This window comes from Rhineura floridana, chromosome 2, assembly GCF_030035675.1.
Source record: "Rhineura floridana isolate rRhiFlo1 chromosome 2, rRhiFlo1.hap2, whole genome shotgun sequence".
In the NCBI taxonomy this organism is placed as follows: domain Eukaryota; kingdom Metazoa; phylum Chordata; class Lepidosauria; order Squamata; family Rhineuridae; genus Rhineura; species Rhineura floridana.
This window is the reverse complement of record NC_084481.1, coordinates 15,092,379-15,164,467: the sequence shown is the minus strand read 5'-3', so window position 1 is coordinate 15,164,467 and position 72,089 is coordinate 15,092,379. Positions and strand designations below refer to the sequence as shown.

Below are 72,089 nucleotides of genomic sequence, written 5' to 3'. Positions count from 1 at the left end.
CATTGCACTGGTTAAAGGAAACAACATTTGATCCCTGTGATACAGTAAACACACTAGACTGTAAACTAAGCACTAAGGCTGTAACCACACTAGTGGCCAGATCAAAGTGTTTCCATTAGCCATACCTGGAAAGGGAACAGGTTGATCAGCTGATCAGTTGTGAAATCTCGTTGAAACTGAATTTTTTAAAAAAGCACTCATGCAGCTCTCACCAGGTTCTATAGTAAAAAGTGGCAGGTTTGACCAGCATCATATGCCCCAATTTTCAGAAGAGAGAGGTAGAGATCTGGCAGAACAGTGAATGTGTTTCTACCCTAAGTCTCCTTAGCAGCCATTTTATACCTGTTTGACAACAGGCATGTGAGATAGGTTTGGCTGAGAATTGCTGGCTGTCTGGCACTTAAATAATTTTCAAATGTGAAATTACACATGCTCAGAGTATTTTCTTTTTGTTTATCAAGGGTGGCCAATTTTTTTTTTTAAATTGTGTTTTGCTGGGAGTTGTAAAACTGTATGTGCTCAAGAGTATATATTGTAGTCCACAAAAGCTTATGCCATAAGGCTACTTGAAAGACCTTATTCCTTTTTTATCCAGGAGTAGAGATGGATGAGAAATTTAATTCCGTTTGCATTTAAAGCTGAATTAATCAAAATTTCACTTTCCGAAATAATATGAAAAGTGAAACACAGCCATCCTTGGAAATTCGCACTTATCTGAATTTTGCAGTGCAGTTCTCTAATCAAGCAGTCTTTACAAAAATTCACAAAATGAATATATTAGTGAAATGCATATAAAAAGCATTATATTAGGGTAAATTGCTTGCAAAATGTGTACATTAGTCAAAACAGCATACAAAAATGTATTTTATTTTTAAAAATCACAAATTGCTGCAGAAATGTTGAGAACTAAATTTAAGATTAGAAAAATGAGAAACTGAGAGAACCACTGCGGTCACTGCATTCTGCAAGAAAGATTCTTCTTCAGGTTTAAAATATCAGTTTTTTGTTTCGCAAGCTTTTCCTGTTGGATTAAAATGTCTCTGCTTTAGGTGTTCATTTTGTATTTTTTTAAACCTATCGTTAGTTGTTTTTGTACTGCTTTTAAACTACTTTTAGTTGTTTTAATGGTATATACTTGTACATTGCCTGGAAACACATGTAAAAGGGATTAACATAAATTAATAAACAACCACAGTAATATGTTTGTTAGCATTTAAGATACCACAAGAGTTACTTTGTGGGTTGCTTACTTAATGTGTTTCTTTTGGGGGGATGGGGGACCCTATTTTGGAAATTGCACCAGGATTGCTAACCACCTTCATCCAGCCTGGAATGAAATACAAACAACTGAAAACAAGGGGGGGGGCTCGGAAGAGGCATGAGCCCTTGCAGATTATCCACCTGCTCAGGTGAGAAGGTGCCATGTTCCCAGGAACAAAAACATCTGGCGTTATGTGACTCTGGTTGCTAAGTAACACACTTTTGGATGGAAGGATGGGGCATTTTTAAATTTTGAAAGAGCAACAATTAGTATATAGTTCATTCACTACTTTAGTTTTAAAAATAAAATAAAACCTTTATTGTGTTTTCGTTTTATTATCTTGTAAGCCTTCTTGGAGGCCACCTGTTAGGCGGGAAGGTGGGATAGAAATACTTTAAACACATAAATATTTTAAACATATTTTAACATATATTAAACATATTTTGAACAACTGAATATTGAGGGAAAGGAACTGAAGAAATGCAGAGAATGTTTAAATGGGAGGAGTCCCTTTTATTGGTCATATTTTCAACATGAGAACATGGTACAGGACTGCGACTTGGTTGAAACTCCAGAGTCTAGAGCAGGGATAAGGCTCCTGTAGCCTTCAGATGTTGTTAAGACTATACCTCCCATCATCCTTGACCATTGGCCATGCTGACTGGGGCTGATGGGGTCCAACAACATCCAGAGAGCCAAAGGATCCTCATCCCTCCTCTAAAGGTTGGTATCCTAATCAGAAATCCCAAGGTGTTTCAGTCGCAGGCCAAGGTGGATTGGCATCACTCACTGGTCCCTATGTGCCCTTCAGAGGATAGCAGCACCTGAGTATGGTTAAAGTGATATATGCAAACTTTAGACATGTCTGAATCGACTGAGAAAGAATAGAGTAGAGAACAGTGGGTCACCACTGGAGTGAAAGTAAGTTTTTAAAAAAAATCCAGTAAAAACTCTCAAGGTAGGCTAAACACTGGATTCGATCTTTTCAAAGCTGTTGAAGCAGGAGCCACAACTTTGTTGGCCTTCTGCAGGCAAGGAAGAGTTGGCTGGTAGTGGGAACATGGGGATATTTACTGCTGATAGATGGGGAAGTACTGAAAGCCATCCAAGATGTAAATCAAAGCTTCCAGCTATTGGCAGCACACACCTTGCGTCCCTAACTTGAATGCACAGGAATCGAAAATGAGATCCTGAGGCAAGGACACTGGACTGCAAAACAAGCCATGGGGGTTCTGTGCCCACTGAAGTACTGAGAGACAGATAAGCTGCCTCTGCTGCTGTCACATCCTCTTCTCGGGGCTTAAGCAGAGCTGCGGGGTGATGGGGATGTCAAGCCCTTACAGCTGCTATAGGAGCTGCTGTTGGGCCAAAATACATAAATCCACCATAGTGTCCCTCTCCTGCAATTGTGCATGTGTTGTATTTTTAAGTCACCTATGCACACCTGCTGCAAAGTATCTTTGAGCATTTGCAGAGTGACTTTTCCTCATTCATTCTCATTTTCTTGGGTCAGCAGTGGGGCTTCAAACGAGGCTTCATCCACAACACTTTTTTTTTTTTGCAAATCAAGCACCAATTTCAACAAATGGCATTATAAATAAACAAGAGCTAGCATTTCCTAAAAGATTAAGGAGACACAAGAAGTCTTTTTGCAAGGGAACTGATCTCGCATAAGGTTGCCCCTCGAATCTCAGAGGGGTTGCCACTCTTTTTAGGCCCATGGGCACATTTTGGATTAATAAGTGAGTGTTGTTGGCACCACCCAGTTTGGTCACTTTTCTTCAAGAAAGTAAAAAAGAGAAAATGTGTGTGCGTGTGTGTGCAGACTTCGCTTTTCCAAAGGATCTGGATAAAAGCTGGATTCAGTAGAATTAGCATGAGCCTTGAAAAATCACATCAAACTGAAAAGGGAAGTGGGAAAGAGTGTTACTCGTCCACCTTCCTCCATCAGCTATATGCATACTTCAAGGCAGAAAAATATAATCACCCTCATCACCTCATGGCCAAGGAGGCAGGGAGTAGCAGAGGGCTCAGAGACTTTGTGGGTGCCAGCGAGGAAAAGACCCCAAGGGTGACATTGCACCCATAGACACTATGTTGGTGATCCGTCCAACTCATATACATGTATAATATGCAGGGGGGGGGGTTGTGACAGTACTCAATGGTACAGAGTACCAGCACCTCTTTTTTTGCTGCCCATGCCAGCCATTTTGTGCTGCCACACAGGTACTTTTGCCACGGTATGAATACTGGCACCTCATTTTTTTAAAACCAAAAAAGCACTGTATATGTTATGATCAGGGCCAATGCCAGGAGTGACTGGGCCCTTGGGTGCCAGCTTGCCCCGGCCCACCTGCTCCCAGCGCTCCCAATCTTGCAGAACCGCCCACCTACCTCTTCTCTCTTTCTGTGAATGCCCTGCATTCATGTTGCTACTATCAACCAAGATGGTGGCGGAGGCTTCTCTAAGGGGCTGATAACCCTGCCACCATCTTCATTGATGGCGTGCATGTGTGGTATGCTGTGTGCCCGTACGTGCCTACCATCAATCAAGATGGGGTAGGGGTATCAGCCCCTTAGAGAAGCCTCTGGTGCCATTTTGGCTGATAGCAGCTGTGTGCACAGTGTGCAGGGCACTCACAGAAAGGGAGGAGAGGTAGGTAGAGTGGGTAGGAGCCACGGGCCTGCACGGTCTGTTGGGGGGGGCTGGGAGCTCCATCTCTGCGATCTGTGGCAGGGTCAGGAGTCGACCCTGCCGAGGATCGCGGAAGCGCTACCCCCACACCCTAAGGAGGGGCCCTAGGCCACAGGGGTCCTCGGCCAGGGCCCCACCTAGCCGCCCTTTGGCACCGGCCCTAGTTATGATTATTTATTAAATGTATATCCTGTCCTTTCTCTCAGTGGGAGCCCAGGGCGGCAATATATGTCTGTGTGAATGGTGAAACTTTACCATTATTTGGTCAAGTGGGGAAGGAGAGGGGAGACTGGGTTCCTTTATTTATTTTTTTCATTTATTGTGCCTTTCCACCCATGGAGGTTGAGGTGACTTTCCCATCTCCCTCCCACATTTTAATCATCACACCAACCCTGTTTGGTAGGGCTACTGAGATATAGTGACTGGTCTAAGGTTACACTGTGGCCTCCCTAAGCCCTTGTCTGACACCGTTATCACTACACTACACTTGTTCTTTAATAGTTGTGTAAAAAATAATTTCAGTTAATTCAGCATATCTCTCCCTCCACATGAAAAGTGGCACTTCCCACATTTTCTGTTCTATGTAACTCATAGAGGGTGAGGTACAGCAGAGATTTGTTCTCCTTCACATCTGTTCACCTCCTGATCCAGTCATGTGAACATAATTGAAACTGTTTTGTTTTTAAATCCAAATCTGGATTATTTTCTCACCTACCACCACCCAAGCCCTGTCTTACTAGTATAACCTCATTTCAACAGCCCTTCAATGACTGAAGTTTATTTGCGGCCCATTATAGGCTGAAGGCACCCAGCTCCTAATGTGGTTTTGTGACCTGCCAATTGAGGTGAATTGTCTGCATTCATCCCCAGTGAAAACTCTACAGTAATTGTTATGTGCATGTAAATTTATTATTTATTTAGAAAACTTTTTTCACACAGTAAACCCAAGACAGCTTATAAAACACATTGTCATAATGACATTAAAAAACAACACGTCAAACAAAAATATTTATATTTATTAATGTCTATTTACATTATGAATTTATATTTATATTTTTAATCAGATCAAAATTCGTAAGTCCATTACAAGATTGTCTTATCTCACAGATACCTGTATCTTCATTTGGCATGTCTAATGTGTCACTATTTCTTGAGCTAACTGGAACACAGAAATCACCACTAATAACCTATCCATAGGTGGATAGGTCTTATAACGTGATCCAGGTTATTCCATGTATCATAACTAAAAAAAACCCTATGCTTCTGGGAGCAATATAGACATTTACAAAAAATACCTCCCCCTTTTGCCATTCAGTCTATACGATTAGAACATTTGGATTCTGGAATGACTGCAGAGGAGCCATCATAGCACCATTTAAAGAAATCAAAGTAACAAGCCCATCCCTATTAAAGTCCTACAAAAAATCTCCAGAATTTTTGTCAGCCAGTTTATTGAGCCTCCTAGCTAGGTTTCATGATAGCACTTTTAACTGATCCTTTTCCCCCCAGCCTCAACTAGGCTAAGTCATGAATGGTCTGAGTAAAAGACACATAGGTGGCCATTTTCCAGTTCAGTAGCACATAATCCAGGTACTGGTATTGAATTTGCGTAAGTAAGGAAGGTGACATTTCTCTTTTCATTATTTTATACAAATATAGTCTGGTCTGAAAAGGGGGGCTTTTATGACCAGTGTCAGATTTTCTGTCTATTTTCTGGAGTTGCCATTAGGAACTAAGGAACAAAAGAACTCCACCTTGCAAAGATAGTTCATCCAGAATGGATTGTAAGTCACTTTATGGGGCCACAAAGGAGACAGAGGGCTCTTCCAGATGACTTGCTTATTGAGTATTCATCCCAATGTATTTGCGCGAAGTCTGTACACAGTTATATGTCCACTCTTTTTTGAGCATTCATTCCTATTGGCTTGCGAAGAATTTATATGACATCATGAAGCAATTGTTATCCCACACATTTCTGGGCATTTCCACATGCAATGTTGCTCCTTTTCTGCAATTCCACACAGAATTTGGGGTTTTTGAAAAATAGTATTTGTGGATCTGCTCAAAATACAAGTTTATCTTCCTTATGCTGATCTACATGCAATGGAGGACATCTGGACTGCAGGCCAAATTAGGCCTTGCCCAAGTCCCAATTTAATCCATTAGGCCAAATCCCCAAACTATGCCCACTTGCCCTATGCCTGACATCAGGTGTGTGGTGGGTAGAGATGTCCTTTGTGACATAGAGTTCCTGATCAGTGGTGGGGTGAGGACACAGGTTATATCATTTTTAAAACAGCATTAAGGCCTACTTAGCTACCTGTTTTGCTCTCATGGGTTCTAGTTGTGTTCCTCTGCTGGTTCCAGGATTGGGGAGGGGGGTCCTTGGGCATATCTCCCTCAGTGGGCCCATATCTTGGAAGAGGCGGGGCATGCAAACTGCTATTTCTCTTAGGCTGCTTCTAATCTTTGTGGATATTTCATGCAAAGTGGAAGTGGTAACACTGTTAGGGTAGTGGTTCTTCTGCTAGTCTTGGGGCCTTAACAAATGCCCAAACTTGCCACCCTCTGGACCTGGCCCAGTTCCTCCTCTCCTCACTTACTTGTGGTTCTCCTTGCAACTCTTTCTCATTCCTTGCCAAAACATTACACATTTTGTAAAACATCCTATATATCAGGTTCAGAACAAAATAAGATGTTTGCCCGCAGGAAACACATTTCCATCATTTATTTTGAATACAGAATTTGAGCTTCCTCCATGCAGAATTTGGGATGGATTTTTCTGGTGTGTGGGCATGGGTGGAATATCAATAGTCCTGTCTATGGGGTATAATAAATATGTTCTATTTATTTAATAAAATCCAGTCAGTGCCCAAGGATATCAGTTCAGCATCTTTTCACAACCACAAATTCAGCAATAATATTAATAAAACAGGAGACACTTTCTGTCTGGCAAGAAATGGGATGATTACAGGCTAGAAAGCTTAAATAACAGAAACAGCATTAGCACGCTGAGGTGACAGCTGAAAGTACCATTTTCCTTTTCCTGCTGCCAGCTCTACTACAGTATGACAATCTCATTCAAAATTCCTCATTGAAGGATTCTTTCTCTCCCCATCCCACCTCAGGGCCCAAGTGAGTTAGCAGAGGTGAAATTCTAATTGAAAGAGCAACTGCATACAGGAGGAAGTGCCCTGGCAACAAAGGCCAAAGCAAGCCCAGACTCACTCACTCCCTTCTCCAGTCTTGCAGGCCGAGATCCTAAGGAGCAAACAACTGCCAGATCTAGAGAGTCCAGTTGTAGGCCCAACACCAACACATATGCTGCAGCCAGGAAAGTCATGAAGAATAAACCACCAGCAGGAGCAACCCCCTCCCCCCGCTCTTCTCCCTTGTTTCATGGCAAGCAAAACAAGCTGTTGTACAAAACACAACACATACAGAGGTAGGCTGACATTTCTCCTCTCAGTTGTCTCCCCTACCCATTTCCAAAAGTAAACACAAATAAAATAATATAAAAATAGTTTCATATTGATTATATAAAGACAAAACAGAGACTCATGCTATGTCCTGCATTTTCTTGTTTTCTCTCCCCCCCCTTTCCCCCTCTCCAAATATTCTAAGGAGGGCAGGTTTGATCATTTGCATGTTTATTAAGTTCAGTGGGATCTACTCCCGTGCCATCATGCATAGGATAGGTAAATCTGACCACAGGGAGGGAAGCCTGCAGTGGGCAGGAGAGGAGGAAGAGGGGAGGAGAGGAAAAAGGGAGGAGGAAGGGAGAGGAGAGGGGAAGGAGGGGAAGGGCAGTTCTGATCATTTGCATGCTTATTGAGTTCAATGGGATTTATTCCATGCAATCATGCTTAGCATATGTATAACTGACTGGGGGGGAGGAGGAGGAGAGGGGGGAGGGCTGGAGTGGGCAAGGGAGGAGGAAGAAGGAGGGGAGGAAGAAGGGAGAAGGAAGGGAGAGGAGAGGGGAACAAGGGGAAGGGCAGATCTGATCATTTGCATGCTTATTGAGTTCAATGGGATTTACTCCCATGCAATCATGCTTGAAAGTGAAATGGACTGCCTTCAAGTCAATTCCAATTTATGGCGACCCTATGAATAGGGTTTTCATGGTAAGCGGTATTCAGAGGGGATTTACCATTGCCTTCCTCTGAGGCTGAGAGCAGTGAGTGGCCCAAGGTCATCCAGTGAGTTTCATGGCTGTGTGGGGATTTGAACCCTGGTCTTCAAGGTCGTAGTCCTAGGATAGGTAAAACTGACCATGGGGGAGGAGGAGGAGGAGGAGGAGGGAGGGGAGGGGAAGGAGGGGATTGGAAGGGGATGGGGGAGGGAGGGGTGAAGAAAGTGGGAGGGAAGGGGCAAGAGGGAGAGAATAGGATGGAAGAGGAGGGGAAGGCAGGTTTGATCATTTGCATGCTTTTTGAGTTCAGCAGGATTTACTCTTGTGCAATGATGCTTAGGATAGGTGAAACTGACCTGGTGGAGGAGCAGTGAGGGGAGGAGGAGGGCAGGAAGGGGAGAAGAAGGGAGGAAGGGGGAGGGGAGGAAATTGGATGGGTGGGCACTGGGCAGAGGGGAAGCCCCTTTCCTTTCCAAAAGGAAAATGTGTTTTCCCCCTTTTTATTCTACAGCAGGCACCTGTAGCCTCACACCCAAATTTATACCAATGCTGTCACTGGCCACATCCACACCAGAACTTTATATCCTTTTAGATAGTCATGGCTTCTCCCAAAGAATCCTGGCAAGTGTAGTTAGTGAAGGGTGCTGAGATTTGGTAGGAGAGGCCCTGTTCCCCTCACAGAGCTTCAATCAGAGCAGCTGACTGCTAAACCACTCTGGCCACTGGAGCTCTGTCAGGGGAATAAGAGTGTCCTCTCAGCTTCTTTCACAAACTACACTTCCCAGGATTCTTTGGGGGAAGCCATGACTGTCTAAAGTGAAATCAAGGTCTGGTGTGGGTGTGGCCCCAATTAGACAAGCCCAGCAGCTGTTAGTCAGGCTTTGAGAACACTGACAGTTGTTTCTCACTGAGCATACCCAGGCTTATCATTGAGTTCAATGCTAAATTTCTTAAATTAATTAAAAATCAGCCAGGCATTGTTTAAACTTTTAAACTGCAGAAGATGAGTATGGGGCAAGGTCAGTAATAGGATTACAGGTACTCTGTGAACATGGCTGATTTTTAATTAATTTCAATAAATTATGAGAACTCTGACAGAAAAAAGTCCGAAAGGGGTCTGGTTTTTTTCTCTCTTTTTACACATTGAACTCTCTGTTCTCTCTGACTGTTTTGTGTATCGCCATAAAAACTTAGAGGGTTGTCAATCAAGCGTTTCTGAGTTCAGGACTATAAGTTTTGTAGGTTTTTGTTTTGAAATGAGCTTATGGGAAGCATCAGAATGGCATGGGGCTATTTTCAATTTAACATTGTGGAATGCAAAAAATCCATGCTGACTATAATATAGTATATACAGCCACTCTTGTGGCTGTATAATGTCTCTTCTCATTTGTTTGGCAGGCTTCCCTCGGGCTGCATATGCACTTTTTTGAGCTGCCTTACCTTCTTCTTTCTCTTCTGCCATAATTCTCTCTCACCCCCCTTTTTCTAGAAGCTCTTAAATCAGAATCCTATGCACTGCATTTCACTTCGTACTAACTAATGTGCAGTTTACTCCCATTTGTAAGACATGCTCAAGTGCAATCCAGCAATCTCCTTTAACAGGGTTGTCTTTACCATCTTTTTTTCTGGCCTCAGATCTAGCTGCAGTGTCTGACACACAGAATTTAAGCAGGGAGAGCTTTCCATGTGAAGATTAAGATGCTAGGAGAAAATTTGCCTGGTTAATTTTTTGCATCTCAGGTTGTCATTAAAAGCTTAATTTCTACACATCATGCTAGTACAGTAGGGCCCTGCTTACCGGTGTTCCGTTTTCTGGTGTTCCGCTGATGCAGCGGCTTTCAATGAGGGGAAATTCCCCGTTTTAAGGCAGTTTTTGCGCTTTTGCGACAGTTTGCAACATTTTCGCGCAACGCACCCCATTATTTTCAATGGGTTTCGCTTTACGGCGATTTGCGCTTTACGGTGGCAGTCCGGAACGGAACCTGTGTATAAGCAAGGCCCACCTGTATTGAAAGAGGCAAAGGACTGTGGCTGCTTGATACCTCTCATTCATTACACAATTTGTTCATGTCCCTACGGAAAAGAATTTGAAGGCCTTGATGAATCTTGCTATAGCAAACGTAGGCTACAGTTCCACTGTTCTTCCAGAGAATGACAGTTGCTGAGTTTGCATCTCTTAGGAACATTAATTTTATTTCCAGTACAGTAGGGCCCCACTTACCGGCGTTCCATTTTCCAGTGTTCCACTGATGTGACGGCTTTCAATGAGGGGAAATTCCCCATTTTAAGGCCGTTTTTGCAACATTTTGTGACATTTTCACATCATTTTTGCGCAACGCGCCCCATTATTTTCAATGGGTTTCACTTTACGGCGAATTCCGCTTTACGGCGGCAGTCCGGAATGGAACCTGCCGTATAAGCGGAGCCCGCCTGTACTGCAGTAGAAAGGAATACTTCTGTCCAACTGGATGATGTCATCAGGAAGGGACAGCTTTGTTTGTGAAAGTGAGCTATGATGAAGCTCTTGGGAGAGTACATGGTGGCAGAAGAGGATGAATCCTGCCACTACTGTAGTTACCCAACAAAACCAGATTCTGCAGATTAAAATAAAGCTCTTTAAATGTTGAGAAAGTAACAGGAGGAACAGTGCAGCAGTGAGTGCAAACTGAGGTGTAGAGAAGGAAAACAAAAATGAAGCTGCTCACAAATGGCCTCTTGAAATTCTGTACCCTACTTGTGAATTTCTCTAAGGGGAGGCAAAATTCTTCAAGTTTACCATTAGTAGCAGCACAGCTGCTTCCAAAACCTAAGCAGCTTGTTGTGGTTTTGCTGCAACAAGTGCAACTGGATGGCCAGTCTTGTCACCATATTGCATCCTTCACAATGGTCTGGACCTAGCATCATCACTCCAGGGCACTCTGTGAGGAAAATGGCAGCTGGCCCAAAGAAATAAACACTGTTTGGAGAACTACTGCAAAATTGCCTTTTTTCTAAGGAGCTGGTGGTGGGGGAATCTCAGAAATTTCCTCAGAAAAATGTATTTGAGAAGTTTTGACTCTGCTCTAGAAAAAAAAGCCACAAACTAAACTGAAAAGTATGAAAGGGCCAATACTGGAATAACTGAAGCAGCTGCAGCAGGCCTGTCTCTAAAGCACAATACACTCTAGCCCCAGACAGAATGGAAACATTCAAGATTGCACTAGTGAGCAATTTAATTCCCAATTCCCTGGATATTTGATTTGTGTCAGTCATTCACAAGTCCATGAAGTTACAGAACAAACCTCAACTGAGGTAGAAATTTCATTCTAGAACTCATTGAACTCTCATTTGATTTGGATGTCTAAATGACTAATAAATTAGTGGCCGCCAAATTACCTTTAGAATAGATAAAGAGGCAGCTGTTACAGCTGTACTTAGTACTATACCAGAAATGTGGAATTACTAAAATTCTGCAATGGGAACTAAGCAAAACAGATATGCTTCTACAATGGGTATAAATGTTTAGGGTGCTTTTACTCATCTGGATTATAAAAATAATGTTGAGTTATTTATTTTATTATTTAATTCATTTTTTATACTGCCCATAGCAAAGCTCTCTGGGCGGTGTACAACAATAAAAATATAAATTTACATTTCAATTTTAAAACCACATAATCATCAAATCAAATCAACAATTAAACAAACAGATGAAACATGTAACTGACATATGTTCAGCCTTTTATGGTCTACAGTATTTAACAGGAAAGGTTACAGCATTGGAGCCTTTTTAGTTTAGAGAAAAAGCTAATGAAGAGGAGATATGAGAGAGGCATTTAAAACTATGCATGGTGTGGAGAGTAAATAGAAGCTTCTCTCCCTCTCTTATAACGTGACTAGAACTTGAAGACATCCAGTGAAACGGAATGTTGGAAAATTCAGAACAGAGAACACAAAGTAGTGATGGCCACCAACTTGGCCAGCTTTAAAATTCATTGGGGGGGGAGTGTTAAGGCTAGCAATGGCTACTAGCCAGGATGGCTATGTTTTACCTCTATCAGAGGCAGTATGCCTCTGAAAACCAGTTGCTGGGAATCACAAGTGAGGAAAGTGCTATTGTGCTCAGGTCCTACTTTCAGGCTTTCCATAGTACAGTATCTGTTTGGCCACTGTGAGAACAGGATGCTGTACTATATGGACCATTGGCTTGATACAGTATGTTCTTCTGATGTTCTGAAGTTCTTGCTTTTTAAATTAAAATTCCCAAGGTGATAATGCCTCTTGCTTTGAACCATTAAGTGTTATAACTAATCTGTATAATGTTATGTGCTCCTGAAGTGCACTCTTGTTTAAGAATATAAATTTGCCCATACAGTTTCAGGTTCTCCTGGGTGTTAGATCCCTGCCAGTTGCAGAAAAACAAAATAAAACAACAACACTCCAGATCCTCAGGATTCTGTGGGAACTCCTAGAAGTGAGTTAGAGGCCACACATGTAAGGTTGTGACATGATATCTTGCCTATGCATGGCTTATACAATATGCACACCATGAGCACTGTACTCCAGAGCAGTACAATTGGCCTTCAGTGTAGCAGCTAATAAATCCTTTAGGTGGGGATTTCACTCTAATAAAATAAACCAAGGCTACTTCACAGCAAGATTTATTAATACATCCAAAAGAAAGAAAGAACGAAAAATCATTTTCTCACACTATATACAGATCATACATAGTGTTTTATACACATATTACATCTGTTTTTACACAAGAATATACATAAAAATGTAAACTTCTGTATACAAAAACCCTTAAACCAATTAAACAAGGACTAGATAATCAAAGGAGACCAATCTTATAATTTCATTGTTTTTTTTTAATGGTAATACAGTACATTCATTGAGAAGTATGAGGAATATGTGAATCTTCCAATTTAAAAGGAAAGCACAAATGTCAGCCTCACTACCCACCTCTGGAATGCTACCTTGAAACCTGCCAGCACTGAATATGTTAAAATGTGAATTTCTAGTCATGCTGGAATTTTCAGGGATACAGATGTTGTTCTTGATTGTCCCCATCTACTCGCCTTTAGGTAAGATATATTTGCTTTTTTGTGCATGCTACTTCGAGTTAGTATGTTCCCTTTAACCAGTTGTTTATGCTTTAATCATTCAAGGTTTTATTTGCTAAGAACAACAATCAGCATGCTGGAATGGGAACAAATGGGTGTAGGCTGCTAATCTTTGCTACCGTGCAGTTTCTCTGGAGGACATGTTAGCGCTAGCAAGCTGTATTTCCCAAAATGCACTGCTGCCTCACCTTGGTTTTGCCACTGCAGCTTCTTCCCTGCTTCACAAATGGCTGCCTTAAAGCTGTTCTGTTATGAGGCTGTTTCTGATATCAAGCTGAAAGGGTTGTAGCTTTAAAATGACACAAATACCAACATCTTTTCTAGGACAGCCTTAAGAGAAAACGAGAATGCACCTTTCCATAGTTTCTGGCCAGTGTCCAATTATCTGATGACTTCCTTCTTTCCAGCTTCATCTGGATGAAGGTATTTTGGCTTTGAATGGCTCAAACCAGCCATGCTTAAAACTTGTGTTCTTAAATCCCCACCCCTCCTCCAGTGTGTACCTGAATGCAATCATTTAGTTTGGACATAGAAAAAGAGTTACTTAACAGCGTGATGTACAAAACAGGCTGAGAACTTCTTAGACAACAGTTCCCAGTGAAGAACTTTCTGACTGAATAAAAAGTATGATCCATTTTCAGACATTTCTTCATTAAAAAATTTTACACCCTTGAAAGAGCTGTTAATTGTGGCAGAATAATGAGGCAATATCGTTTTGCTGTAGAGGCATCTCAATATACCATCTCCTCAGTGACAGTGATGCTATTAAATGCACAAGATATACTGTGATGGAAGCATGCTGATTGTAGGGAAATTTGGAGGGGCACTGTTTACAGCAAAAAGCAAGTCTTTACAATTTTAAAAATAGGATTCAACGGAAAAGGCAATTCATTACAATCAACAGGATCCCACACTAAGAAACAGGCACCTTCCGTATGGACACAGGGCAGCATTTAGCAAATCAACTCCCTTGTTAAGTCAATTTCAAATGGCTTTCGATAATTATAAATATTTTTCTTCCATTTATTATATATAACTGCGACTACTCCAGAAGGGACAGCATTTTGCTAAATGTCAAAATTGGACCAAAATCCACATAAAGCATATCTACTCTCTACCTCATATACTCATGAAAGTAGAATGGGATGGGGGATTGCATAAATATATATTTATGCCCTGAAATAGTGCATTATGTATATATACATGTACAAATACAGAAACATTTAGCCCTACAGTATTAACTCTTGTGCATGGACACAAGGGGATTACATTTTCCTGCTAGGGGATAGAAGTTACTCTCAGCACTTAGAAAAAAAATATATTACTGATTAAATGGGAAGCCCTGAGCACTGAAGCCCAACAAATGTGAGGGTATATTGTATACTGGACCATGTTATGAATTTTAGTGAGGCTTATATGCTACTAAAGATCCTCCGTGGCGCAGAGTGGTAAGCAGCGGTAAAGCAGCCGAAAGCTCTGCTCACGGCCGGAGTTCGATTCCAACGGAAGGAGGAAGTCGAAACTCCGGTAAAAGGGGTCGAGGTCCACTCAGCCTTCCATCCATCCGTGGTCGGTAAAATGAGTACCTGGCATATGCTGGGGGGTAAAGAAAGGCCGGGGAAGGAACTGGCAACCCCACCCCATATATACGGTCTGCCTGGTAAACGTCACAAGACGTCACCCTAAGAGTCGGAAACAACTCACACTACAAGTGCGGGGACACCTTTACCTTTTTATATGCTACTAAACAGGCTGGATCTTCTACTGAGAACTATACAAGTTCAATTTAGGAGCAATTCATGTGGCCATTTGGCTCAACATTCAAAGTTTAATGTGAATTATAAGTGGCTGTACAACAAAGTGGTTCATCATGGAGTCAACACAACTGAAAAGTGTCTTATCAGCTCTCCTTGCTCCGCAGATCTCGTTATGTGCTGAAAAATAAAGTTGGATAGCAACGGGCCACCATTAATTGTGGCCCACTGTAGTATACACTGAAGTCACCCATGTGCTGGGTTGGCATTTTGGTCATGTGAATAAGTCTTTAGCTGAAGATTAACACAATGGGCTCTAATATGAAAAACATATTTGTAGAAAAGCAAGTTTAAAATCACCTGAACCATATTAAATAGGAACAATAAAATGTTATATTGCCTCAGTTCAAGGTGGCATTTGTGTGGAATTTAAGGAGAATTTACAACCTCCTAGCAATGTATTCAGTAGAGAACTGTAAGAACCAGGAATTTTAAGAGGAAACGGGGAGCTCTGCATGCACATCTTGAAGAGTTTGTCAATATATTTTCATCAGAATATAGAAACAAAAATGATAAAAAGTATATTTGGGTTTATTTATGCTTTGGCATAATAAACCAACAACTTGTACCCTTAAAAAAAGGTTGGTCGGTTTAAGTGATTGGCTTCAAAATGAGTTGATTTAAGAAAGCTGGACACAAGTACCAAGACTGGACTTAACTCATACTTGTACTGAGTGGGAGCTCTTGTCTGTTTTACAAGGATTGGGACAGAGCCAGATAAAAGAGAGGACATTGAGAGAGGGGAAGGAAACTGGAAGATCTCAGAGGACCTTTATATTAGAAACAAACGCAAACATATTAAGCAAAGTCATGCTAACTGAAGCAGTAGCAATCAAACAGCAATTTAAGTCATCCAAACCCCTTCAAGTGGAACTACAATTTCAGCTTTCTATACATAGATCTTTATCCCGGACACATACTCATAGCAACATATATCTTGTATGTGTGTGCCACATGTATATCTAGCATATGGACACAAATATACACACATCTATAGAACTAGAAGTCTCACATTCATATTATCTTTTGTACATGGAAAGGGCAATTCCACATTCAGCGAAGTGCTGCCACATCTGATATACATCTCTCTGTACACATATTCACAAAAGGAGTCTACTCTTCCCCATAAATTAAATTTACTCTGGTACCTCCCATGTTTGTCAACTATAACAGGAAGCAAAGACCATAAACAATCCACATATCCCCCTTCTCACTGCATGCATATGTACAAGGAATATGATGTTCATAAAAATAATTGGGGGGGGGGAATTGGAAGTGGGGAAAATCAGCTTTAAGAAATATATGTATATCTATATCTTATGTATATAACCTGTTTTGCAATGAAAACTGTCCTCAAAAACCCCATAATATAAATGTGTACACAAAAAGAAATGTAGATGGTGATGTTTTAATGACATGATTTTCACAGCAACAGAACATGCAGCATTCAAGACATAGCTGTTTCCAGCTTGGATATTGCAGTTCAGTCTATTCAAATGAGACTGAGCAAAAATGTTCTAGGCCTCTCATGAATCCTGAGAGGCTGGTGCAGATGCACATTTGGCTTCCTGCTAACTGAAATTAGTGAAATCAAGAGCTGGCCCTGGGAACACACATTTCTGCTCCACAACCTCTCCACTCACTAAAGCAAAAATCCCCCTTCTCCTTTTATAGCACTTAAGCTGTTTATCAGCCCAGAAAGTAGCTATGTTTCCACTAAACAGTAAAACATAACTTATTCTTACATGCACAAGCCTTGGGCCCTCCTCCCCTTCTGAAACAGCTGAGAGGTTGCTTCTATTTTCAACTAACTGTGATTTGTCATTATTTCTGAACCAGACAAACTGCAGTTAGCGTTAACTGTGTTTTATTGGAACAAGTAAACTTCTGTCTGTGGCTCTTAATTCTGGCTTGATTAAATAAACCTTAGATTATACTAACTATGGTTCCAGATTTGAATACTAGCTGCATTTGGATGACCATAATGCACCCTCCCTTCCATTCCAACTTAGCTGGGGTTTGTTATTCAACCAGTTCACATGACTATATCTCAATAAGCCAAGATACGAATAACACCTTTGAGTGTCCACAACCCTTTTGCTCCTTCCTTTAGGAAGTTTCTAATTCATTATAGTTTCCTGTTTTATCCAAATTGGGAAACCATGGCTACCAGCTTCAGAACAAGTCAGGATCTTAAACCAACTTCAAACCATGGTTTAGCATCCTAATTTGTTCTGAAGCTAGTAACCGTAAGTTTTTCAGTTTGGACAAAACACAGAACTAAGGTTAATTAGAGACTGTGTGGTACGATTCCTCAAACTATGGAGTGAAGGGGCTGTGTACATGGGTAAAAGGCTTGTTTATTTTTTGGCATATTAAGTCAAGATATGATCATCCCAACCAAACAGCAGCCAGTTGAAAATGGAAGCAAATGCTTCCATCCCTCTTCTTGCGTTTGTGCCTGAGGAGGAGAGGGGAACAGGGCTGTGTACACAATGTTAAATTATAGTTTGGTATTCCATACAAACCAGACCTTTAATTGTTTTAAGGCTAATTTCCTTTAAACCAAGGTCTGAAAGCAGGCTTTAACGTGAATTTGAGACCCTGGCTCAAGACTAATTCTGGACATGCCTTAACGGTAATCAATATTGGTGCTGACAAACTGCTTAACTACAGGTAAGGGAGGGGAGTCAAGCAATTTGCTCCAGGGTAGGAAGTGGCTGTGGGAAATGAACATACACTCCCATTTGTGATCCATGGTTGGCAAGCAGCTGGAGTTACATCTGCACCGGCCCAAATAAGAATCCCAGTTCCCCCAAGTTTTCAGTAACTAAAACTGACAGAGTGGTTGTCTTTGCAATTGAAAGAAGCATTAGTCCTACATAAAAGCCCCCATCCAAGTATTTTTCAGACACTTGATCCCTTTCTGAAATGCAGTATATAGAGCTTTGATGTGAAAAATCTAATACAGTATGGAGACAGAAAGCCACCTACCACAAGGGGTCATAATCTGATAACAAGTGGGGAGGGTGAGAGGGGAAAGGGTTTTCATTTGGATTAGTTGTATTTTTTGTTGTATGTTATTGCATAAATAATGAAAGTATATAAAAAATAAAAATAATAATCTGATAACAAAGACAGTAAAAACTGGAGGAAGAAAACTCTATTAGTACCCTGAAGTTGTATAGCATTTTCTCATGGCGAACTCCCCTTTATTTATTTAATATTTGTAAAAGGCTGTCTTGGAAACATGGCATTTCCTGTCATTTTAACACGGCTCAATGCAATTGGATTCAGAGATTAAAAAACAAGCAAACAAACATGATATCAGAGAATTAAGCCATGTAACAGAAAACTATATGTAGTTTGGTTATTTATACAATGAGCGCCAACTAAGTGATCACATTTCCACAATACATTCTATCACCCCCTCAACTACTTTTCTCTTTACAAAAACAAAACAAATCCCAAAAATAAAAAACCTACATAGAATATACACATTCATGTTATCACACATACAGTTCCCCCCAATGCATATTTGTGTGTGTATAGTATACATACATGCACACAAGATACCCAAGTTCTATTTATAAGTCACAGTGGGAATTCCTTTGAGAGGAATGGAGGGGAGAAAATTCCTGAATAAGACACTATGGATCCCTAGATTTAATATTTCAATCTTTGAACTTCCAACCTGTTGAACTAACCAGAAATGAAAAGATTTGGGAGCGAGGGGAGTCTTACAAACTTGGTTCACAATTCCTAGCTGCAGTAATTGGATTTCAAATTTGATCTACTTGTCCTGTAACTAAAAAAATCTAATCATCATAGGTACAAACCACAGATAAATTATTGCAGAACAAGAAGTATCCTCCAAGGAAGAATATATGGGTCAAGGAGAATTTTATGTTTGTCAGTACAGGATACCATTTTCCTTGTATGTTTTAAACTTTATTTATATATTTATATCTGCAAGGTAGCAAAGAATAGCTGTACACCTTGACATGGCAAAGATCTAGTGTAAAAAAGGTGCTTCATAGGGGTGGGTAAGGGCAAATTTTTGTTTTCAAAAAATGTCTGTAATTTTATAGTTATTAAAACACATATGCAACATAATTCGTTACACTCAATAGCTTTTAGTATAAAACTTATAATTTATGAGGTGATGTTAATAGCATAAATTAATATACCTTTTCTCTTAAAAATCTACAATAAGTATTCTGAACACTCGCAGTACAGCAGGGCAGAAAGGGCAAAGGTGTCCTTAAATAAGCTTAAAGCTAAGCATCATGGGGTGGGGGAGAGAAAAAAGATTTTTAGTATGTTGGGAGTTGAGCAGAGTTTCAACAAGAGAATGACCCCCACCCCTTGAGATACAAAAATGAATAGGGCATTTGCTTTCTAGTGCTCATGCTTTGATGGCATTCTACTGCAAAACTGTTTGAAACTACTTCTTGAAAATTATTTTAACTGCCTTTATTTCCACAAGGAATCCCTGAGACATGTCCAAAACTGGACAGTGATATCACCATTCAGAGAAACTGGTTCAACCCCCTTCGCTCAATGTACATAGACACTCCTTGGCATAACCCTTTTGCCCATATCTTCAGGGTGGATCCATTTCCTAGTTTATTTGTTTTCTTAGGATGCTAATTAGAGAGTTGATGCAGGGTAAATCTGCCCACTCCATAATGTAGTATATTAAGTCTAGGAGTGAGCTGCACTATCTTTTTGACAGCACAGATTTGGGGACCTTAAGTATGTAATTAATAAAAATGGGGCCCACCAACAAGAAGGTGAAGACACATCAATAGACCAACTTCATTGTATTAATTTAGCTCATACATTTGCAGTGTGTGTCTGTGTATGTATATATGTGTACACACACACGCACACACGAGTGTTGTAAGGAATTAGAGAGGAGTTACACTGAATTATTTTCTTGTTCTCTCTTTTGAGCCCTGATTTTTGACTTTCTCCATTGTACTTTCTAGGAAATATTCTTTCATAATTTCAGAGCGCGGAGACGGAGGAAAAAGCTTTCCTAATGCTGCCCTCCAGTGGCAATGCAAAGCAGGCTCCTTTCTTTCTCATTTGTACTATGTACTCTTAATTCAGAGAAAACCAGAAAGCTAAAATGTACAGAATCAGAACAGCAGCAGAGATTGGAGAAAACCAGCCAGGATCCATACAGCAGATCATTTGCAACAGACATAAAACAAAGCAAGTTAAAAAAAAAATTTGCCAAAAGGATATCAAAAGGTGAGAACCAATTATTCTACCTCTTTCTTATGTCAGTTTAAAATTCTAGCTTACAAAAAAGGTATGTGTGTTAAACTTTACAATTTATATTTGTTTATAAGGCAGGATCGCAACAAACAGTTTAGTATCCTGGAATAAAGAATTGGGGGTTTCCTGTGAACATCATACTTTGAGGCATTCTTTTCGAGTTATTTTATTAAACGTTCTGAAAGAATACCCTCTAGGGACAGTCTTACTTTACAGGGAAATGACTTTTAGAGGATATTATTCTCTCATGTCACCTTCCTTCACCACACATGAAACATCATGTTCTCCATTTATGTAAGTTATGTCGTACAACTGGATGTGATCCAAGCTCCTTAAAACAAAAAATAAAAGAATTCACAAGAACAAGAGATGTGAAATAAAAGTAAAAAACCAGGAACCAAATTTTGCTAGGAACCTAGAAAATCCCTTCCTGCAATAATATACATTACAAAGAAATTCTGTTTGGAGAATATTTGTGGTCCATAATTTGGCTCCTCCTCCTCCAGGCAGTGTTTAGAAAGTGTAGTATTAGTAGCATCAAGAATATTTGGAGAATGCAGTGGAGTAATAGGATTTGCTGCAGGTCACATTTGATAAAACAATGTATCAGTACAGAAGTTATGGAAATCCTAAAGTCCTACTCTGAGATTAAAACAAGGACATCCCCACCTTTCAAACCTGACGTGCATGCATACTTGTCTTCTGCCTATATGCTGCCTGTTGTAGCCTTGTACACTTTTCCACTGTGTCACATACAGATATGTCATTGTGTTAAGTTATGCATACAGGCCACTGCCCTGAATGTGAGCAGAACTATGCTTGCTTCTTTTTAAAGACAGACTGTGAACATCATTGAGAAGTAGCAAATTTTTAACTGGCCTATTTGCATCTCCAGCTTGCCTGTTTTGTCTTCTGGCAGTAATCTGTCATACTTCATGGAATGTGGCCCTGGGTCCCCCTGACTTTCAGAGGCTGCAACAGGAAGAGGGAGGCTGAAAAGCTATTGCTCATGCATAAAAATGTCAGTGTTTGGATCTCAAGCATTCCATTGCATTTTCAGATACACAGTGCCAAATAATATTTAGAATAAATTACAAAGGGAAGTATGTAGTTTGCCAAACCAAATCACCTTCCTGCGAGAGTTAATCATCTTCACCTACTCAATTTGAATGGAAACAAAAGAGACAGGAGGACAACAGGGCAAAAACAATTTTTCTATTTAGCACAAGTACCAGGATTTTTGTGGGGAGGGGTGGGCATTGTTTCACAATACACTGTGCATTAATGTAGAATAAGGACAATGCAAGGAGCTTTACTTCAGCTCTTTATGTGGCTTAAAACAGATACATTACAAATATAATTTGGACCACACTTTGGTGTTTATTATACAGTTCAATTTCAAATGTTGGGACGGAGGAAGATTTCACAAGGTTCAAAAGCATCAAAATGTTTTCCAGTGACACTTTTTCAGGGGCAAACTCTCTCACCCTTTCAAAACAATAAGCAGTCTTTTTAAAAAGGCGGCAATAGTTTGAATTGATGGGATACGGACAGCAATTTCTGAAACCCTCCTCTCCCCAAAGGTTTGGGAGTAGCAGGATGCCTGAACGATATTTTTACTTGTGAACCATTTGTAAGTGGAATAGAAAAGCTAGGACAGGAAATAACTGCTTCAGACACAAAGGGAAAGCTGAGCTATTTCTTGTTCCCAATCTCAGACCAATTAAAATACTCTGTTAGAATGTGCCTTCCATCTTCATATCTTTTTTATTATAAAAGAAGATGAAATTATGTACAGTCCAAATCTGTTACCATAAGATATAATGAAGCCTGTTCTTAAGAATAGATGGCCATTCTTTCCATTTCCACCCCAGAAAAAATAAAATAACAAATACAAATTATAAGAATTGCCTCCACTGAGCAGAACTTGACTTCACGAGAAAACAAATGGCACAATCCTCTTTTTGGGGCGGGGAAAATCAAAATCACCACAGCTGCAAGGCTTGTATAGAGTGGGGAGAGGAAGTAGGAGAGACATTAACTGCAGGATGCTTGATAAAGAATGTTTTGTGGAGGAAGCTCCCTTTATTCTGACAAACTCCTTACAGTTTGATTGTTGTGGCTTTTCAGGGAACCTGAAGTGATACTAATAAAATCCCTGACTCTAGAAATATATTAATTATTAGCAAGACCACTGATTAGACAGGAAAATGCCTATACTTTTTTGTTAAGTTCAGCAGCTAATGTTCTAGTTAGCATACCTGTTCTTTCCCACAACTGACTTTGCACAAAAGATTTTTTAAAATATCTAAATATTTCTAAACTATGGAGCACTATATGGGCTCACTACTGCTGTAGGAATTTTCAGGAGATGACTTTGTAAGATTACTCATTCTGATCTTATACTGGTTTGAAAGGAAAAAGGTAACACAGTTCTGCCAGTTTCAAATTAGCTTGCAGTATGAATAGTCAACTAGTTTTGAGATGATTTCTTAGGGCAGGAAAGAAAAGAACTGTCATTTACCCAACAAATACACACATACACAAATACACACGCATACCCTTACACTCATAGAAGAGGTCAAGAGCCCATTGCTAAGCTGACAGAATTAACAGCTGAACTATGGGCTTAATTCTACAATGCCCAAATACCAAATCAAAAGGTTGATCTACATTTCATCCCATTTGCACTCTTAAAAATAAAGCAACTCCCCTCCTCGTACCCAAAGGGTAATGGGACTGAAAACTCCAATCTGAGATCTAGGGACTTGCATTAGTTTTATCTGAGGTATCATCTCATTTCTGGTTCTAGGGTCAATTATATCCACCTTCTCATTTCTCAGTCTAAGGCAGGCCTGGGGACTCTGTGGCTGTCCAGAGTTGTTGGACCCCAGTTCCCGCCAGCATGGCCAGAGGCCAGGGATTATGGAAACTCTAGTCCAGCAACATCTAGGAGGGTCACAGGTTCCTCATCAAAGGTCATTTACATCCAGTATCTGCGCTGTATTCCTCAACTGGGACATTTAACTGGGTAGGTATAGCAAAATCTGCCAGGAGTAAATGAGCACCAATACATAAACAGCACATAAGATCAAGAGAGCAGAGCACAGCGACAGGAAAACCCTGGTCTGTACTGAGTCAGGACTTTTTGCCCCCTCTTATTTCTAAATTTTAAAAAAGTCTTTAAAAAGAAGGAGATGACAAAAATCAGGAAAAGAGAAGATTGAGCTGAGTGGGGCGGTGGTGGGAGGGAACATAAGGTCCCCAACTGCCAGAAATTCACAGGCAGATGAGCTCAGCTGGAGGTGGTAAAGGGAGCAGATGCATTATTGGTACTAGTAGCTGTGGCACCTGTTACTGTGAAGCCTGTGGGAGGAGCTATGGAACTGTGGCTGGGCTGCAGGTCCTTGGGAATGCCACTGTGGGAGCTCAGTTGGTGGCCAAAGGCTGCACTGAACTGAGGAAGCTGCTGCTTTGGGGAAGTGGAGGCCATGAGTTCAGGAGATCCAGCACCCATGCCACTGAAACTGGTCTGTGGTAACCCCGGAAGCACACTGGAGCTGTTGGGGGTCACGGTGGCGAAGGCAGGCTGCGTGGTCTCTGAGTGCGATGTGGTAGGTGGCGTGGACAAGGAAGTGGAAAGCAGGTGTCCATCTGCACCAAGCAGGTTGCTGAACGGAGAAGGTTCGCCAAGGTTCACAGGGAGGTTTCCCCAGTGAGTTCTGGGATTCACCACCCCACTAAGCGGCACCTCCAGTTGCGAAGGGAGCAGATGCTGTGCTATGATGGGCATCTCTGTGGAGAAAGTAGCTGCCAAGTTATCGCCAGAATAGGAGGCGGCATGGGGGGACGTTATATGATCACTGTAGGGCGACGGCACATGCTCACTGTCATAATGGCTTCCATGGGGTGAGGAGTGTGAATGGTCACTGCTGTATTGCTGTCGTGAGGTGATTAAGTCGTCTGCCTTGCTTAGCAGCTGGGCAGGATGTGGCCTCTGGGAGGCATGGCTGCCATCATGAAGTCCTTGAAATTGTCCTGGGAAGGCTCTCTCCCCAAGCCCACTCTGGCTTATCAGAGTGGCAGAAGTAAGGCCAACATTGGCTGGAGCAGAGAATTGCCCCTGAATCTGCCCTGCCAGGGGCGTAGGTGGGTTGGATAAGGTAGCAGAACGGAGCAAGCTCTCATCCAGGTCCAGGCTAGAGAAATTGTCATCATGCACTATACGCCCATTCAGCAGCTCACCTAGATCTGCGTTGACATCTCGACTCAAGGACTGAATTCCTGAAGTTTCAGCACCTGTGGAAAACACCCCTATCCCTCTGTCTGATAGTTCCTGAACTGGCACACCATCTGTCTGTGTGAGCACTCCTATAGTACTCAGGCACTCAAGAGACGTCACAGCCTGCAAGGCCCGTTCCAGCTCCTCTGCCTCTTCGGTAGTAGGTAGTAGGTCTCCATTTTTACCTGCATTAAATGAAAAATAAAAGTAAGTAATGACCATACCTCTTATGGATACATGTGACAATATATGAGACAAGCTGCCAAATTGTTTAATGCACTGGAGTACTTGTGGCCAAACTAGACCTTACAGGTTGTTCACAGGTTGTTGTATTTTCTACAAAAAGTAAAGGGGAGGAAATGTTAATAGGAGGAAGGCTCTCTTCATGCAAATAACAGGCACAGGGGTCCCTTACCCCAGGGTCTTGATCAGGACTGGACCTTGCACACTTGCAATTTATATTTTAAAAACTGTTCATGCAATTGGTAGTTGCATGGATGCAACTGGTAATTGCATGGATAGTGTAACATCTAGCTTGACCCCTATTTATCCATTTGTTTCATTTATTTTATGTATGAGTACATGTGTTTATTTTCAGCCCACTGAAATGTTACCAGCCTGTTAACATGAACCAACATGTCATAGAGTGGTTTGACTTTCTGCCTAGCAGACCACTTATGGTTGGAACACTGATGGGATTTTCTGGAAAAATTTCAATTGAAAAGATTTCCACTCCTCTAACCTGATCTAGAATGTTTGACTTACATTTAGTAAAAACATTTTAAAACTATGGCAAGTTAATTTTACATAATGAATAAATGCCTCAAAAGTTTTTCAACAGCCAAAAGTAGTTGAACTGAAATATTTTATTAAGAGAAAAAAATTAAAAAGTGCACCTAGAGTACTTTAAATGTTTGTGGAGTTTTTTTTTAAGAATCTGGGTTGACTTATGCTGCCTCTGCTGTAACAAAAGTTTTTCCTGTATTTTTATTGTTCTGTTGATTTTTAATTATTTTATTTTTAGCACTGTTTTGCTTGTAAGCTGTTCATGGAATATTTAAAATTAACAACAATAATGATGTCAACAACAGCATTCAAACAAATGCAAAGCTTTACTTGGAAATTATTTTTATTGGAGTACTTATCAATGTTTTAAGGCATGGCAAATTAACAGTACACACTTCTCTTAGTTTATTTGGAAGGAGAAAACAGGAAGGCAATGAAAACTGTAAACATACTAATTTTAGCATGTCTAAACAGCTGTGTGCATATGTGCGCTCCCAAGGAATAGTCACTACAATTTTATATTTGGGTCTTAATGTATCCATTTCAGTTGTGCACTTTGAATTGTATTGTGTCCATTAAGAACTTGTGTCCATTAAGAGCCCTGCTGGATCATGTCAAAGGCCCATATAGTCCAGCATCCTGTTCTCACAGTGGCCAACCAGATGCCTGTGGGAACCCCACAAGCAGGATTTGAGTGCATTATTGTTATCTTACTAATTAATTGTATGAAACAATTCATTTCTAAAAGTGGAAAAGTTTCTATGAAAAGCTGTAAGTAGTGGAAAAAATTCCACTACACATTACTGGCTTAGAAGAAATTCTTTTGCATCAAAGGTATTGCTCAACAAGGCTATGCTCACACAGGCATGCTTATCACCTGATGACTGCAATGCCAAGTGGTGACTTAAACGGGTGAAAGAGCTGCCAAGGCAGAACTTTCATATGATTTCATTTTGCCTTAACAGCAATATTTTTCAATGGAGTCTGTTTCCCAAGTAACATACATTGGAACATTATTAGTAGGGCTGTGTTTATTCCATGGGATCGTTACACTAATACACATATGGGCTCCTAGGAAGGGCAGGATATATATCTAATTAATAACAACAACAATCATCTGGAGAACTTGCTATCCTGATAATATTTTTTTTATTTTGAAATGTACAGTATACAAAGCTATTGTGTCATACTGTAGTTATTAGCCAACCACAGGTTGTGACAAAGAAGAACAATGGCCATTCACATATAGAAGCAAGATTATAATCAAAGACATCAACAAAGGAGTCATAGTAAAAAACAACCATAGCCCTATGTAGATGTATATCTTAAGTGAAGCAGCTGGCATTCCCCTCTCACCAATAAGTGCACAGTGGTCTGGCACATTTATGTGAGGGTGTATGTGCACACAATTCCCAATGTGTGTAGGCTGTAATTTCATGACCCATACATCACAAAATATATTTGCATGGATTGCATTGTTTGGACTTGTGTTGGGCTCATTGGCAGTATTAGCTCCAGACTTATTAATTTCACTTATATTGGTGGGTGATATGCAATAAAAAGAGTAAAAATTAATGAACTGAATGCTATTGCCAATTATATTTGTATAGTACCAAGAATAAGGAGAGGCATGCCACTCTCTTTTACCTGGGCTCCTACTGGGAGGAAGGGCGGGATATAAATCAAATAAAAAAATAATACTTCTAATTCCTATGTTGCAATCTAATGATATTAGAATGCTCATACAAGATATTCCCAGGTTAGGGAAAACATATATGCATAAATGGGTCAGAGAGAGATACAGCTGATGCTCAGCTGTTTCTAGAATTGTGCATTACCTGCACTTCTCTCTGATCTACTTTTATTTATTTATTTAGTACATTTCTAACCTGTACTTCAACAATGCTCTTAGGGCACCTGATAATAAAAATGTAAAAAAATACAAATACAGTGAAACATGTCAATAAAACACAGCAGAATAAAAGAAAGAGGCGTGTTAAAATTACATTAACAGATTGTTAGAAATGTCTCAAAAAATGAAAAAGGTGCTAAAGTGATAGCAAAAAGTGGGGGGGGGGGCACCAGACAAGCCTTCAGAATGGGTTCCACAGCCAAAAAGGCCCTATTCCTAGTCACCACCCACCTCACTACAGAAGGTGGGGCATGGAGAATGACTTGGAGGAAGTTCTCAATACCCAGTTTGCCCTTCAGATACTCAGGTAAAATAGCATGGAATTATTATGTTTTTAGGCAGCAGAGCAACTTGGACAAACACTCCTGGATATTTCGATCATAATGTAGGAAGCTTGGTCTCTTTGCGTAAAACAAGAGAGAAAAGGTACCTTCAAAGAAATCAAAGTCTTGCAAGTCATCAGGCAACCGTGGTAGGACATCTGAGAAGTCCTCCTGATTCAATTCGAGGTCATGTGGAATGTCTGTGATTTCATTGGCAATGTCATCTGGCAGCTCATCTGTACTCAGCTCCGGTGTGGAAGGGCTCCTAGGAAGACAGAGAAGACAGTCACCCCCTTCAGTCTGGTACCATGCTCGCTGCTAGGCGCTGATCTATTCTTGGATGTATAATGCACCCTCTCTGCTTTAAAAATATTTCTCCCACCCCAAACATAGCCTGAATGTATGAAGCCACTGCGATGTTATAGAGAAAGGAGACAGGATCATATTACTAGAAAATGCTCTTGCCAGACAAAGTCTTTAGCCTAGAGATAATGTATGGCTGCAACTACAATCACTGTACTGGGACTAGCAGCAGCCCTGCCTCTTTTCTACCTCTACTGGTGCAAAAAAGCTGATGCAGGATATTCACACTGGTACAGTAGCACTACTGAACCCTGCTGTGCCAATGCTTGGCACAGAAAACAACAGAAGAGCGCACTGCACAAATGTACACCAGTGATTCCCAAACTGTGTGCCATTCATACCACTAGTGTGATGCAAGAGGCTTAAGTGTGCCTTGAAAATTAAGACAAGTTGGACACTTCCATCCCTCTATGCCCTTTAGAATGGAGAGAACCCAGACTGCAGGGTTCCCCATTTTTGCACAGATATGAGCAGTAAAAGTGATGGCATGCTCCCTGACTCAGCCTGCTCTTAGACTGGCAGCTGGAGAAGAATCCCTGAAACAGTTGCATTGCCCAGAAAGCATTGTTCTACTCCTGAGCCCCAACTGGCTGGGCAAAAGAAAGAGAGGCATGCCAGGAAGTAGCATTAACCACTGCAAGGAGGAGATTCTGGGAGTTGATCTAGAAAATATATACACTTGTCTCTTGACTGTAAGAATTAATTATGCCTCCAGCTTTGATACTCAGGATATAGTTTTCCTCTGTATTAAAAGTCTGGAAGACAGTGATCTCTCTCAGGCCATCATCCTCTAAACCAGAGTATGCAGAATAGTGAGAATACATCCACAGACTTACCTGCTGCTTTTCCAGCTTAGTTGTTCTTTAAATTGGCTTATTAAACTACTAGAAAGGAGCTATGAAGTAGTGTTCTTTAATTCTCACACTAATTTGCTCTACACTATTTGGGGAAGATATGCATCAGAAACCTAAACACAATTTTGGCTTTTTCAATATTCTGTGATACTTAAGGTTGTAAAAATGTGCCATTCCAAAGCAAAAGTCTCCCTACTTGGTAATGTCAATTTATTAAGGAAAAAAAGAACTGTAATGCATGAAAAGAGCATTTACATCAGTAGCAAAGAATGGTTATATTAGGTCATAAAGTCTGGCCAAAACTGTCTATAAGTAGGCACGATAAATACCACCTGGGGAGCTGGCCAGGCAGCAATGCACGGTAACATAGCAAGTGAGCAACTGATCACTCTGCAAGTGTGTAGAATGAGTGCCTACAACCTTATACCTCTCCACTGCTAGCTGTAACCCAACAATGTGTGAAAGTAAACATAACTTGGCAACTAACTATGTAACTCAGAAGTAAATCCCACTGTGTTCAATGGGGCTTACTTACAAGTAAGCATGCACAGAACTTTTCCTATTCCTCATACAGATAACATAGACTATATTCATTTTCTTGGCCTATCTTTTCCAACACTGGCTGGTCAAGTTAGAAAATGAATCATTGCTGGACTCTGACCGTATATGGGAGACTTCCATTGGCAGTGACACGCTGGTGGGCATACTGAGGTTTCCTTGGGGCACAGCAGGAGGAATTGGTTTTTGGGGACGTCGCGGCCCTCGCCTTCTCTTCTTCTTGTGTTTTTTGGTAAGAGCAGGTGGCTTTGTTTTTTTCCTGGGTTTCCTCTGCTGCTGATGTTGAACTTTACGGCAGCTGTCTCCTCTCAAGAAGTTATCCTTTTAGAATGAGAATGGAAACCCAACAAATGAAGCGCAAGCCATTTTTTTGTCTTATCTTGCCATTTCTATGTCATACAAGTCAGAACAGACAACTGAGAACTTGAAAAGTAAACCATGAAACAAGCTGCACTCTCTTTTGTACTACCTGTACGGAGGAATCAAAAGCCCATTCAGGATGAATTGTTTCTAAATTCAAAGTTTAAAATACGGACTTCAGGAAGTTTATGATGGCACTGAATCAGAAATAATGATTCTCAGAGATCAAAGTTAGAAATGATCAAATTACTTTTCTTTGAATATAACTTATGACAGTCAACATGGTGCATCACAATGCCATGCCACCAGAAATAATAGAACTGCATACGCAAATGCAAAATACTGAGAACATATTAACACACTGATTCATGAATAAGAACCTTAGGATGTGCAGACATAATCATGTGCTGACAATGTCCATATTGATGTTGCAAGTGTTTGTCAAGTTGTTACAATTAAAAGGAATGGATCCTGAAAGTGGGTAAGGTCAGGGTGGGGCCCAAGAGTCACATTCTCTTGTGGCCAACCTTTCGAGGGGCACACTCTAGTAATGGGCAGGGCAAAAGTGAATGTGAGTATGGCTAGAGATGGTTGTGGGCAGGGACACCCACACTACACCCACCCAGCCTCATACTCTAACCTCTCCCCACCCACCCCCAAACACACAGAGTTAGGTTTGAAAAAGCCTCTTATTGGAGCCAACAGGACCCTTATAAAAATGGCCTATACTGCATTTAGGCTTGAACATTTCCTCAGGGGGGGCAGGGAGGCATGAGGAAGGAACACTGTGGGTCAGATGGGGAGATTCCATAGGCTGGATCCCCACACATGACTTAGAGGAGCCAAAACCAGCCTCAAGAAACTGCCTAATGAGAAAATGAGTGTCTCTGAGATGATCCTGGAATTAGCCAAATTCAGCCTCTGGTTGTTTACTATGAGGACTAGGGTATATGACTCTTGTGCTTATCAAAGGGAAAAGGTAGAGCAGCCTTTCCCAACCAGTGTGCCTCCAGATGTTGTTGGACCACAATTCCCATCTTTCCTGACCATTGGCAATGCTGGCTGAGGCTAATGGGAGTTGTGGTCCAACAACATCTTGATGCACACTGGTTGGGAAAGGCTGAGGTAGAGTATAATTCTGAAGCCTTTGAGGAGTTTGGAGATCGTCTGGGCAAAGATGAAAACCTTAGTTAAAATGGTGAGTGCTTATGTTTTACTGACCAACATAAATGGGAACAACATCTACTTCAAAAACGGAAGGGAACTGTGTGAAATAACTGAAACACTCTCAGCTTCCACCTCAACAAAGCATTCCAGGCTAATGCATGTAAGATTATGCCTGTTTGTGTTCTCTCAGAAGATATGATGGAATCACACAAAGAGGACAGAAATCTTTCTCAGATGCAATCCTATGCATACTTAATTGGGACTACTTAACTCTGTGAGACCCTCTTCCAAGTAAGCTTGCATAGGACTGTTGGAGGTTTGAAACATTTTTCCATAATTCTTTAGATGAGCTCAGTCAAGGTTGATGATATGGCATTTTTTTTATTAGAAATGATGTGGTGGCCTGTATCAGAGCTCAGCTTTCTGAAGGGAGATGTGAAAGTATAATATGCTGCACACTGATGTTAATAGTCTTTTAAATGTTTTAAATACCTGTTTTAACTGTCTTTTATTGATAATTGTAAATTTTTTGTAACAGCTTAGAGGTTCTATTGCAATCAGGCCGTATATAAATTTTGTTAGTTAATTAGTTAGTCATCCTGTGGTTTGCTAGAAATATTGCTGTTATCTGCTCTTCAAGTATTTTGACTAGCAAATATTCTTACCATTTTTTTGGCGTGTTCTTCACACAGGGGTGTCTGATGCGTAATGTCAAAAACTGGCACGGAGCATTGCTGTCCATCTGCAAACTTGGCCGTACAGCTTGAGAAAAGCTGCTGTGACCTGTTCAAGAGGATATCTAGATATATCTGTGTCAGGAATAACTTACAATGGGCAGATGAGGAGGCTATATGATTTATAAAGAGTAAAATACAGAACCCTGACTTCTATTCCCTATTAATATCTAACTTTCAAGCAATTCCTTAAAATGTCATTTATGTTTCAACTATGGAAGATGTGCAGTCAACAGTAAAAAGCAGAAAACTGCCATCCCGCAGAACTGCTAATGATTTTATAATTTATTAAGATGGGTTTATGGAAGTAGCTATTTTGCTAATGAGTTTGTGTGCCTGGAGATTCTTAATCAATACTGTCACTTTGGGGGCAATGCAATAAATAGATTTGCTTTCTAACCAACTAATGAGAATCAATACTCAAATATTAAACAGGATTTCTGTCGTCCACATATGAGAAGACATAAAAATAGTAAAATTCTTCCTGTCTTTTTGAAAGATGACACAGAGGAAGTCAATACTTTGAAGCCTGATTTGAAATTATATTGCTCAGAAGAGTTGTATAAACTGAGTACATTCTAATTCCCCCCACCCCCTGAATTGGCAGCAGACATCTTCCACTACAAGCTTGTTTACATGATGTGTTTTCCTGAGACAGCCACTTCACTTGCTTTGTTCTTGTTCTGAAATGGCCCATCAGGGACACGTTCAACTTTCTGCATAAGGCAATGGGGGGAGAGGGAGCATTTGGCACTCCAGATGTAGTTGGACTTCCAGCCTGGTCAAGGATGATGGAAGTTGTAGTCCAGCAACAGCTGGAGGGCCCCAGATTCTCTACCCTGATAGAAGGGTATTCACTTCATCTCTTTAACAAGTAGTCTCAGCCTTATTCATGCGTTACTCACAGACACAACAAATGCAGATAGAGCGAGGAGCCGGGCTAAGCTTTTAGCCCTGCCCTGAATTTACAGCTGAGTGAAAAGAAAGACCAACATGCACAAGTTCTTGCTTCCACATAAGGGCTCTACGTGATCTGGACACTGGCACAACCAGGCATCCCAATCACATGGAACCCCTAGTCATCTTGAGCAGGAACTCGCACATTGTTCTTTCTTTTCATACAACCAACACATGATTACCTGGGGGGGGGGAAGGATGTCGGGTGTGGGGTTAAAAGCTCCTCACTCTTTATATTGATGCCCTGCATGCAAGTAACACTTGAATGGAGCCAATGTGGAACAATGACATGATTGCTATTTCAGGTGTAATAGCGAGCAAGCATATGTGGGTTACAGACCCATGGACTCCTTGATGCAGCCTTTCCCAACCAGTGTGCCTCCAGATGTTGTTGGACCACAACTCCCATCAGCCTCAGCTAGCATTGCCAATGGTCAGGAAAGATGGGAATTGTGGTCCAACAACATCTGGAGGCACACTGGTTGGGAAAGGCTGCCTTGATGGAATAAACGTGGGGCAGTAATTTAGGAGAGAAAGGCTAATGAATTGTCTCTAGGGCAGCTCAAACAAGGGCTGCTGCACTAATGCTACAGCCTGTACAGCCTCTATGTGGAAGTGCTGGTTCAAACACAAATGATGCCTTCCCATAGGCACCTCCTGCCTCTGAGCTCGGTGGCCTTGTGTGATATCCAAGATAATCATGTTGTGGCTGTCAGATATGTAAATTAGTCCACTAGTGTATCTTAACTGACCAACTCTAGTCTGTGAACAGCCACACTGACACCAGATTTTTAAAGTTTTTCAATAGTCAGTCAATATTCTGCATGGCATTTTCTTTCAAATACTTTGTTCCCATCTCATCTACAATGTTCCTTTCTGTACTTAGTCATCCTTACCTTCGTTACTCCCTTTATAATTCTCAGTTCTTAAAATTAAAAATTAAACCTTTAACATTAGGGCTGCAGTTGTGATTAGGAAGGGGCAGAAAAAACGTGGTAAGAGATTTAAGGTGAGGGAGGAGTGGGAAAGAGAGAAAACGCATTAAAATGCTGGGCTTGCTGCATTTGGAAGCTTTCCTTTCTTTGCTTCTGCAATTCCTCATGCTGAGGGTCTTTCTTTGTGACATTCTTTGTGTTATGTTTCTAACATAAGAACTTGCATTCTCCCTGATCTTTATTCTCTTCTGTTGATATTTCAGGATTATGCATCTTTCATCTCTTATTCATTCTAGGTCATTTTACCACTTCACATTCCAGGTTTCACATCCTGCTGAAACCTTTATGGCAATTTAAGTTATGAGATAATTAAGACTTTCTGTGGAAACTGACCAGCCAACCTCACATAGGTCAATGCCAGCTCTGTGCTTCCATTTAACCACCAATACAGGATAATTTCTGGAACGTTGTTTGTTTCTCCACCCTGAAAGTATACAATAGTGCTAACCTATGCAGTTCTGACTAGATGCCAATGACCTGAAGTGAGGCAGTTATAAATGCTGGACTAGATCCCTAAACAGTTCCTGCACCCTGCCTCCTACCAGGTTCTACCTTTGTTTCTGGGTCCCTAACCTTCAGAACTGACACAACTGCACAGACTTAATAATGGATTCCCCAAGTCTCTCTCACCAGCCACTAACTTGAAATGAAGTATTGAGCAGCAGTGCAAAGTTTTATAATATCTCAGCACTCCCACAAGTTACCTGCAACTCCCTGCCTGATGTGGTTCAGACTGGAAAAGTGAAGGTTGTGCCATATCAGAAGGTGGCTTGATGTCATCATCTGATGCTACACCAAAGAGGCTTGCTGGGGACGGTAGAACTGCAGGCAGTAGCGATCAGTGGGGCAGGTGGGATGGGGCTGTGTTGCTCACCTGGCTTCCAGACATGGTGTTTGCTGCCAGTTATCAAGAGGGAAAGAGGTGAGGTAGCAGGGAGGATAGTGCAGATACAGTGGCAGCAATGTCACATTGGCTCCACAGCTGCGCCTGCACTGTGCTGGCCTGCCCCCTCCCCTTCTCAGTAACCTGCAGTGACCCAGTATTGGGAAGCCAGTGCATGGTCCAGATTGTCCTCTCATTCTTTCAATGTGGTAGACTAGGGCGAGGGCAAAAAACATGGATCCTACAGCCCATGTTGCCCTAAGATTAGTACCGAGGAATAAGGATATATCTGTAGCTATCACACTGCCCCAGTCCTTCAAATCTGGCTTAAGTTTAGAGCAATTTTATTTATAGTATTTTAACTAGCAGATTCTATGATACATGCCTACCGCTGACATACTGGCCAATACATCTGTCCCTGAACTCATTCTGTTTTTACCAATTATATCAAGTCTATCGATTTTGTCCAGCTAACATTATGCTGTATTAAATATCTCTCAGCAAGAAGTCACAAGTTGTGGTACAAACAAGCATACCTTACAGAAGATTATCATTATCTAACAGATGCTTCTCATCTAAATCAGTGGCACAGGGACAGTCTTCACACCCTGCTGTCTTGTTGCACAATGTGGAAAAGTGCAAAGCAAATTAGATTGGGAGAAATTAGCAGGAACGCCTCCAGAAATATTTACTGGAGATAGCCAGAAGTAACTATTTACATTTTCAATCCACAATATGAACAGGTGTACAACAAAAAAGATACGTTGAAAACAATGTTTAGTGAACGGAAGAGCCTTATTGGTGCATGGTTCGCCCTTCGTGGTTCCTCTACATGGTGATGCATCCCTCTGTTTCACTTGGCTTGTGCTGAAACAAAAGGATATCAAGAATTGAATTGAATTGAAACTTCATTTTTACCCCGCCATTTTTCCAAACTGAAACTCAGGGCACCTTACAAATAGAACTACATGTAGTTAAAAACATAGAAAAACATACAATTAAAATACAATTAAACTATGGACAACCTTAAAACCATAAAAGGCACTTAAAAATCTGAAAACAATTTAAAATAATACAAATAATAATATAAAACAATAAAACAAGCCTTGTAAAGCACAATCCTAAACACCTTCTATCCCAAAAGCCTGTTGGAATAAAAAAGTCTAAGAACTGATATAATAGTTCCAACCAGTAGGTCATGTTTAGCTCAGTATTTTGAAAATACTCTGGCAGATGAGCAACAAAGTTCACAAATAGGGAATTATGCTGGTATCCGTCCCCGCTAGGGTTTCCTGGCTCAGGGCCTGAGACTGATCCTGTATCTTTACGAGAAGAGAAAGTCAGCCAAGTGCAGGTGTTCTTGCAACACTGGAATGGGAAAAACCACAAGGTGGAATTCTCCCTTCCCCTGCACAACCTTTAAAGATACAGAAGACCTCTTGGTTGCCAGACCCGGCCTCCAAGAGGTCTTCTGTATCTTTAAAAGTTGTGCCAGGGGGAAGGGAGAATTCCACCTTGTGGTTTTTCCCATCACAGGGTTGCAAGAACACCTGCACTTGGCTGACTTTCTCTTCTCGTAAAGATACAGGATCAGTCTCAGGCCTTGAGCCTGGCAACCCTTGTCCCCACCCCCAATTGTTAGTCTCTAGTACAGGCAGATATATAGTAGAGAACACAGAGGTTGCACCTTTTTGCAACCACCAATAAACCTATCCTCCATATATTTGTCTATTAATTTAAATAATGTTTTTAAGACATCAATACAAAATTAAAATACCTGATACCCTTTACTCATTGGTGACTGGTGCCCCTTGAAACAGGTGGGACAGAAGGCAGGGAGACCAACAGCAGAAAGAGCCAGAACAATATAGGTGGATAGGGCGGGGGCTCTCAAAACGTGATCAGTTTGACAAACATGGTTTCCCTTCATCAGTTATGTCGATGGAACAGACAGGGACCAAACCCCCTGACATGCCTCTTTATGGCAGGGCTACATACAATTAGATTGACATGAAGGAGGTTTTCCTTTGATTGTGATACCTTATGGTTTGCTGTCCGGATTGAACTGCTTGATGGGAAATGCCTTGTACTTACATCTGACTGCTATACCACTCTACACAGTAGTGATGTTGTTTTTTATATATTCTTATTGTATTAATGTTTGAAAAACCAATTAAAAGATATATATTTTTAAAAAGTAGGTGAAGCCAGAGCCAATGAGAAGTAGAACAAACTCATTCTAGTTTTGTCCCCCTCCTCCTCCCTGCTGAGTACCGCAAGGGCAACACTGAGACTAAGGAGAAGGAAGTGGACAGCCAGGGCCCTGGCCTGGTTGTAAATAAGAAGGCAGGCAGGTGGGGACTGGCTGAGACCAGACTGAGGTTGATGGGGCAGTGCCCCACTCGCCTTAATGGACCAGTCTCCATTGCTCTTACTGTCCTTACTAGACAGTTATACAAAGAGAAGCAAAACACTGGGTATACATAGTTTAAAGTCTATGATCAAGACTCTGTGTATGCTGTGGTCCCATAGGAGAACAGAATATGGTAGGAGATGTAGAATTCACCTTCCCGAGAATCAATCTCTCTCTTTTTTTTAAACAAAATTTTAAAAAGCATATTTCTAGACTTTATAACTGTAAAGTTATGTTTGAAAGTTTGTGAGCAATATCTACTGAAACCTTAGAAGTTGGAGAGATGACTAAATAAGATTTTCAGTGGTTGGAGGCATGATTTCAGAATTCCTGCCCCCCCCCGACTAGCAAAATTCATTATATATTAAAAACTGCACAATAAGATGTAGAATATTGCAATTTTGCTCATATTATTAACCTCCGTGCCTTCAGTATCCTTTTGTAAAGACTCTCTGGGATGGGAGATTGGAAGCACTGTGTTGTAGTGGTTCCATTCCAGGAAGAGGAGCCTGGAGACTGCTTTTGAGCCCTATAGCATTTATGTTGTGGGGGCCTGCAAGCTTTCAACTCATTTCCGATGCTTTCTAACATCTATCTGAAGCATGCTGATGACACCCAACCCTATTAATCTTTGGTATCTGAGTCAGGTGAGGCAGTGAAATTGGTGAGTCTGGAATACGAGCTAATACAGTGAAGCTCTATCCCAACAAGTCAGAGGTGGAGTTCAACTTGTTCTGGATAGGTTGCCAACTAACTCTAGGCATTCTTGATTTTCTAGGTCTGTTTCAATCAGGGCTCAGGCCCAGTTTTGGAACTGAGACCACCTTGGTTTCCCTGTATGATGATCTATGTCAGGAGACAGACAGAGGGAGTATGTCCCTATTGACTCTTCTTGACAGTTTTCAATACCACTGACCATGGTATCTTTTCTGTGGAGACTGTCTGAGTTGGGGACATTTAGAAAACTGCTCCGACTTGGATGGTAGTCTCCAGAAGGTGGTGCCTGGGGATTGCTACTTAGCAACATGGAGCCTCCAATGTGCGGTCCCTCAATCTTTAATTTTATCACCCATGCTGTTTAACATCTATGTGAAACCACTGAGTGGGGTCATCCAGAGGTTTGGCGTGTGCTGTCATCTGTCTGCTGATGACACACAACTCTATTTCTCTTTTACAACTCAAGCAGGTGTGACAGCGAATATGGCACATTGGTGCCTGTCCTCTGTAATAGACTGAGTAAGAGGCAGCAAACTGCTGCTCAATCCAGATACGGCAGAGGCATTACAAGTGGGTGGATCCTTTGTCTGGATGAGTGAAATACATCTTGTTCTGGATGAGGTTACACTTCCCTTGAAGGACCATGTGCGCACTTTGGTAGTACTGTTGGATTAAACATGTTCATTGGAGTCACAAGTGGCCTCAGTGGCAGGGAGTGCCTTCTACCACCTTCAGCTGGTGGCCAGGCTATGACCCTATTTGGATGGGGACAGCCTGGCTCAAGTTGTGTATGCTCTGGTGACTACCATGTTAAACTACTGCCATGTGTTGTACATAGTTTAGAAACTAAGTAGTGTAGAACACAGTGGCTCAAATGTTAACTGGAACAAAAGGCCCAAACATACAACTCTGGTTCTGGCCTGACTCATTGGCTGCCCATTGGTTTGGGCCCAATTCAAAATGCTGCTTTTGACCTTTAAAGCCTTATATGGCTCAGGACCCCTGTACCTAAAGGACTGCCTTTCCGCATATGAACCTGCCTGTACCCAGAGACTGTCATCTGGGGCCCTTCTCTGTGTGCCCCCTCCGAGGGAGGCCCGAAAGGTGGTAACAAGAGAACAGGCCTTTTCTGTAGTAGCTCCCTATCTATAGAACGCTTTCTGCAGGAAAGCCTCCTAGAACCAATGTTGACATTTTTTCTGCTCTAGGCAATTTTTTTTTGTTTTCCAAGGTATTTGGGTAGCACCAATGATGGAATGTTTTTATTCTGATTATGTTTTTAATACATATTTTATGTGTTTTCTACTATATTGTATTTATTTGTTTAAATCACATCTATCTATCTATATCCTGCACTTCATTCCAAGCAATCTCAAGGCAGGACACATTCAAATAAAAACCAATACAAAAACATACAATAAAAATCAGTGGATAAAACAATAAAACTATTCCAAGCCTAATTACAATCTGCTTCCTATAACAATACCAGGTGGCCCAATATCTCATCCCCTCATCTCCACCACAAGCTTGGAGGAAGAGATGGGTTTTCAGCTGCTGCCAAAAGCTAAACAATGCTGGGGCCAGTCACACTTCAAAGGAAAAAAGTGTTCCACAGCTGGGGTGCCACCACTAAGAAGGCCTTATTCTGAACTAAACCACTCAGCAGCATCCAGGCAGCCAATGCAAACCTTTTAGACTAGGGTTATACGGTCCAAGTAGATGTACCAGTTAACACTCTGGCTGCTGCATTTTGTGCCAGTTGCAGCAGTCTTCAAGGGTAGCTTTTGTGTGCCTTCCACCAGCTGAGCCTACCTTTAAAGGTAGGGCTACGTTTAAAGCCTGTTTCATTAAAAAAGGACCTAAGCTTTGTTGTGTCTAGAATACACAGGCAGCAGCAATTTTTGTACCACATCACCACAAATTATGGTATTCTGCCAGTGCTGCAGTCAGATACACAAAAACAAATGCTTAACGTAAGAATGCCAATTGACAGAACATATGAGCCTGCCTTATATGGAGCTGGAACACTGATCAGTCTAGCCCAGTATCATCCACTCTGACTTGCAGCAGTTCTACAGGGTGTCAGGTGACATTTTTTCATGGCCCTGTTATATGATATCTTTTTAACCAGAGATGCCAGGGACTGGGACCTTTTGTGTGTTAAGCACATGTTATACCACTGAGTTACAAAGCCTCCAATGTGGCTTCCATATGGGTCAGTCTTATGCCCCATGTTGTTTAACATCTTTATTAAACTGCTGAGCGGAGTCATCCAGAGAACTGGAGTGTTTTCATCAATATGCTAATGACACACAGCTCTATTTCTACTTTACATCTGCAGGTGTGACAGCAAATGTGCTGGATTGGTGTTTGTGACTTCAGTAACAGTCAAGTCATGGAAAGCTAGCGGTTGAATTTACCATAGCTTTTTAAACAAATATCCCAAAATGGCATACTAGAACATTTGGGCTCTTAGACTCAGCTCCCACAAAAACCTGCATTCAAAATTCTGCTGAAATGACTGGGAGATATATATGTCCACAGTGGTAGTGCCAGGTTGAAGCACTGATGTGGGTGGCCTCTTACCTGGTCAGAGTACATGAAGCTCTTCGGAGTTCTCGTATCAGCTGCCCAGCACACTCCGGCTCTCTGCTGGCTGCCCGCAGCAATGCTTTCCGGAATGTATGTTGGCATTTCCTCTGACGAGATTCTGCCCGCTCCAGGCGGCAGAGGTGCTTGTATTTCTGCTGAAAGTAAGTGCAAAGTTGGGAAATCCGGGAACTCCTGCCGCTAGCATCATCATCATCATAATCTGGCCTGTGAGATTGTGTGGGAAGGGAAAAACAGCTGATAAAGTGGTTGCTACTCAAAACTCTTAAAAATAAACAAATAAACATTACACAAACATATACCACTACATTATTTTCTATACAGCAAGTCCTGGGTACCAGAAGGAATGTCTGCTTCCACATCAACCTACTCAGCCACTGCATTTATTTTTGGAGGCCCTTACCATTGGAGAGTGAGATGACTGGCAACTACAGAGAAAGCTGTGGCACCCCATTTATGAAATTTTCTCCTCTGAGAGGCTTACCCACGCTAATGTCTTTTTTCATCAGGCAAACATGTTTTTATTTTCTCAGGCTTTTACTATTTGAGAAGTTTTACTGCCTGATTTTATTTCTGCTTTTACTCTCATGATTTAATTCTTTGGTGTGTTTTATTGAATTGGTCATTATTTTTAGCTTGCACCTGAACGTCCCTTCTACAAATGGAAAAAGTTAGCTCCCTCCTTCCCCCTGTAGCCCAGAACACCACTATCCATGCTTCTGTAAAGGCATGAAGCAGATTTTCAGCGGGCAAAGAGGGCTGCAAGAAAATTGATGAAAATTGCCGCCACCTCCTTCCCGTCAGTGGGAGCATCCTGTAAGTAGAGTTCTGCTGATGGGAGCACAGAATCTAAGCATTTATGTTTTTATTATAATTAAAATAAAATTGTAATTTGTTGCAATGATTACAATAAATGTAATTATTGCAAATACAACCTGGGAATTACAGAATTCATGGGTAATGCAGAAAATAAGTAAAATTAAACAAAATAAAATAGGACCCTCCCACTATGACTTCTTTCTATACTATTTCAAATGCATCCACATAGCTGGCTTTCTGCTCAAAAGGCCTTTAAATGGCACAAAGATAATCTCTAACTCCATCCCCTTCCCTCAGCTATTGTGACATGCAGCAGCACAGCCCAATAGCTCTAAGTTATGTTCGTTGAGAGTGGCTACTGCAAGTGTAGCAGCATTAACATAAACTACTGTTGTGGTGCAATGGCCTTGCTTGAGCAATACCACAAGTTGTGATATCATGCAATGAAGCAGCCCTTGTGTCCAATTCTATTTTATCGTGCCAGAAGCTCCTAGGATTGGACTATAATGTGTTCTTGAGACAGAAACAGGTCAAAACCACCACCAAGGACAAGAAGATCACTGATCAAGTTTTGTTATTTTGATCCTGACCTCAGTTTCTGTATTATTCTTTTTCAGGCATGATAGAGAAAGAAGTTCACCAGCTATTTCTAAAATGTTTGGCTGAATAATTCACTTGCATCCAACTACATGACATTTTAACAAAATGTTTTCAAGATCATTTTTTAAGCCTTTGCTGAACAACGATAGAGTCAGTGGTGAAAATAAAGACAAAATGAAATGCTTTGCAGAATCAGGACTAATCTAATCATCACAGCTAGGACCTCCAAGGGCAGAATCCAACACGGCACAAGCAGACTTCCTCTCATGCAAAGCAACTTCACCTTCCTCTTCTCTCCCCTTCCATTCAGCCCCTTGTGCACCCCCCAAATGTGCTGAAGATCCCCCAATGTTCCAGAGCAGATTTTGAGGATCTGCAGGGAAGAGGAGAGGAAGGTGAAGTTCTGTGCATGAGTATGTCTGCTCTGCTTACAGAGAGCTTTGGATACAACCCCAAGTCTGTATGTACACACTCTTCAGCAGTGGCTTCCCCCCCCCCGGCAACAGAGCCTTAAGAAGAGTAAACTGTTTATTATTTCCTATTCTGTACTTAATTACTCATTCTTCTGTCCTTAATTGTATGCACTTACTCATTCCTTTCATATCTGAGGGCTTCTCGGATAGACCATGCAACTTCGTATGGCGAGGTTTGTTCCAGTTCTTCCAATTCTTCTCCACTATCTTCAGACCAGTCCAACCCTGGAAAACATGAAAGGAAGTGATCATTTATCAGCCATCCTCAAGTAATCCTGAATTTCTTGTGCAAGTACACATAATATGCCTGTAGTCAAATGAGTTGTGGTAGCACACAGAGGGCCTCAACATGGATCAGACCCTTATTATAAGTATGCGTATTAAAATACATAACAAAAAAAATGTCCTGCAGATCTGGAAGTCTCCCAAACAACTGTAATCTCACCATCCCCATCAAGGTTATATGGCCATATGTAGGACTGCTCTTCTCTCATCTGCCCAAATGAGCAAAGGCAGACAAGCATAGTCCCCAAAACCCATTGCCCAGCAAGCCTGGCTGTACCTCCTTTCCCAACATGAAGTCCATGTCTTTTGTGGTTAGGCTTAGCAGCATCAACATAATCAAAGCTCCACCTCTAAAGTGGAAGGAAGAAATGGCTCATTTCTGGCTATTGCTACATAGGAGAGTAACAGCTAACCGTACAAAGATAATCTGTGGAAAGGGGTGCATCCAAGGAAGAGAGCAACACAGTACATGCTAGAATATCCTTGTGTTTGTTTGTGGTTGCTTCATTTTTGTTTGTCAGTCATATCTCCATGATTGCTATTACATTTTCTGCTACCCTGGATTGCATAACCACATACATTTATATCATAGCAACTCTTCGAACATCCTAAATTCCTGTTTTATGCACATAACAAAAGCCAAAACTGGTCCTCAGGCTTACATTCACATTCCCTTTTCTTATATGCTTCAAAGAACTGCCTTGAGAAAAGGGCAAACCATGAGATTTTTGCTTAATAGCAACAAGCTGAATTTTACAGGACTTAGCGATGAGGCAGTATGTGGAAACACCTTAGTCTATTTTGCCCATTCACATAAAAAGCATGCATTTGCAAGCATACAATTTACTTTAGTTTGCTTGCACCCTGTTACCCATATATTGCAAATTTACTAAACTGAATAAACACAGGACACAATTAATTCTCCACCTACCTAAATGCGGGAACAGATCAGCATCCAGCTGCTGTTTCTGAGTGCACAGTTTCACCAGTCTCTGTAGCCGGCTCATACAGGATGAGTGTGGAGAGAAGGCTGTGGCTTTCATAAGGATCCTGTCAACCCTGGGTGGGTCTGGGCCAGGAGCCCTGGTGGGGTGCAAGGGAGGCAGCGGTCTTTTGTTAGACAACTGCCTGGCTTGTGCTATAGTGTGTGTGGTGGGTGTCACTCCCTGCACTGGTAGGCTGGTGTTCTGAGGTTGAGGTGACTTGCAGACTAGGCCCTGCGGGAGCCCTGCTGGCTTTAAAGAAGTTGATAATGGCAAGAGATGGGAGTGCTGCTGCTGTTGCTGCTGCAGAGGCTGCTGTTGCTGCAAAGGTGCAGGAAGGGGGCTAAAGTGCTCTTGGCGAACTTTCAGAATCTCTGTCTCTTTCTGACGTTGTCTGTTCTGGGCTAATTTGCTCTGCAACTTTTTCTTCACTGTTGCCCCTTTCTTGAGTTCTTCATCTTCCTCATGGAAAGCAAAGGGGTCTTCCAATTCTGCTTCCAAGTAATGGAGAGGAAGCCTGGCCCCTGGTGGAGAGAGGGACATTCCATCAAGGCCATTGGGTATCTTCAAGGCCAGTGGAGGAACTGTCAGACTGAAGGCCATAGAATCCATCTGGTGCCGAACTTTTACCTCCTCTATCGGATCATTCTTTTTCTTCCTCTCCTTTTTCGGTAAAAAACCAAGAACCTGCAGGTGACTGTTGCAGTACCTTTGAGAAGCAAAAACAGCAACATTATTTCCTCCTGCTAGCTCTTACCCATAGTAAAACTAGAAATTAAGATATTTTTTTTTTAAAAAAGACAATTTGTTAGCAAATAGCTCAAATGGAAAAAGCAGTTTTTTCTATTCTTGTGAGAAATCTCAATGAAGAAAATTTAAATAAACATCTCATAGCCAATTACAAACTTTCAAATACAAAAATATGATTGATTGATTGATTATACTTGTATACTGCCCCATAGCCGAAGCTCTCTGGGTGGTTTACAGTAACTAAAAACAAATACAATTTAAAATACATCTTTTAAAAAACAATTTAAAACACAATTAAAAAAATTAAAAACAATATAGAACACATGCTAAAATGCCTGGGAGAAGAGGAAAGTCTTGACCTGACGCCAAAAAGATAACAGTGTTGGCGCCAGGTGCACCTCGTCACAGACATCATTCCATAATTTGGGGGCCACCACTGAGAAGGCCCTCTCCCTTGTTGCCATTCTCTGAGCTTCCTTTGGTGTAGGCACCCGGAGGAGGGCCTTTGATCTTGAACGTAGTGTACGGGTGGGTTCGTATCGGGAGAGGCGTTCCATCAGGTATTGTGGTCCCAAGCCATGTAAGGCTTTATAGGTCAAAACCAGCACCTTGAATCGAGCTCGGAAACATAAAGGCAGCCAGTGCAAGCGGGCCAGAATTGGTTTTATATGTTTGGACCGTATGGTCCCTGTTACCAATCTGGCCGCTGCATTTGTACAAGCTGCAGTTTCCGAACCGTCTTCAAAGGCAGCCCCACGTAGAGTGCATTGCAGTAATCTAATTTGGAGGTTACCAGAGCATGGACAACTGAAGCCAGGTTATCCCTGTCCAAATAGGGACGTAGTTGGGTCACCAACCAAAGTTGGTAGAAGGCACTCCATGCCACTGAGGCTACCTGAGCCTCAAGTGACAGAGATGATTCTAGGAGAACCCCCAAGCTACGAACCTGGTCCTTCAGGGGGAGTGCAACCCCATCCAGGACAGGTTGGACATCCACCATCCAGTCAGAAGAACCACCCACTAGCAGCATCTCAGTCTTGTCTGGATTGAGCCTCAGTTTATGAGCCCTCATCCAGTCCATTGTCGCAGCCAGGCACCGGTTCAGCACATTGACAGCCTCACCTGAAGAAGATGAAAAGGAGAAATAGAGCTGCGTGTCATCAGCATACTGATGGCAACACACTCCAAAGCTCCGGATGACTGCACTCAATGGTTTCATGTAGATGTTGATATAACTATAAACAAAACAAGTAAAATAGAACCTTAATATATGTCAAAGGTAAAAATAGAAAATTAAGGTGGATGTAGCAGTATAAATCCTGAAAGTATTTATTATAGAATAAAATAAAACAAAAATATATCAATATAACAGAATATTGCTGAAATCATGAAAAATGTTTTACAAAAGTATATAACAAGAACAATATATAAATATGAATATTGTCTTCTTGTGTGGAACAGAAATAATAAAATAATCAAATTCTTATGCTGTAAGGATATTTTCAAGAAGGTCCAGCCATTTCAAGATGGTCCAGCCAGACGCGTTTCGACACACAGTGTCTTTTTCAATGGCCTTAAAGATAGAATATACAGCACAATGTAATTTATGCCTTAATATAAGAAAATATTTGATAAAAAGAATATAATGTAAAATATACATACTATAAAACTGGTTCTCAATATGAATTGAATATAATACAGTATCCAATGAATTCTATAGGATATATAAATATACACATGAATGAGTAGAATTAATACAAGAAAAATATATCACAAAATTTTTATACATAAAAGAGAAAAGAGTTATTTTTTTAAAAAAACTTACATTGCAATCAATGCTTATAATGCATTACCCTTGTCCACAAGTTTTTTTAAGCTCTGCTTTTGATGCTCTTTTTATACAGATTGAGGCCAAAAGGCTGTGATGTTCTGGTTAATTACTGAGCACCAATACATCTGTGTGGATTTTCTTAAAGAGATATAACAATGAATAATACTGCATACTAAATTTTTAACGAAACCAAACAAGTGCTAAGTGCAATACATACATCAATTATATTTCTGCTTAGAAGCTATGTTATGGAAGTGCAATCGCCTTATATGAAAAAGAAAATAAATGAGATGAAATAAATTGAAATTATAGAATGGGTAGCCAGCTAATTTCTTCATTGAGACCATATGGGCTTATGGTTTTTAAAGTATAAATCCAAAATAACTCCCTTCTTAGCAGAAAATTGTTCAAATTTTTACCTATTCCTTTACCTTTTTCTATAATCCAAAACTTTAAATCGGATTCAGTATGACCCTGATTGCTAAAATGATTAACTAGAGGGGCATTACGTCTCAAATTTCTGATAAAACTTTTATGTTCACATATCCTGATCCTGATTTTCCTAGTAGTCATTCCTACATAAGAAAGGTTACAGGGACATGTGATACCAAAAATAACCCCTTGTGTATTGCAATTAAAAAATTCTCTAACCTGAAATTTCCTATTATTGAACATATTGAAGAAATGTTTAATCTTATTGTTATTATTACACACACTGCAATTACCACATGGAAAGTTTCCTGCTGGTGGATTAGATATAAGGAAGGAGGTGGTGGTCCTAGGTGTCACCTGAGTATTTGAATGTACCAAAAGATCCTGTAAATTTGGTGCACGTTTAAAGACAAATCTGGGTTTTTCCCTACACTTAGGTATGTTTATTGATTGGAAATACTTTAAAAACCATAAGCCCATACGGTCTCAATGAAGAAATTAGCTGGCTACCCATTCTATAATTTCAATTTATTTCATCTCATTTATTTTCTTTTTCATATAAGGCGATTGCACTTCCATAACATAGCTTCTAAGCAGAAATACAATTGATGTATGTATTGCACTTAGCACTTGTTTGGTTTCGTTAAAAATTTAGTATGCAGTATTATTCATTGTTATATCTCTTTAAGAAAATCCACACAGATGTATTGGTGCTCAGTAATTAACCAGAACATCACAGCCTTTTGGCCTCAATCTGTATAAAAAGAGCATCAAAAGCAGAGCTTAAAAAAACTTGTGGACAAGGATAATGCATTATAAGCATTGATTGCAATGTAAGTTTTTTAAAAAAATAACTTTTCTCTTTTATGTATAAAAATTTTGTGATATATTTTTCTTGTATTAATTCTACTCATTCATGTGTATATTTATATATCCTATAGAATTCATTGGATACTGTATTATATTCAATTCATATTGAGAACCAGTTTTATAGTATGTATATTTTACATTATATTCTTTTTATCAAATATTTTCTTATATTAAGGCATAAATTACATTGTGCTTTATACTCTATCTTTAAGGCCATTGAAAAAGACACTGTGTGTTGAAACGCGTCTGGCTGGACCATCTTGAAATGGCTGGACCTTCTTGAAAATATCCTTACAGCATAAGAATTTGATTATTTTATTATTTCTGTTCCACACAAGAAGACAATATTCATATTTATATATTGTTCTTGTTATATACTTTTGTAAAACATTTTTCATGATTTCAGCAATATTCTGTTATATTGATATATTTTTGTTTTATTTTATTCTATAATAAATACTTTCAGGATTTATACTGCTACATCCACCTTAATTTTCTATTTTTACCATATTCATGTAGATGTTGAACAGCATGGGGGACAGAACTGACCCCTGCGGAACCCCATACGAGAGAGTCCAGGGTGCTGAGCAATGTTCCCCAAGCACCACCTTCTGGAGGCGACCCGCCAAGTAGGAGCGGAACCACCGCAATGCAGTACCTCCCACTCCCAACTCAGCCAGTCTCCCCAGAAGGATGCCATGGTTAATGGTATCAAAAGCCGCTGAGAGATCAAGGAGAATCAATAGAGTCACATGTGATTTGAATTACATGAATTGGATTTTACATGAGCTGTGTTATAACCACAGATATGATGTACCTAGGGCCCCACTCATATGGTCAGTTACATTCCGGACCCCCGCCGAAAAGCGAAAACCACCAAAAAGCGGAACTCATTGAATAGAATGGTGTGCGACGCCCAAAAACTGCCGTAAAAGCAGAGCAAGCGCTGTATGAGTGGGGCTTTAGTCTAATTGAGACCGCTGCATTAGTGAAGCGCCGTAAAGCAAAGTGCCGTAAAGTGGGGCCCTAATGTACTTCCAATTTAATATGCACATCAGAACATTTGCAACATTTCAGTCAGCATTTAAAGGGAGTCAGTTTCTGGAAAAACTATGACATTTAAGCACAACAGAAATCTTACAAGGCAATTTTTTTTCTTATCCTAATAAAAAAAGCTGTGTTAGGTTCAACACATTTCTGTGAAAAGCTTACATCCCTAACACTCCAATCTTCTGCCTGAGAAGGTGGCAAAGGATAAAAATTATCAGCAGCTCAAGCGATGGGAAATAGTTTAACAAAGAGCAACAGTGTTTTTTTCTTTCAGCATTACTAAATCAAAGAGCAAAGAAGGAATACATTTTTGGTTTGATGCAAACAATTTTAAACCTGGAAATATTGGATGAAGAACAGGGAGACCTGGGTTTAAATCCTCATTCAGACATGAAACTTACTAGGTGACCTTGGGCCACTCTTTTTCAGTCTAACCTACCACACACAGCAGCTGTAAAGATAAAGAAGCAGAAGAAACACATCCTCCAGCCTTGGATAGAGGGTGGGATAAAAATGTTGTAATAATAATAATCATGGAACACTTAATAGTGGAACACATTAATATTAAGCAGGCACCTTAGCTTATTGTTTTCAGCATCTACTAAAAGTATTTTGTGTAGGCAAGCACATTCCCAGACATGCAATTTTAACATGTTATTGTATTATGTATATTTCTTTTAAAATTGCTGATTTTATTTGTTTTGATACATTTTATAACAATTTGTTAGCATTTAAGTTTATAATATTCTTAATGAATATTTTATTGTTTATGTAAACAGCTGAGAGGTTTTTGCCAATTAAGCAGTATATAAATCTTGTCAAATAATATATTGTTTCAATTTTCAGCAGAGGGTGGACAAAATTAAAGGCTAATGACTTAAGTGCTATCTGGCCCTCAAGAGCAGTGGGTCAGCATTCCACAGGGCAATGAATAGGTATAAGCATCATCATAAGCAGGTCAAGCTCTAATTGTCTGGGATGAGAAACAAAAGGACTACAGACAGAACAAGATCAGAGTAATATGGTTCAATCTACCGACTCTAATAAATACTGTGGCAGTTACATTTTGCATCAAAGTTTCCAATTTGCATGTGTAGTGGATAGGCATACGAACATTTTCAGCAGTGGTGTCCAGAATGTAGAACAGCCTCCCTAGGGAGATGTGCTTATTTGTATCATGGCTTGCCTTTTGTCGGGCAGCAAAGATCAATTTTATTTTAGGAGGCCTTTGCTGGAAATTGCTCTTAAAATTAGTTTAACTGCAGCCACTTTTTATTCTGAATTGCTTTGATTATTTTAGTGCTATTGATTGCCACATTTTGTAAGTCTGCAGCCCATTAGAGAAAAAAAGTCTCTTTGAAGATGGGGAACTGGATGCAGTACAATCTACTGCAACCTTCTCCAAGAAAACCAGCCAAGTTCTTAAAACCAGTAGCAGTCAGTAGGGCGCAGTATCACCGCCATCCCTGTGGCTAACTGGGAGTGGAAGGGAGAGGTAGCAATGAGGTCAGCAATGGAAAAACACCAGTGGAGCCAATTTGGCACTCCTGACAGTGAGTTCGCATTACACCGAACTTGCCACTGCCTCGCCTTTCTCCCTCCCAGTAAGCCACAACGATGGCAGTGATGGGAGGTTAGGTAAGCTCCACTCTGTTGACTGCTGCTGCTCAAAACTCTGTACCATTTGCTGTACATCTGTTTATTGTACATGATTAGGAAATTGATAATGTATTGTATAGAAAGGCAGAGTATAAATACTAGAAATAAAATAAACCAATACATTCTAGCCAATTTTTATTCCAGCCATTACAATAGAAAATGAAAACATTTACTAAAATGTCATTATCAGAATACTGGCAGACTTCGGGAAACATTAGGTAGTGGCCAAAAAGTGGAACTGCCTCACTTCTCAAATCTCAGTTGACTCCAGCCCGTATTTGTGTGAACTAATTTACTGCCTAGGAATAATCTAGAACGCTGCCCTTTCTCCCATTTCTCTATGGAACTCTTTTGCAAACAGGATCATATGCCTAACACAGCAAGAGCCAAGAATTTTTCCCCCAGATAAATTTTTATTCCTTCTGTTGATGCTGAAGGGAGTTTTTGTGTCCACAATAAAAATGGGTACAGCCTCCCTAGATATGATGCTCCCTGGGGATCTGCAGAATTTGGATTTCTTAATTGCAGAATGTTGGTTTCTGGTTTACAGTAATAATCCATTTCTCTAATATTGTTGTGCTTTTGACTGAGGAGTCTACACTGAGGAGACAGCCCTAGTTACAATCACAAATCTAAACAAAAGCTACTCAGAGGAAAGAAAAAACCCATATTCTTATACACCTCCACTTATATGTCCGCAGTTTGCCTCTTTAACTGATGAACTTGTATTTCTTCATGCTGCCCTCAGTTTTCCAATAGTGTGACATGATGCTTCACACTTAACTTGCATGTTAGAAAGTTGTACACGTCATGTTGTGAGCTACAAAAAAGTATTCATGTTGCCTATCTTATCAACCTCCTTAGTGAAATTGTGGCAAATTATGTTAAACAACAAACTAAAGAATAAGCCAAACAGAAAAATACAGTAGTAGTAGTACTTTAATTGTTTACAGCAATATGCCATCACAATAAAATATACACAAGAATATAAAAACAGGATACAAAATATAAAAAGAAACACTGAGAGACAAATAGGTATAAGGGTACAATATCATATAAAAAACTTCCCAATTAAGAACAAAGCGAACAACATTTTCAAGCACATAAAAGCTGGTCTCGCGCTATGGCCAGGAGTTTTACATAATTTGCTCTAATCTTCTCTGCCGCAACAGCAAAGTTAGCCACCTGTTGAGTTACATATATATCATTGCCCACTAACAGAGTGGCAATTTGCTCCATAATAGGTCTTTCAGTCATCAGAGATATTATAGGGGCTAGGAATCTAAGTCTGGGGTCCTCATATAGGGGACAGCAGAGAAGGTAATGGGAGATATTTTCTATCTCACCCAGTTGGCGTACGCAGACCCGAAGGTGATGTGGTACTTTTGCATACCGCCCCTCCAAATAGGCTGTAGGCATTGTCTGGAATCGTAAAGCAGTAAATGCCCTTCTCAAAGAGGGGGCTGTTAAATAAATGAAGTACGGCTCCATATTGAATAAGGTTTTATACCAAGAAAATCCCAGGGAAAAAGGGGATAAATTTGCCGAATAGGTTGTCTATCTCTGTGCATATAATAATATCCTATCTCTTAGAAGTTTCTTGGCCCGGGGGTAGTGATTGCTAGGTAACAGATCTACAGTTATCCCATAAGCTGCCATTATGGGTTTGACACATTTTAGCCAGGAGGTAGAGGAGGGGGATTTTATTTGTTCTAGGATACATTTTTTTGGGAGAGCAGAACTGTCCATAGATGCCAACCTCAGCCGATAGGAGGCCAGTGCCACATGGGTCAAAGATTCGACCGAATGAGTACCGGTCTCCATCCTTAATAGGGAGATCGGAGTACCTCGGGGGACCGCCAGAATGAATCTAAGAAACTGGTTCAGGGCCTTTTCAAGGGGAGCGTTATTAACATACCCCCAAACCTCGGCCCCATATATGAGTTGTGGAATTATTTTCTTGTAAAAAATTTCAACAGCTGGTGTGACCAGACTTCCACCCCTGGTATTAAAGAAGCGGCAAAGTTGGTGTGCGGAGTGCACAGCTTTCAGCCGGGCCGCCTCTCAATGAGAGTTCCAAGATAGATTGGAATTGAAATATAGGCCCAAGTAGCGGTAGGTACATTGTTGTTTAATAAATTCGCCATTCAATCTCCACACGTTTGGTTCTTTTCTTACCAAATACCACTACCTTGGTCTTATCATAATTAATTTTAAGATGTTCCTTAGCACAATATTCCCCCAGGCTGACCAGCAGCCTTCTCAGACCAATCTGGGTTGTGGCAATTAAAGCCAAGTCATTCGCATATAATAAAACCGACAATTTATCTGATAAAACGGCAGGCGGGAAGAACTGAGCCCCAACTAGCTCTTGAACTATATTATTAATATAAAATTTAAAAAGAAAAGGGGCCAGAAGGAATCCCTGACGGACTCCTCTTTTGGTAGGGATTTCCTCAGAAAGTAGGCCATTTGCCCCTAATCTCACCCTCAGTGAAGTATTTGAGTGTAAAATTTGAAGTAAAAAAAGCAAGCATCAATCTATATTTGTATTGGACAATTTTGCCCAGAGACGCTCTCTGTCTATCGTATCAAAAGCTGCCGAGAAGTCTACGAAGGCTACAAATAACTCCTTTCTTTTGTGTAGAGCATATTTCTGTATAAGATGGAGTAATATGAAGCATTGGTCCATCGTAGATTTATCTTTAGTGAACCCAGCTTGCTCCTGTGCAAAAGTAGAATTTGCATTAGCCCAGTCATCTAGTCTGTTTAAAAGATATTTGGTATAGATCTTAGATGTTATATCCAATAAACCGATTGGCCTGAAATTGTCGGGATCAGTTTTTGGTCCCCCCTTGTGGATAGGCACCACGGTGCTAGTACTCCAGCCTTTAGGTAATTCTCCCTGACTATTAATAAAGGTAAATAGTTTGGCCAATATCGGAGCCCACCACTCTATATTGTACTTGAATACTTCTGCCGGGAGCATGTCTTCGCCTGGCGCTTTGTTATCAGCTAAGGACTTAACCAAGGCGAAGACTTCATCAGGTGTAACCGGGGCCCACTCTGAGCATGCTGTTAAGGACTGAAAGATGTAGATATTATTTATCTGGTGATCTGAAACACCATAACAGTACAGCTTCATAAAATGTCGACTCCACTGATCAGAGTTGATCTGGTTCTCTATAGTGGCACAATAGCCCTTAAGCCCCCTTGATACCAATCTCCAAAATTTTGGCGTTTTTTTTTCTAAAGCAGCTAGCCCCAATTCCCTCCACTGTTTCTTTATATAATTAGATTTCTTAAGGATTAAAAGTTTTTTATAGTAGCGCCTCTGCTTCACAAAGGAGTCAAGATTTTCATAGGAATCATCCTGTCTTAGTCTCCTGATGGCCTGAGCCAGATTTCGTTTTGCCAATACACAATCATAATCAAACCAACCCAGCTTCTTCAAAGGTGAAGAGCGAGAGTGAGTCAACAGCGGCTTTAGTAGGTCTACAATGGCAGTGTACGCGGTGGTAGGATTCGGAGAAGCCAACAAAAATTCACGCATTTCCATTAAAGAAGGGAGATTTAAAGCTGTATTAATTATCAAACCTGTTTTATCATTCCACCAAATCCTTTTGCCACCTTGAGACATTAAATTTGAGGTTGGTGCAAAGGTATGTGAAGGGAGACGCAAATGAATGGAGAGCAACAGACAAATGGGCATATGGTCACTCTCTGGTCTTACTGGCACCCCAAACGATTTAATCTGAGAAGCAAGGGGGTATGAGAGAGCCATAAAATAAATAACGCTCCTGCCACGCGGTCCATAATACGTGAAGGCATCTGAATCTGGGAATATGGGGGAGCCATTACACAGAAAAAGTTGGTATTTATACATCAGGTTAAAGAGCAGCCTTCCCGACGGATTTATTACCTCATCCCTAGACCTTCTGTCAGGCATGGCCGACAGATCTTCCTTGAATAGCCCTAGTTTGTTTCCCATGGTGAGATTATTATTGCCAATTCTTGCATTAAAGTCTCCTGCCACCAAAATTGCAGGATCCTTAAATGACTGATATAAGAGGGTTAATACCTGGTCTAATTCTGTCCAGATTCTCACTCGCCCAGCCTTGGTACTCTCTGGCGGTATATAGACATTTATAACAATAATTTCTGCCTGTGGCGGCCAACAGACTCTGGTAACTAATATATTCGATGAGGGCAATAGAGTGATCTCAGCAATAGCTGTGTTTCCGTCTACGGATATTAAAGTAGCCAGACCTCCCCTCGCTCTCCCGGCTCGACAAGACTTCGTGGCCGGGAGAGCGCGGGTGACATAGCCAGGAAGTGAATTGAAAGAAGGACCAGCAACCCAGGTTTCTTGAAAACAAAGTATATGAAACAATTTACAAAATTCCTTAAAACCACTGTCTACTTGTTTAGAGGTCCAACCTGCTATATTCCAGGACACAATATTTATCGTGTCCTGGGTTGAGCCAAGGGGCAGGCAAGGTCAGGGCACTACTGGCAGCGGTTGTTCTGAGGGACACGACTCTTCCAAATGAATTTCGGCCTCAACGGTCCAAGCAGGTCTGCTAACATTTGAATAAACACAACTTCTGGGCTTTTGTGGGCTCCCGACCACTGGAGGTAGTCTACCTGGCGATCCTAATTCCGCCTCCTCCAGAAATCTGGCAATCGGTCTCCTAGCCAAAAGACTTTTTAGTAGCTTTTGGAGTTTGCAGATTACTTCCTGTTGGGCCTGCTCTGAGAACGTAGCAAAATTCGTTATTAAATCCTCCTCCCCCTCACAGGAGACGCTGAAAGAGGTTTCCGCAGTGTCATTAACATGGTCCGGGGGAAGTGAAGGGTGACTTAAGTCACTGTTAAATTCCAGAGGTGTAGATGTTATCTCATCAACCACGAAGAACTCTTGATCAGAGTGGTCCAGGTCAACACTGCTGTTTTTATCCGCAATTCCATCTATACTCTCAATCAGGGACTCTTCCATCAATATGGACATTGCGGAGTTTGGGTGCTCTGTTGAAGGGACGAGGTGCCAATCATTGGAGCGATTATCCTACCAATGGGTTCTGACACACTCATCCGGATGGAGGATAGTCTTGCGCTTAGGAATTATCAGCAAGGGGTGTGGGGCTATGATATTTTGGAAGTGTCTTTGAGTCGTTATCCCTTGCTTACATAAAATATGTTTTTTCTCCAATATCAACTTTGCTATCTTAGGGTTCTTGAACGTGATTAAAGCCGAGTTAAATTGGGTGGGATTATAAAGCCAGTTTACGTTCATAATGTCCTGTGCTTGTACTTGCTTCAAATTTAGATCTTGCAGAATTTTAATAATATAGACTGTTTTTAATAATATAGACTATTTTAATAATATAGACTTTTAAACTGTGGTTCATCCAAGTTAAAGCCAGGTAGATTTAACAATGCTATTTTATTTTGTGTATATTTTAGGGACCATTCCTTCGGTCTTAGATGAGGAGTTGTAGTTTCTAAGTGATGAACCCTAATATGTTGTCGTTCAACCCTGTAGCCGTCCAGAGAGTTCACTTCCGATTCTGGTCTTAGCAATGTAGGCGATGTCTCTGTTAGAGACACAGGTAGTTTTAACGCAGAACAACCACCATCTTGTAATTGAGGGCTATCAGCCTGAACCTTCTTATGGATTACAGTCCCCTCCAGAATTTCAAAGAGCTTATTAAAATTCATTTTCTTATTTTTTGGCAGTTTGTATCTTTTGACATTTTTGGACTTTTTTGCCATTGTCATGACTTTAGGATTTGGGCGTCTTTTCGCCTTGGGGGCTGTAGGTGTACGCTTTGGAATTAAATTAACAAGTTCCGTCGTCAGGGTTCCTAACAGTCCATTTGATTCCGAAATAAAGTTTTTAATGCCTGTCGTCTCTTTCAGAATTATTTCCACCATCAAGTTTAAGCGATGCAGGTTCATATAGAGTAGAGCATGGAAGCCGTTCTCTGTGTCCAAAGGTGTGTTGGTCATCTGCTCTTGAGTGGCCCCAATCAGCCCAACAGGACTCCCATTCTCAGAGGGCCCTCTGCATGTTGTCACTAACGACTCCTCAGGGTTAAAGTCTGACAGTTTTGTTAAATTGCCAGCCCTTTCATGCTCCTGGGGTGAGTTTGGACTCCTAAAAGTTGGTGAATCCTGTGCCCCCCACATATCTCTGTGGCCAATAGGCCAGTCCATTGTCTCACTTGGGAGTTAGTTGACTCTCCATATGATAGGCTAGACCTACATGATAGGCCAGATGGAGCACCCTCCTCTCTCAAAGTTGTTTCAGAGTCCATATTGTTAGAGTAAAGAGCCTCCTTTGAAGGAGGAAGGGCAATATCCTGGCAAGAAGACCCTTTCTCACTTCTCTTATCTTTGCTCGCGTAAAAAAACTGTGATTTTAGATTGTTTATAATAATTGTCCTCCCCAGGGATCTGTTCCATTGTAATCCCCTGTCTCTAAGCATTTTCCTTGTTTGAACCATAATCAGAAAATTAGCAGATCACCAGGGTTGCCTCGGTACTGCTTCAATAAAGCCAGGCCTTGGGTGGCTAATAGATAATATAAATTTAATCCATTTAAACTTCACCGGTTCAGAGCATTCTCCATAGAGGAGGTGTCAGGTATCCGCTGCTGGGCAAAAAGCTGCTGTCACAGAAAAATACAGGATTCCAGAAAAGCGCTGCTAGGAAGGCTAGTAAATTACAGCCAATAATGGGAGATGTCAACAAGGTACAGCTATTTCTTTTTAATCATCCTTGCTTATTTCTTAATTTTTTAAAAAAGGAACTGTCAAACAGGCAACAACTGTTCCTCACGTTTAAAGCTATGGATTGTATCCAGGTGTGTCCCTCCACTGATGGAAAGCTCTTTAATCCAGCAAAAGCTTCCCTGAATGGAAAAGGGGGAGTGGTTTTTGATTTCCCCTTCCAGCTTCAGCCCTCAGCACCCCGTACCTACTTTGGAACTGTGTTGGAGGTGCTATGGGGGACTGCAGAACAGAGAGGGAAATTGTGAAAATAATTCCTCCCCTTTTCCACTCAAGGGAGTCTCCATGAAATCAAAGAGCCCTTCAATCCCTGGAGGGATACAAAGGCTGTAGTTCTAGGCACATCTACTCCGGAGAAAATTTCCTCCATATCAACAGCCTGTGAGATGCTTCCTTCAAATGTTATATTACAAGAAGTGCTGTCCAGTGACTGCAGAAATGACTGTGTGTTCAGCTGGCAGTGTTTCTCCAATAATGTCTGAAGTCACTTTTACTAATATTGATTTATCATCAGAGCTCTTGGTACGTTGCCTCCCAAATTCTGTATCCAAAGCCAAATTCTGAAATCTGTAAAAATTATGGAAATTGAGCACATGGACAAATATTACCAAGTCTGCGTCATTTATTCTACTCCTATTACTCATGAGGAGGAGCAATGAGTTATGCAGGACACAGTAATTTTAGAGATTTTACGAGATACTGCCCAAGCACTTAACTCTAAACACAATTTACCTCTGCTGCACAACTAGTGGAGGTGGGGGGGGGTTTATTGGCTTTTGCACCTGGCCACTCTGCACCTCAGTGCGCTGATCCGGTTGCCTTACTAACAGGGACATATTCCTGTCTAACTTCTTTCGTGAGGACAATATGGCCAATTACCCTCAATAATGTGGCCATGTAACCAAATCTGATTGGCTATATGGCACAGCATGGCCTTATCTAATTCTAATTCACTATGTGATCCCCAATTGGCTGGTGGAGGATAATTTAAAAATAAGGTGATAAAATGATGCAGTGAGAGGGAACAGGCTAAAGGGGAGAGGCTGTTACTATCAAAGGTGAGCTTTTCACCTTCTTTGCCAGACCTGCTAAACATTATATGGAGACAGGCGGGTCTCCGTTTGCTCTTTTCAGACATTTTTGCAGAGACTGTTTTTTTGCTTTTGTGCATGGAGAAGAATGTGCTTGGATTTTAGTTTTAAATATGTCATTGAGGTATTGCTGATTTAAATTTGGTGTTATTTTATTGTATTGTTTTGACTGTTGTATCTGTATTAATCTTGGTGAGCCACCCTGGGGGCCTCTTTAGTTGAAAGGCAGCATAGAAATAAAACTGTGACAGTAAAAGGAGACCTCTAACTAGCTTCCTCTTGTTCAGCTTCTCCCTCTCCTCTTTCTACACTACTACTCTGGTACTTCAGAAAAGCTCTGTTGCAGAACAGGAGCTCCATATCATAAGTCAACTGGGGAAATGGAGGGGGAATGGTTTCATGAGATACTTAGCTCCAAACGAAATTAAGGTACAAACATAAAATACATAATTATAAAATGATATCAAAAATTTAATATGTATGTAAACAGTCAATATAAAATCCCTATAAGTATTCTCATATAATAATAAAATTGTCCATATATATCTTCTATAATTGATTGACAGAAGGAAATGAATAATTGAGTTAATGAACAGCCCACGTATCAGTTCATATCTCAGAACATAATACACAAAATGTATGCTCATCATGAAAGCCACTGAAGAAGACTAATTGTGGAAACGTGTTTGGCTATGTTATACATTTTGCAATTAATTGCATATGGGCATTGATTTATGTGTATTGGCCACTGTTTAAAAGTTGTCTTTTATCTTCACATTGATATTGTCTTGATTATATTATATATTTTGTATTTCATTGTGTATGGGCACTGTTTTTTTATTATTTTGCAGGCCATCTTTATTATTATATGAGAATACTTACAGGGATTTTATATTGACTGTTTACATACATATTAAATTTTTGATATCATTTTATAATTATGTATTTTATGTTTGTACCTTAATTTTGCTTGGAGCACTGTGTTTGCGTTAAGGTAGATTTTAACTTCACAGTTTTTTCATGAGATACTTATCCTTGCAGTAGTCAAAGGCATAGGAATATAGGAACATAGGAAGCTGCTTTATATAAAATCAGACCATTGCTCCACCTAGCTCAGTATTGTCTAGACCAGCAGTGGAGAACATCTGCTCTGTGGGCCTAGTTGGGAGGCCTGTAAGGCCATTTCTGACAAATCACACCCACCTGTCAATCATCTGATAGCAGGTGCACTTGCCACAGGAAATCTGGAGAAGGCCACATAGACTCTACACTGACTGGGAGGGTAGCACTCACATTCCATGATTTGCGGCAGTGGCGGCTCCCAACCCTGCCACAGATCAAGTAGAGGGAGCTCCCAGGCAACCCCCATACAGACAGTGCAGATTTCAGTAAGCCCCCCCACATCCCATCTACGTCTTCTGTTGCTGTGAATGTTGTGTGCGCTGAACACGCATGCCTGCCATCAACCAAGATGGCGGCGAGGGCTTCCCTAAGGGGCTGACGTCTCCGTCACCATCTTGGTTGATGATAGGTATGCGTGCACAGCGTGCATGGCATTCACAGTGATGGGAAAGGTAGGTGAGACGTGCCAGGGGGGCACTGATAGCCCGGGTCAGGCTGGTCCCCAAGGGTCCTGTCATGCCTGGCACCAGCCCTGCTGACTGGCAGTGGCTCCCCAGGGTTTCAGTAAAGGTTCTCTCCCAGCTCTACCTGCAGATGCTAGGGACTAAATCTCCATGCAAGGCAGTTTCTCCTTTATTTGTTGGCAATCGGGACAGATTTACTCAGCTCTACCCACTCTTGCAAAGGAGGCTGCTGCAACTGTTACAGCTCATGTCACTGCTTGCAGTGCTACAGTTCCCTGGAGAATAGAATCAAGGTGCCCATAACTAAATTACTGATAAATTCATTTTCTGCTGCTTCTCTGCAAGCAAGGGTTTCTTCATATTTATTTCACAATAACAAGAAGTATCTATTTTGTATATTAATCGGCTCAGAAGACTGCCAAAATTTAAATCCTTTCTAGAATTTATTATGCATTTTCCCTCTGGAAGAAAACCCCCCAGGAAATATCTAAATGTTCAGAAAGCTTACACCATCTGCACAGTTATTGTATCTTAGCATTTAAAAGCAAAGACAGAGACAAATAATGAAAAGTTTAGAAAAACAGAAGAAAAAAGGCAATTACACAATGATCAACCCTAATCACTCATTCCAAGCTTCTTAAACACAAAATTAAGAAATTAAAACCAACACAACACACAACAACAAAAATCATGTCTAGCTTTCATTGTTGGAAACATATGTTTGAAGATGTTCAGTGGGTAACATGAAGCCCAGGAGTCCAAGGAGAAAACTTTCTGTCTACACCTTATGGATACCATGATCTGATCCTTCATGACATCTAGCTGTCTTCCCTGCACATACACATTTTCCTACTCCTCCAACAACAACACTAGTTTTAAAAACAGAAAATCATATTAACTGTTCAATACAAGTTATTCATATTGTTGGATTTGAATCTGGCTGAATGTGACTAAATGGTAACTTTCTTCCTTTAAAAAAATTATTTTATTTATATCCTGTGTTTCTTCCAGGGGAGGCTGAAGGTGCTGTAATTGTGGAATCCAAGTGGTGTCCTTTTCAAAACATTGACCAGATGCTGACCTGCTTAGCTTCCATCACAGGCCTGTTTTATTTATTTATTATTATTTGATTTATATCCCACCCTTCCTCCCAGCAGGAGCCCAGGGCAGTTTTTAAAACTGAGTCCCCACTACTTACCTACGGTCCTCAGATTTGGGGATGGGGTTGGTGCAGCGTTGGCTATTGTACTTGGCCACATATTCACATTGCTTGAAGGGAGCGGTCTTGTCCTCCAGAACGTGTCTGATACAGAAGGCGTAGCCGTTAAGTCGCCTCTGCTTGCACAGTTTGGGGCTGTACGAGCACAACGGCTTATTGTCAACCTCAGAAAAGTGTATGTGTTTGCCTTCATACATCACGTGACTCTTTTCCTTGTGAACATCAGCTGAAACAAGACACCCCCCAAAAAAGTTAAACTAAGTTTCAAAGTCAATCAAGAAGAAGAAGAAAAAGTTTCAGTTATAATATACTTGAAGGGAACCAATTACCCAAATTTAAATCTTCTCTATCATGTCAATGTTAGCAGAGAGCCCCAGGGACACCACTATCCCAGAATGACGACGAGTCAAGATGAATCAGATTGTCTAAGACAAATATCACAGAAAAATGTTAATGAAAACTTATGAAAGAAAGAAAACTACACTGTTCACGGAGCACAACTGACTCAATTTGATCACCCCAGACCAACTATTACCTGGAACGTTAACTTAAAACTTTGCATGTTAAATCTACTTTGCCCAGGATTATCTCTAAGAATATTATCTCCATCCTCCAAAGATAGTTTGCCACGGTGAATTTCACCATCTAAGTATGGGAAAGCATTCACTGATGTCCTCTCTTCTATTTACATTGCAAGTTCTAGAAATGCTTGAGCTACAGCTCCTTTAGTACCAATCACAGGTCCAATGGTCTAAGCACGCATCATATACAAATGGATGTAACCAAACCCCAACATCCCTTTGGGAGAAAAGCTGCTTTTCAGAGGCAATATGGAAGCAGACCAACAGTGGGTAAGAGAGAGGTAGTATTTTCCCTACCCATCACTTCTCAGCTTTAAATCACCCCTTTAGCTGAATTTCCACCTTCAGGGATAAAAGCATACATTCATGTTTGAAATTACTTTCAAATTTTAGCTTTTTAAGGTATTGGTACAAAACCCAACCAACCTTCTATCGTACAACTGAGCAAAAGGACACAGAGTGAATTTTGGACTGATAGCAGAATGTGTATTCTTACGGACACTTAAGCCCATATTTTACACTTAAAAAATAATTTCATTTTCAAACAGCTGGTGATACTCCTTTTGGAAATCTGCTGCTTGGTGGTTCAGAAGAGATTTACACTTATGGTCAGAAATTGACAAACATCTTAACCTGGGGATCCCAAATATGTTTTGCCAACCCTTGCTTGCCCAACCAGACCTCCTGCCTTCCATCTCTGCATGGTCAGTGTCTGAACCCATCCAAATACATGGCGCTGCAATAATGCCCCATACAACCTGCTTCCACCTCATGTGCTCCTTCTGCCTTCCTTCACAGCCCATCTCCAGCATGCCAAACAAGGGAAAAGGGGCAGGCATCCCCTTATGTTTGAAGAGTAAACAAGATAGGACATTATTTGGGATAGTCTGGAAAACTACTTGCACTTTTGTCAAAAGGCGGCACCAAAATTGGCTTCTGACTCCTGGCAGATGCTCAGTTCTCAGGGCCCAAACTGGAGACTGGGTGAGGTAACCGTGTAGGCAGGGGTTGCCTGGAGCTATAGATGGGAAGGGAACTCTGGCCCAGTGTGCCAACCGACACACATTTCCTGGTGGCATAGCAGATGGGAGGCAGCAGGGAATGGATGTTGGCTGGGAGACAGTATTTAAGGGCTAGAAATCAGCCAGGCAAGGTAGGATTCCTTCAGAGGATGCAGGGAATAAGGAATATTAACTAGGGGGCTTCTTAACTCCTTTTCCTCTCTGTGTTGGGTGCCCTGGGCTAGAAATCCTGTGCTCCTTGCTGAGTTCTGTGGAGTGGCCTTAAGTGAGCAGGACCGGGTAACTATGAGAGGGAGCAATTAGGCTCACTGGCAGCAGCTGCAGCTTTTTGCTCTGAAGGGGAGGGGAAGGGAGTGCAGGTGTGTTTCAAAGCTTCCCAAAGGATGGAAGACAAAGCCCCCAGAGCCTTGGTGTGGCTTTGCTACGAGCCTACCAAACTGTGGAGCAGACAACAGACCAGTGCAGAAGAGTATGCTTTTGTGCCATAGCCAGCTCAGGGGGCCCTCTGCTCCCATGCAGGGGTGCCACAAATTTGTGGTGACATCCTCAAAATACAATAACTTTCTGTTATAAATATTCAAGAAATCCAATACATAATTTGGGTATAAGATTCAGGAAGCTTTAGTTCAGTCACATTTTCATGGTCCAACCATGCAAGGTTATCTTTCTGATCTGGCAGCTCACAGCCCTTTCTAATGATTTTTTTGTTTCACTATCATACAGTGCACCAAGCAAGTTCGTGTGCCATGGTTTTCCTCACAGAAATGAATGGCATGCAAGAAAAACTTTTAAAATGTACCTGAGGAAAACACGGGTGTGGGAGCTAAACTTGTTCCCTGTCCTTGTGACCCCAGCCATTGCACAGACACATTCTGCCTGGGTTAAATTGCTCGGTCACACAAGGGTGTCTCCAAGGGTGGTTTTTACACGCACAGATGCTGAGCATTGTTCCTTTCTTTGAAGGCCAGAAGGAACATTTTTAGTCCTTGATTTGAGGCTTGTCTTAATTTTTTTGGTCATCTTTTTTGACAAATTAGGACAAACTAGATTACTCTAGTTTGTGCGTTCTGAGAGCCATGGTTCCATGGCAAATTCTTTTTTGTTTGGTTTGTTATTAACAATTTATTAAGACTTTCAATCATATACACAGAAAGTGCAAGCAAACTTGGTTCTGGCTGAATCTCTTCTCCCATCTCTCTCCCCTTACCTTCTTCCTACCCTGATCCTCTATGTGTTTAGTGTACGAGGTTGACGGAATCCCTTCTGGTATGTATTAAATGTAACAAATAAGATACAGCTTTTCAAAAAATGGGGGAAGGTACATAGATAAACTGCTTCTCTCCTCAATTGTTGTTCAGCTAAAAATAATTGCTGCACACACTTCTGTAAACCAGTCTTCATTCTCCCTTCTCTCATCCATTCCACACCACTCACTCATGGACTGCCACATTCCTGGAGAGGCAAACAAACCACAGAGCTGACTTCTAACCAGATGGTTAGCAGCACTGGACAATCCCATATCATATGGTGCAATTCTCCCCTACATTATAGCACCATTATTTAGAAACATTGCAAACAAAAATTCTGTAGCGTGTGTATGTCTATATACGCATATATGTAATAAAAATATTATATTAAAATGGTTAATCTTTAAAATCATGAAAATAGCTGCTAAGATTACCTTATAAAAGAGCATTATATGTACTATTTAGGCCTGTATAAGAGCAAGTAACATTGAAAACACCAAGATTCACTTTGGACTGTCAGGATAAACTCTAGAAAATAGCTAAGATGAACAAGTGGTCTATGTCTTGGTCACACTATAATACTGGGGACAGGTTTTTATACTCTTGTGGGTGTTTTTCCAGCTTTGAGAGGCACAAGGATTTTTTTAATCCTGAGTATATATCTATGCTGACTGAACTGCAAAATGTTTATTGATACATCTTGACTGACATCTACATTTTTTTGACTGACTACTTTTCCCAAGTTGGAGCAGAAGGCCACTCCAAAATAGACTGTGATGTTCCATAATTCAGCTAATTTTTATAACGTGGTGAACATCCAATGTTAAACCTAGGATACGTCATAAGAGTGAAAACCAAGAATAAATCTGGAAGTGTCTCCATATTAAATGATGCTCACTGCATATCTCTAATTAAAAAAACCCAGCTTTTGCATTTTCATCCTAAGATACTTACTTAAAAGTAAAATTTACTGATTTTAATGAAGCCATCTTCCAAATAAGTATGCTTAGGATTTCAGTCTCGGGAAAATATTCTGTAATGCATTGCATACTAAATTATATATATATATATATATAAGACAGTTTTGAAAGCAACAAACAGAACTTCACTCAAGCTTGCTCTGGATCCCTATAAGGATTCCGTTAATCACCTAAAATATATATAAAAACGTAACTGTGATTAACCAAACAGAGGTTTTTATTATACTAACAAAACGTTTCAGCTTCCGCCTTCATCAGCTGCTAACATACAAAAATGTATGTTAGCAGCTGATGAAGGCAGAAGCTGAAACGTTTTGTTAATATAATAAAACCTCTGTTTGGTTAATCACAATTACGTGTTTATATATATATATATATATATATATATAATTTATTATTTATTATTTGCTTTATATCCTGCCCTTCCTCCTGGCAGGAGCCCAGGGCAGCAATATATTCTGGTATAAAGATGGCCAAATTCTAACTGAAATGTAATTTAAAAGTAATTTTATCAGAGCTAAATACACCTACTAAAATACTTAAGTCTAACTATCATAAACCCAAACACAGTGTGATTTATTTCCCTGTTGTGTAAAATGTTTTCTTTGTTAAAGTGTAGACTAGGCCTCAGCCTTGACTCATGTACTTTAGGGCAGTCAAAATGGCTTTAATGAAACTTCACCATCATACATAGGTTTAGGCAATTTTGGCCTATAACTCTACAGAGTGACAAAGTATGACAGCACTCCAAATGTTGAGATGCCCATACAAAATACAGTTCTGCATTGCAGAACACACACTTGCCAGGACTAAAACAAAAATGCCTCACCACTCATCGTAAGAGTCATGTGAATTTGCCTATATAGGTCTTCCATTCGAAACTCATATAAACTCACCTGAAACATATTTTTTTAACCCTACCACCACCATGCTGTGAGCTTCTACTCTGCATACAAAGCAAGGATGGAGATCCAAAAAGGCAGCCAAATCCTTGCACACAGGCAGTGAATTTTTAAAACACTTTATTTTTCTCTGAATGGCAGGTCACAATGAATTATCACAAATGGTATTTTTGGGTTCTCTTGTATTTCAGAAATTGTTTTGATATGTGGCTTGAAGAGCCGCAGCTTGAGAAAGCCAAAGCCCCCTTGGACATACAGAACTAGATCCATAGCTCTTGGGATCCTAGCCAAAAGCTCACCTGAGTAAAGAAATACACTGTGGACATCCAAACTCAAGTAACTTTTTGTCATACTGGCTCAGCACTCTGGCCCATGCAGACCTCTACTTTGATACAATCTTGCCTCAAGGACTTAATTATACCTACACAAAATTCCCCTAATCTACCCAAAAAGAACTACATCTTTGAAAGTAATTTCTTCAGCAACAACTTTCCCTTGAGAATTTTATGCTTAAACACTGAACATATAGCCAATACAACAATCATTTATAAAACACTATAATACGTCCTTATATAATATATTTACGGCCCAACACACCCTGACATTGCATGATTTCTATTTTATGAGATCACGACTTGGGTAGTAAATTATATCCAGGCTATGCATGGTTGGAATCAAGGAGACCAGACTTTACAATTCATCTCATTCACAAAACTAGGGTTTAATGCACAAACCCAGCATGCATTCGCATGGCTGGACTCTCTCTGACAGCACCTACAAATCGCCTTAGTGGGAAGATCGAGTAGTCCTGCAAAAGGAACGACAGAAGGAAGAAGTTGGAAGGGAGGCAACATCGTGCACCCCCATCTACTCCCCCAAAATAAATCTTAAACTAACCAAGGTTATGACAAGCGTTTCAAGGCTCTTTCTAGTGGGACCTTGTAACACCTATGTAGCAAGACGCCCTTCCTCCCCTTTACCTAGAGCCTTTAACCCTTTGCTCACCCCACGAGTGCAAGGGGCATCTCAGAAAGTTTTCACTACCGTAACAACTTAAAATTAGAATTAATGTTAAGACTTCCGAGGAAGAGAAGGAGGAACGGTGGGCTACAGGAGGGTTACAAAGGAGAAGATCCCCCCCATACAATTTAGGAGGGAGTGTAAAATATTCTTACACTCATTTCAGGCCAAATCCTATTACAATAAACAAGGGTAAGAGAAACAGAAGAAATCAAGAATGAGGGGAAACGGCGATGTCTAAAATTAAACTTTAAAGGCCGGCGGCGGGGACTACTGCTGAACGCGCTCCCCAAGCCATGCCGGGACCCCGTTACTCAATCGCGGTTTAAACTGGTAGCGGCGAAGCGTGTCCGAAATTGTGATTAAAATTATAATTCAACGTAACAATAGTCTGTTTAATAGTCGGTTTCATTCTCCCCCCCTCCCCCCTCCTTCCCACGTCCGCGCCTCGGCTCAGGGCCTCTGTCGGCGCTCCCGAGCTTAGTCGCCATCTCCACCATCCCCCGAACCCCAAAGGAACGTGGAGGCGGGAGGATTCCGCCTGCTCCCACTATAGTGTTTGGGGCCGGCTGGAGCTAGACCGGGACCTCGCGGGGGCGGGGAGCTCGTAGGCCCGTGCTGGGTTGAGGCCTGTTTTTCCCCACCCCCTCTCCAGCAAATACAGTCCAGGGCCTCTTTCTCTTTCCCCCATTTTAACAGGACGCGGCAGTTTCGGCCCCTCTCTCCCTCTCTGCAGTAGCCTGTGGCCTCCATAATTCCACCAGCCCCCCTCAAGTTCCCGAGGCCTGGAGCACCCCTTGGAATCCCCGGCCTCGCGTAGCTCGCATGGCTGCCCACCTTGTGTAGGCAGTGCCGCCTGCTGCTCTAAGAGAGCCCGGGGATGCAGGCCGGGCCTGGCTTACCTTTCCAGCTGCTTTTTTTTCTCTCCTCTCCCCCCTTTCCCTCTGTTGGGCTGACAGACCAGAGTTTCCTCCCCAGCAGAGGGACCGGGGAATGGGCTCGGAGCTGCTTCAGTGCTGAGGAGCTGTTGCTGCCCCCCTGGCTCTGAGGAGAAAGATTCCTGCTTTTAGAAGAAAAGAAAGCTTTGACCGGGAGCTCTTTATTATTTTAAAACTACAAAGTGCTCAGAGGGTAGGTGATTATTAAGGGGAATCCCTGAATATATTCTCCAGCAAAGAAGGCAGGACTGCTGGGGCCGCTCAAGAAAAGAGCTTAGCAGCCTCCTACAGCACCACTACAGGCACTGAGAGGACATAACACCAGAGAGCGGCTCCTCTGCCCTCCAAAACAACAACTTTCCTACCATCTTGGAGGTAGTATTGAGAGAGAAGAAGGAGGAGGAGGAGGAGGAGAAAGAGGGGGAAAGTACAGTATGTTTTTATGAAATGTAATTTTTAGAAAGGCACCTTTTGTAGAAATGTGAGGCTGAATATGCAGTTTTTAAATAAGAAAATTTTGTGCAATTATTTTCCTTTGAAACTCACATACACCTGAAAAGGTGAAAGGGCGAGTGTTTAAGTTAAGTTTTTTCTTTGTTTTATTTTTAAGTAAAAACAGACAGTGTTTGACTTCCATCCCTCCCCCGCCTCTGAAGTTTAACGTAAATTTAATTAACTTGTGTGATCGTTCTGAAAATGTAAGTAAACTCACCTGGAATGGTTAGTTTGTATAAGCAAGCTGAAACTTATCTGTGATATTTTGGCAGTACTGACTCTTGCTCAAGGTAAGGTAAATGAATTCGACTTCAGATTGGAAAAAGTGGCCAGAGAAGATTAAATATATCAAACTTTTAAAAAAGCTTCGTTGTTTATAACAGTACAACCTGGGGAGGGGAATAAAATTGATGTCAATAACTTTAGAAAATAGTACTGGTGTTTTACTGTATTTGTTTTCAACTGCCTACACCACTCTACACATTTTTCAAAATTTAGGTGTGTTTTATGTGTAAAGTTTGAGTGACTAGGTCTGGTGTCTTTCTGATAGTTGAGACACTTACTGGAGGCTATCTTTTCAGAAACAAAACTAAATATTGTGTGTGCATGATATACCATTACAAAAGCCTAAAAATATTTTTCTATTGTCCAGTTCAGTATAATTTTATATAGGATGAACCACTGCAAAAACACATCAGAGATTTGTAGTATGCAATTACATATTGCGCCACATTTTAAAAATGTTAATAGTTTACCTCAAATCATATTGTGGTTCTGGCAATAGCAACAGTGCAGTGGTTTTTAATTGGTATTGGCTCCTGTCACTTGTGTAGATATAAGCTTGTCTATTACACATTCTGTGTTGTCTGTAACTCAGCATTGGGTTTTTATTTCAGAATGTTGTAGATGAATTATTTCTATTTTTAAAAAAAGTTTTTATTCTTGATTCAAGATATTTTTTAAAATATGTCTACTCTATTATATAGGGCACTCAAGTCCTAAGATATTTAGAATTACTTCTCATCCATTTTCATGAAGCCCTCTTTGTGTGTCAGTGCGCAAAGAAAGAAGCTGCTATTCTGCAAACCTAACAGGTTGGATCTACTCCTGAAGTCTTTTACCCTCCCAACTTTGGCAGCATTACCTCTTAATGCTGGATATTCTTGTCAAAGTAATTGCCAAACTTCCCTTCAGTGCTACATGTTTGGCAGGAATACTGTTCCTTTCCTTGATAGTTGGCAAGTGTACTACCTTAGACCATTGGGAAAAATTCCTGCTTCTTAGTAGGATTGTAGAGTGATTGCTTTTAGGCGAGTACAGTGGGTTGTCCTGGTGAACTTTATTTGTATAGTAACTAGTCAGAACTTGTGATCAGATGCCAAACATGGGTACCTTTTGTAAGCTTGTGGATTTTTCTGTTTTAAACTAGAAATATGCCAAATGGAAGAGCTTTGTTGGCTAAATTTGGGCTTAATAAAATCTTATCGCCAGCTGCATTATCTGGCTGCTGTATATAGATAACCTACACACTGTCATCTTCAGTGGTTGTATGTACAGTGGTTGTATGTACAGTAGGGCCCCGCTTTACAGCACTTCGCTACTGCAGCGGTCGCAATTAGACGCAATTAGACTAAAGCCCCACTCATACGGCGCTTGTTTAGCTTTTACGGCAGTTTTCGGGCGTCGCACACCATTCTATTCAATGAGTTCCACTTTTCCGCAGGGGTCCAGAATGTAACCCGCCGTATGAGTGGGGCCCTACTGTAGTCTGTGAAATACTGTCTGCAGTATGGTTGCTGGTAACTAGATTTTCAGTAGCCCAGTTGATGCTGGAGGCAAGTGCCAGTTTCCTGTTTGTACATACTAGTTTGCATACTGGGATAATTCTTCCTGGAACTTATCCAACATAGTTCATGCATTTTTGGAACATAGTCCAATACCGTATGTACAGCTATGGAAGACAGGAGGCTCTGGATGCAAAGAATTTTGAAGTATCTTCCATTGAAAGATACTGCTATTCTATGCATATTTATTTGGAAGTAAACCCTGTTGAAATAGTAGGCTTAGGATCAGCATACACTGCTGAGTCCTGTGCTGTTATATACACTGAAGTTCTCTTTCAAGAACTGCATGAGTTTTTTTTATGTGAAGGGAATTATTACATGGAAGACTTTAATTCAGTCATGTGAACTGCCCACCTGCAAGCTGAAGTGGTACAGCCCAAACACAGGTTTACCACTTCTGTGAGAAGTAGGAGTTGCTATTGGGAGGGCCTGTTCTTTTGTCATTAGGATTTATCTTTTGGTTTTGAAAAATGTCTTTAAACTTGGAATCATTGAAATGTGTCTAGTTGAGAATGGGAACAATGTAAACAAAAGAATGTTCAAACTGAGTGATGTAACCAAATTCTAATGGTGATTGTCAAATACTGTGACAGCCACCCAGGATGACTGGGGTGCCATCACAACTGCTTCCAGAAAAAGCCACCATTCCCGCGTCGCTTATAAAAATGAATGAAGCACAGAAAGCAATTTTTAATAGCCCCTTCAAATGATGCACTAGCAAAATAACTCTGGAGCAATTCTCTTCTTTTGTAACTTGCCCTTTGGTTTGAACGTATGGATTTTAAAAATACCTCAATTTCTACTATTGTAAGGAATACATTTGATGTTAAATATCAAAGTTTGTCTAGCTTGTCAGTACACAGTGACTACGATCTAGCCAAATTTAATCGTTTTAATGGGAAAGTCAAAAGTGCTGAACTCTCTATTGAAATCAATTAGTCTTTAGACAGCCCTAGAATTGTTGTGTTAAATCAGAAGTAAGCCATAATGAGGTTTTCTTCCAGGTAAGTGGTTACAGTATAGTTTTGCAGCCTAAAATGCTAAGTTTTGTCTACAGCACAGTCATTTTTGCCATCGTGATAGCTCAGTAACCTTAGCTCACCTTGCTTTCTGTAAATTTTATATATATAATCTATTCCATAATGGTAATATTTAGAAAAGTAGAAGCAACACAACAAAAGTGCAGCAGTATTTTAGAGAGTAACTAGATTATTGTGACATTGATCTGGACCAAAGACTGCAGCAGTATCTGCCCATATGCTCTTTAATTCTACTTCTGGAACAAGATTTACAATGTCAGTTTTGAATAGCTTCTCCATAGCGTTTGACACAATTGTTGCAATGGGTTAAAATTAAAAATGTTATAATAGAATAAAATCAAATAACAGTAAATGAAACATATGTTTGCCTCCCTTATGAGAAAGTACGGGAGTCTTTCCGCTTATCAGCTTCATTTGCAATTAAAAATGTTGTTCCCAGCTTACCGGACCAAAGGTCAAGGATAAAGGAAGTTTGGAGGGAGAACAGAGAAGTGGACCAGAATAGATAGATGCTGAGAAATCAACTAATGATGTATTTCTGATTAGCTATGCATTTCTGATGATATGTGTGTGACGTACCTGTAGCCTATAAATATGATGGATGTCAGCAAATCTGGAGAGTCACTTAAGGGTGGCCCTCCCTTTGCAAAGGCTCAATAAAGGCAAGCATTCACGGTACCCTGGTCTCGTCTCTATTCCTTATTGGCAACTCAAGGAATATAGAGTCCCTATCAGTCTGGCCTCCATTCAGGCTTGACTCCTTTTGTAACACAATGTACAATAAAAACACCAAGGACTTGTATACCACCAAGGTTCAAAAACTTGGTTTGCCCTTCAGACTTCTCACAGGCTAAACTGCTGAAATACATGTGCTCTTGATGCTTCTGTTGTATACTGCATGGGATATCTTTGCTTCCCCAGAACTGTATAATTGGCTTGGGTTCAAGTCTTTGATTTTAGGCTGTTTCATTAGGAATGTAGAATGTGAAATAAGGATTTGCAGAATATCTATCACACTGTAGCCACAATCATTTGAATAGGACATGCGTGTCTCCAACATATACCAAGGCATATGTTTGCAAAGTTACTTCACTTTCAAACCATAACGTTTACCATAATGAAGTTGCATAGCTGGGGGGAAAAGACGATCATATATGAAGGGGGGAAAGTGCTAGGACAGGGCATTGAGGCTGCAGTCATGAATAATAAGTCCCATGTAACTCAATAGATCTTATCAGAAGAGACATGTATAGGATTACACTATTGTACACAGATATTGTTGTGAAATTGGTTTTTTGTTTTTGTTTTAATTGCATTTCTGGTAAGGCACTTGTTCCACAGCATTTTTTACTGGACAGATTATTAGAT

General features: G+C 40.8%; 1 protein-coding gene across 4 annotated transcripts; it reads right to left on the bottom strand.

Moving 5' to 3' along the window:
• Positions 1 to 21,497: 21,497 nt before the first annotated feature.
• Positions 21,498 to 67,703, bottom strand: INO80D (INO80 complex subunit D). Of its 4 annotated transcripts, none has more exons than XM_061607900.1 (11): positions 67,307 to 67,703; positions 60,982 to 61,077; positions 60,632 to 60,878; positions 43,319 to 44,079; positions 42,219 to 42,327; positions 40,187 to 40,417; positions 35,234 to 35,337; positions 31,567 to 31,700; positions 29,478 to 29,695; positions 27,707 to 27,864; positions 21,498 to 24,763 (listed from the first exon to the last, which is right to left on the bottom strand). In XM_061607900.1, the coding sequence occupies exons 3-11, from the start codon at positions 60,847 to 60,849 to the stop codon at positions 23,592 to 23,594; spliced, it is 3,105 nt and encodes a 1,034-aa protein (XP_061463884.1). In that variant the 5' UTR covers positions 60,850 to 60,878; positions 60,982 to 61,077; positions 67,307 to 67,703; the 3' UTR covers positions 21,498 to 23,591. The 4 variants fall into 4 exon arrangements, with proteins under 4 accessions (XP_061463884.1, XP_061463886.1, XP_061463885.1 ...); XM_061607902.1 differs by lacking the exon at positions 67,307 to 67,703 and adding an exon at positions 67,242 to 67,263; XM_061607901.1 differs by lacking the exon at positions 60,982 to 61,077.
• Between the last annotated feature and the right edge of the window lie 4,386 nt (positions 67,704 to 72,089).

Bases quoted from the DNA above. Each gene is read 5' to 3' on its own strand.
- INO80D (XM_061607900.1), bottom strand. From the start codon at position 60,849: ATGTATGAAGGCAAACACATACACTTTTCTGAGGTTGACAATAAGCCG. The intron at 42,328-43,318 runs GTAGGTGGAGAA...CATGTTTTCCAG, and splicing joins TGATCTGTTCCCGCATTTAG to GGTTGGACTGGTCTGAAGAT. The intron at 40,418-42,218 runs GTAAGTGCATAC...ACAATCTCACAG, and splicing joins CTCAGATATGAAAGGAATGA to GCCAGATTATGATGATGATG.